Source organism: Manis javanica, chromosome 2, assembly GCF_040802235.1.
Source record: "Manis javanica isolate MJ-LG chromosome 2, MJ_LKY, whole genome shotgun sequence".
NCBI lineage: Eukaryota > Metazoa > Chordata > Mammalia > Pholidota > Manidae > Manis > Manis javanica.
The window spans coordinates 26,460,758-26,532,093 of NC_133157.1; the positions used below are offsets into that span (position 1 = coordinate 26,460,758).

Sequence of the window (71,336 nt, forward strand, 5' to 3'; positions counted from 1 at the left end):
TGACTTACATTCAGGTCTTTGATCCATTTTGAATTTACTTTTGTGTATGGGGTTAGACAGTGATTCAGTTTCATTCTCCTATATGTAGCTGTCCAGTTTTGCCCACACCATCTGTTGAAGAGACTGTCATTTCTCCATTGTATGTCCATGTCCATGGCTCCTTTATCAAATATTAATTGACCATATATGTTTGGGTTAATGTCTGGAGTCTCTAATCTGTTCCACTGGTCTGTGACTCTGTTCTTGAGCCAGTACCAAATTGTCTTGATTACTATGGCTTTGTAGTAGAGCTTGAAGTTGGGGAGTGAGAGCCCCCCTACTTTATTCTTCTTTTTCAGGATTGCTTTGGCTATTTGGGGTCTTTGGTGTTTCCATATGAATTTTTGAATTATTTGTTCCATTTCATTGAAGAATGTTGCTGGTAATTTGATAGGGATTGCATCAAATCTATATATTGCTTTGGGCAGAATGGCCATTTTGATGATATTAATTCTTCCTAGCCATGAGCATGGGATGGGTTTCCATTTGTTAGTGTCCCCTGTAATTTCTCTTAAGAGTGACTTGTAGTTTTCAGGGTATAGGTCTTTCACTTCTTTGGTTAGGTTTATTCCTAGGTATTTTATTCTTTTTGATGCAATTGTGAATGAAATTGTTTTCCTGATTTCTCTTTCTATTGGTTCATTGTTAGTGTATAGGGAAGCCACAGATTTCTGTGTGTTAATTTTGTATCCTGCAACTTTCCTGTATTCCGATATTAGTTCTAGTAGTTTTGGAGTGGAGTCTTCAGGGTTTTTTATGTACAATATCATATCATCTGCAAATAGTGACAGTTTCACTTCTTCTTTACCAATCTCGATTCCTTGTATTTCTTTGTTTTGTCTCATTGCCATGGCTAGGACCTCCAGTACTATGTTAAATAACTGGGGAGAGTGGGCATCCCTGTCTAGTTCCTGATCTCAGAGGAATGGCTTTCAGCTTCTCGCTGTTCAGTTTAATGTTGGCTGTGTATTTATCATATATGGCCTTTATTATGTTGAGGTACTTGCCCTCTATTCCCATTTTGTTGAGAGTTTTTATCATGAATGTATGTTGAATTTTGTCAAATGCTTTTTCAGCATCTATGGAGACGATCATGTGATTTCTGTCCTTGTTTTTGTTTATGTGGTGGATGATGTTGATGGATTTTCGAATGTTGTACCATCCTTGCATCCCTGGGATGAATCCCACTTGGTCATGGTGTATGATCCTTTTGATGTACTGTTGAATTCTGTTTGCTAATATTTTATTGAGTATTTTTGCATCTACATTCATCAGGGATATTGGTCTGTAATTTTCTTTTTTGGTGGGGTCTTTGCCTGGTTTTGGTATTAGGGTGATGTTGGCTTCATAGAATGAGTTTGGGAGTATTCCCTCCTCTTCTATTTTTTGAAAAACTTTGAGGAGAATGGCTATTATGTCTTCTGTGTGTGTCTGATAAAATTCCGAGGTAAATCTGTCCGGCCTGGGGGTTTTGTTCTTGGGTAGTTTTTTGATTACCGTTTCAATTTCTTTGCTCATAATTGGTTTGTTTAACTTTTGTGTTTCTTCCTTGGTCAGTCTTGGGAGGTTGTATTTTTCTAGGAAGTTGTCCATTTCTTCTAGGTTTTCCAGCTTGTTGCCATATAGGTTTTCATAGTAGTCTGTAATAATTCTTTGTATTTCTGTGGAGTCTGTCGTGATTTTTCCATTCTCAGTTCTGATTCTGTTGATTTGTGTTAATTCTCTTTTTCTCTTAATAAGTTTGGCGAGAGGCTTATCTATTTTGTTTATTTTCTCAAAGAACCAGCTCTTGGTTTCGTTGATTTTTGGTATTGTTTTATTTTTCTCAATTTTGTTTATTTCTTCTCTGATCTTTATTATGTCCCTCGTTCTGATGACTTTAAGCTTCATTTGTTCTTCTTTTTCCAGTTTTGATAATTATGATGTTAGACTATTCATTTGGGATTGTTCTTCCTTCTTCAAGTGTGCCTGGATTGCTATATACTTTCCTCTTAAGACAGCTTTCACTGCATCCCACAGAAGTTGAGGCTTTGTGTTGTTGTTGTCATTTGTTTCTATATATTCCTTGATCTCTATTTTGATTTGTTCATTGATCCATTGGTTATTTAGAAGCATGTTGTTAAGCCTCCATGTGTCTGTGAGCCTTTTTGTTTTCTTTGTAGAATTTATTTCTACTTTTATACCTTTGTGGTCTGAAAAATTGGTTGGTAGAATTTCAATATTTTGGAATTTACTGAGGCTCTTTTTGTGGCCTAGTATGTGTTCTATTCTGGAGAATGTTCCATGTGCACTTGAGAAGAATGTATATCCTGTTGCTTTTGGATGTAGAGTTCTATAAATGTCTGTTAGGTTCATCTGTTCTAGTGTGTTGTTCAGTGCCTCTGTGTCTTTACTTATTTTCTGCCCAGTGGATCTGTCCTTTGGAGTGAGTGGTGTGTTGACATCTCCTAAAATGAATGCATTGCAGTCTATTTCCCCCTTTAGTTCTGTTAGTATTTGTTTCACATATGCTGGTGCTCCTGTGTTGGGTGCATATATATTTAGAATGGTTATATCCTCTTGTTGGACTGAGCCCTTTATCATTATGTAGGGTCCTTCTTTATCTCTTGTTACTTTCTTTGTTTTGAAATCTATTTTGTCTGATATTAGTACTGCAACCCCTGCTTTCTTCTCACTGTTGTTTGCCTGAAATATGTTTTTCCATCCCTTGACTTTTAGTCTGTGCATGTTTTCGGGTTTGAGGTGAGTTTCTTGTAAGCAGCATATAGATGGGTCTTGCTTTTTTATCCATTCTATTACTCTGTGTCTTTTGATTGGTGCATTAAGTCCATTTACATTTAGGGTGACTATTGAGAGATATGTACTTATTGCCATTTCAGGCTTTAAATTCTTGGTTACCAAAGGTTCAAGTTTAGCCTCTTTAAGGTCTTACTGCCTAACTTAGCTCACTTATCGAGCTGTTATATACACTGTCTGGAGATTCTTTTCTTCTTTCCCTTATTATTCCTCCTCCTCCTTTCTTCATATGTTGGGTGTTTTTCTGTGTTCTTTTTAGGAGTGCTCCCATCTAGAGCAGTCATTGTAAGATGCCCTGTAGAGGTGGTTTGTGGGAAGCAAATTCCCTCAGCTTTTGCTTGTCTGGGAATTGTTTAATCCCTCCTTCATATTTAAATGATAGTCGTGCTGGATACAGTATCCTTGGTTCAAGGCCCTTCTGTTTCATTGCATTAAGTATATCATGCCATTGTCTTCTGGCCTGTAGGGTTTCTGTCGAGAAGTCTGATGATAGCCTGATGGGTTTTCCTTTATAGGTGACCTTTTTCTCTCTAGCTTCCTTTAAAACTCTTTCCTTGTCCTTGATCTTTTTCTCTCTAGCTTTATAGGTGACCTTTTTCTCTCTAGCTTCCTTTAAAACTCTTTCCTTGTCCTTGATCCTTGCCATTTTAATTATTATGTGTCTTGATGTTGTCCTCCTTGGATCCTTTTAATTGGGGTTTCTGTGTATTTCCGTGGTCTGTTCGATTATTTTCTCCCCCAGTTTGGGGACGTTTTCAGCAATTAGTTCTTCAAAGATACTTTCTATCCCTTTTCCTCTCTCTCCTTCTTCTGGTACCCGTATAATACAGATATTGTTCCTTTTGGATTGGTCACACAGTTCTCTTACTATTGTTTCATTCCTGGAGATCCTTTTATCTCTCTATATATCAGCTTCTATACGTTCCTGTTCTCTGGTTTCTATTCCTTCAATCGCCTCTTGCATCTTATCCATCTGCTTATAAATCCTTCTAGGGTTTGTTTCACTTTTGTAATCTCCTTCCTGGCATCTGTGATCTCCCTCCGGAATTCATCCCATTGCTCTTGTATTTTTCTCTGCATCTCCGTCAGCATTGTCATGATTTTTATTTCGAATTCTTTTTCAGGAATACTGGTTAGGTCTGTCATCTTCTCAGGTGTTGACTCTGTGATCTTTGTCTGCCTGTAGTTTTGCCTTTTCATGGTGATAGAGATAGTTTGCAGAGCTGGTATGAGTGACAGCTGGAAGAGCTTTCCTTCTTGTTGGTTAGTGGCTTTCCTCTCGTGGGAGAACAGTGACCTCTAGTGGCTTGTGCTGGGTAGCTGTGCACAGACAGAGGCGCACAGAAAGGGCTTCTGCTTCCTGCCCGGCTGCTATGGAGTTTTATCTCCATTGTTGCTGTGGGCGTGGCCTGGCTTGGCCTGCTGCTCCAAAATGGTGGAGCCCCGTTGGAGGAGGAGTGGCCAGGAGGCTATTTATCTCCATAAGGGGCCTCCGTGCTCCCTGCTGCCCAGGAGGTTAGAGTGAGCAGAGATCTCCAGATTCCCTGCCTCTGGACTAAGTGTCCAGCCCTGCCCCTTTAAGACTTCCAAAAAGCACTCGCCAAACCAAAAGAACAACAACAAAACAAAACAAAACAAAATTAAATAAATAATTAAAAAAAGAAAAACGCACAATTTTTTTTGTCCTCAGACACTAGCCTCAGGCACCTGCTCACCAGTCTTGCAGCCCTGTTTCCCTAGTATTGTGGTCCCTGTCCCTTTAAGACTTCCAAAAATCACTCGCCAAAAAAAAAAGGAAAAAAAAAGTCTGCTCCCGTTTCTTTGTTCTCCAGGTTGGCCTCAGGCACCCGCTCACCGGTCTTGCTGCCCTGTTTCCCGAGTATCCAGGACCCCATGCATACACTGTGCCTGCGTTCTGGTGTGGATGCCTGGGTGTTCCATAGTCCTGGGCTCCTTCTCCCTCCTGCTCCAACTCCTCTCCTCCCGCCGGGAGCTGGGGGAAGGGGCGCTCGGGTCCTGCTGGGCTGGGGCTTGTATCTTACCCCGTTCACGAGGCCCTGGGTTCTCGCAGGTGTCGGTGTGGTCTGGATGTTGTCCTGTGTCCTCTGGTCTCTATTTTAGGAAGAGTTGTCTTTGTTATATTTTCATAGATATATGTGGTCTTGGGAGGAGATTTACGCTGCTCTACTCATGCCACCATCTTCTCAACTTGTTTCGGGTTTTTTATGTACAATATAATGTCGTCTGCAACTAGTGACAGTTTGACTTCTTCTTTACCAATCTGGATGAATCATATTTCTTTGTTTTGTCTGATTGCCATGGCCAGGACCTCCAGTTCTATTTTTAATAACAGTGAGGAGAGTGGGCATCCCTGTCTTGTTCCTGATCTTAGAGGAAATGCTCTCAACTTCTCGCTTTTCCAATATGATGTTGGCTGTGGGTTTGTCATATATAGCCTTTATTATGTTGAGGTACTTGCCCTGTATAGCCATTTTGTTGAGAGTTTTTATCATGAATGGATGTTGAATATTGTCGAATGCTTTTTCAGCGTCTGTGGAAATGACCATATGGTTTTTGTCCTTGTTTTTGTTGATGTGGTGGATGATGTTGATGGATTTTCAAATGTTGTACCATCCTTGCATCCCTGAGATGAATCCCACTTGATCATGGTGTATGATCCTCTTGATATAGTTTTGAAATCAGTTTGCTAATATTTTTTTGATGTAACATGATTTTTAAAGTGCATTTTCTAACTCATAACTACTGCAAAAAATGTAATTGAATTTTGTGTATTGTCTACATATTTAGCAGCCTTACTAAAGCATGTTTATTTAAATTTTAAGATTTCTTTAGTACAATTTTTATAAGGTATTGTTGATATAACCTCTTATGTAGATTTCACATAAAAAAACAATGTGGTTACTACATTCACCCGTATTATCCAGTCCTCCCCTATACCCCATTGCAGTCATTGTTTGTCACTGTAGTAAGATGTCACAGAGTCTCTACTTGCCATCTCTGTTCTATACTGTCTTCCCCATGACCACCTACACCCCCAAACACACAACATGGGTACTAATCATAATGTCCCTCAATCCCCTTCTCCCTCCCTCCTCACTCGCCCTTCCCCATCCGTCCCCTTTGGTACCCATCAGTCCCTTCTTGGAGTCTGTGAGTCTGCTGCTGTTTCATTCCTTCAGTTTTGCGTCATTATTATACCCCTCAAATGAGGGAAATCATTTGGTACTTGTCTTTCTTTGCCTGGCTTATTTCACTGAGCACAATACCCTCCAGCTCCATCCATCCATGTTGGAGGAATAAATGAGGCCCAAAGTCAGTAGAAGGAGAGACATAATAAAGGTCTGAGCAGAAATAAATAAGATTGAGAAGAATAAAACAGTAGAATCAATGAAACCAGAAGCTGGTTCTTTGAGAAAATATACAAAATAGATAAACCCCTAGTGAGACTTATCAAGAGGAAAAGAGTTTACACACATAAACAGAATCAGAAATGAGAAAGGTGAAATCACTATGGACACCACAGAAATACAAAGATTATGAGAGAATACTATGAGAAATTATATGCCAACAAATTGGATAACCTATAAGAAATGGGCAACTTTCCAGACAAATATAACCTTCCAACACTGATCCAGGAAGAAACAGAAGAAATCTGAACAGATCAATTACCAGCAATGAAATTGAATTGATAATAAAAAAAACCACCTAAGAACTAAATGCCTGGCACAGAAATCTTCCCGGCTAAATTTTACCAAATATTTAAGGAAGAGGTAATACCCATCCTCCTTAAATTTTTCCAAAAAGTAGAAGAGAACGGAATACTTCCAAACTCATTCTTTGTGGCCAGTATCACTATAATACCAAAAGCAGACAAATATATCACAAAAAAAGAAAATTATAGAGCAATATCCCTGATAAACATACATGCAGAAATCCTCAACAAAATATTAGAAAACCAAATTCAAAAATACATCAAAAAGATCATCCACCATGACGAAGTGGGATTTATTCCAGGGATGCAAGGATGGTACAACATTCAAAAATCAATAAACATTATCCACCACATCAACAAAAAGAAGAACAAAAATCACTTGATTATCTTGACAGATGCTGAAAAAGCATCTGACAAAATTCAACATTCATTCAGTCACATTGGCACATGGATTTATTTCCACAAAGGAATCATTTAATTCAGAAGGTCTAAATTGTTTGAAGATATTTGTTGTGAAGGAAGAGAAAGAGAGAGAGGAAGAGAAGGAAGCAGAAGATGAGGGAGAAGGAGGCATTTTTTACTGTTAAAGAAAAAGCATAAAACTTAAACCTTGTATCTTGGAAGTAGGGTTGTTGAGGAGAAAGAAATGAAAGAGGAATGGCAGTCTTTCTTTGTGTTCAAAAATGGATATTTATCCAGAATCCAGGGTGAATAAGAGTAAAACAGGGATTTCACCAAAAACAGTTAATCCATCCACAAAGCCTGTCTTCATCTCCTCAGTTTCCTTTCTGCCATTTCTGCCATTTCTTCTCCCCTGATGGTGTCAAGGATGGAGTTATCTATTGGGTGGGTTTGCTCCCCTGTAATCTTTATCAGCCTCCCCGTGAACAGAGAAAAACTGTATAAGGAAAAACAATGAGCTTTCTATCAAGACAACTACATGACAAGTCCTCTAGCTATTCCTCCAAGCAGTGTCTCACTCCTAAGTAAGTCCCTGTAATGAGAAATTCTGAAGCTGCTCCTCACAGCCTCAATGCTCTGAAATGACCATGCTGAATTTCGTTTATTCTCTGTAAAAAACTGCAGTGGTTCTTTATTCATTTATTCATGCGGTTTTTTTTTTTACACTGGAAAGGCTTCCCCCAACTAAATATTCTCTTTTCTAGGTAAACTTCTCAAGTCCTGGTCTAAGTTGGGTGTCCCTGCTATGTCCCGTGTAGTCTCCCAACATCCTTCATTTATTCTTTTATTCAACACATACTATGCCACATATACTGTGATATGTAATAGGGATTTCATTGTGAGTACTACACTTTTAAAATGGACACTGGATATGAAATGCTTATGGTAGTTATTTCATGCATTTCAGAAGCAAATAATATATGTGGTATGTAGCATGTTCCAATGCAAAGTTATGGAACATTTTTCAGATTATTTTTTCAAACTAACTGCATTTTACCTAAAACTCAAATAGAGAATAAAACTGTGATCAATACCATTTATGATTGCATATGCAGAGAACACAAAGTACATTGAAACTACATATTCAAATGATGTCATTTATTTTTATTAATGGGTGGAATTCCAAATTCTTGGTTAGAAATCTATAATACATGATACAAATAGGTAACAAACATAAAATACATGTCTAAAAGCAGTGCCTGAACAGACTATTCATTCTATTTTTTTAATTTTTAAAATTTTGGTATCATTAATCTACAACTACATGAGGAACATTATGCTTACTCGACTCCCCCCTTCATCAAGTCCCCCATCAAACCCCATTACAGTCACTGTCTATCAGTGTAGTAAGATGCTGTAGAATCACTACTTGTCTTCTCTGTGTTGCACAGCCCTCCTGGTGCCCCCCACACACATTATACATGCTAATCGTAATGCCCTGTTTCTTCCCTCGCACCCCCTTCCCACCCATTCTCCCTGATCCCTTTCCCTTTGGTAACTGTTAGTCCATTCTTGGGTTCTGTGATTCTACTGCTGTTTCATTCCTTCAGTTTTTCTTTGTTGTTATACTCCACAGATGAGTGAAATCATTTGGTACTTGTCTTTCTCTGCCTGGCTTATTTCACTGAGCATAATACCCTCTAGCTCCATCCATGTTGTTGCAAGTGGTAGGATTTGTTTTCTTCCTATGGCTGAATAATATTCCATTGTGTATATGTACCACATCTTCTTTATCCATTAATCTACTGATGGACATTTAGATTGCTTCCATTTCTTGGCTATTGTAAATAGTGCTGCGATAAACATAGGGGTGCATCTGTCTTTTTCAAACTGTGCTGCTGCATTCTTAGGGTAAATTCCTGTAAGTGGAATTCCTGGGGAAAATGGTATTTCTATTTTGAGCTTTTTGAGGAACCTCTGTACTGCTTTCCACAATGGTTGGACTAATTTACATTCCCAGCAGCAGTGTAGGAGGGTTCCCCTTTCTACACAACTACGCCATCATGTGTTGTTGTTATTCTTTTGGATGGTGGCGATCCTTACTGGTGTGAGGTGATATCTCATTGTGGTTTTAATTTGCATTTCCTGATAACTAGCAATGTGGAGCATCTTTTCATGTCTCTATTGGCCATCTGGACTTCTTCTTTGGAGAACTGTGCAGTTCCTCTGCCCATTTTTTAATTGGATTTTTTGCTTTTTGTTTGTTGATGTGCATGAACTCTTTATATATTTTGGATGTCAACCCTTTATCAGATCTGTCATTTACGAATATATTCTCCCGTACTGTAGGGTACTTTTTTGTTCTATTGATGGTGTCCTTTGCTGTACATAAGCTTTTCAGCTAGATATAGTCCTACTTGTTCATTTTTGCTTTTGTTTCCATTGCATGGGGAGATATGTTCAAGAAGAAGTCACTCATATTGATGTCCAAGAGATTTTTGCCTATTTTTTTTTTCTAGGTATTTTATGGTTTCATGGCTTATATTCAGGTCTTTCATCCATTTTGAATTTAGTTTTGTATATAGGGTTAGACAGCGATCCAGTTTCATTCTCTTACATATAGCTGTCCAGTTTTGCCAGCACCAGCTGTTGAAGAGACTGTCATTTCCCCATTGTATGTCCATGGCTCCTTTATCGTATATTAATTGACCATGTATGTTTGGGTTAATGTCTGGAGTCTCTATTCTGTTCCACTGGTCTGTGGCTCTGTTCTTGTGCCAGTACCAAATTGTCTTGACTACTGTGGCTTTGTAGTAGAGCTACTAGTTAGGGAGCGAGATTCCCCCTCACTTTATTCTTCCTTCTCAGGATTGCTTTGGCAATTCGGGGTCTTTGGTGTTTCCATATGAATTTTTGAGCTATTTGTTCCAGCTCATTGAAGAATGTTGTTTGTAATTAGATAGGGATTGCATCAAATCTGTATATCTCTTCGGGGGAATTCTTCCTAGCCAAGAGCATGGGATGGGTTTCCATTTGCTAGTGTCCTCTTTAATTTCTCTTCAGAGTGTCTTATAGTTTTCAGGGTATAGGTCTTTCACTTCCTTGGTTGGGTTTATTCCTAGGTATTTTATTCTTTTTGATGCAATTGTGAATGGAATTTTTTTCCTGATTTCTCTTTCTATTGGTTCATTGTTAGTGATTAGGAAAGCCACAGATTTCTGTGTGTTAATTTTGTATCCTGCAACTTTGCTGTATTCCGATATCAGTTCTAGTAGTTTTGGAGTGGAGTCTTTAGGGTTTTTTATGTACAGTATCATGTCATCTGCAAATAATGACAGTTTATCTTCTTTACCAATTAGGATTGGTTGTATTTCTTTTTTTTGTCTGATTTCCGTGGCTAGGACCTCCAATACTATGGTGAATAACAGTGGGGAGAGTGGGCATCCCTGTCTTGTTCCTGATCTCAGAAGAAAAGCTTTCAGGTGCTTCCTGTTAAGTATGATATTCGCTGTGGGTTTTTCATATATGGCCTTTATTATGTTGAGGTACTTGCCCTCTATTCCCACTTTGCTGAGAGTTTTTATTATGAATTGATGTTGATTTTTGTCAACTGCTTTTTCAGCATCTATGGAGATGATCATGTGGTTTTTGTCCTTCTTTTTGTTCCTGTGGTGGATGATGTTGTTGGATTTTTGAATGTTGTACCATCCTTGCATCCCTGGGATGAATCCCACTTGGTCATGGTGTATGATCCTTTTGATGTACTGTTGAATTCGGTTTGCTAATATTTTGTTGAGTATTTTTGCATCTACATTCATCAGGGATATTGGTCTGTAATTTTCTTTTTTTGTGGAGTCTTTGCCTGGTTTTGGTATTAGGGTGATGTTAGCTTCACAGAATGAGTTTGGAAGTATTCCCTCCTCTTCTATGTTTTTGGAAAACTTTAGGGAGAATGGGTTTTATGTCTTCTCTGTATGTCTGATATAATTTTGAGGTATATCCATCTGGCCCGGGGGTTTTGTTCCTGCATAGTGTTTTGATACCGTGTCAATTTCTTTGCTGATAATTGGTTTGTTTAGATTTTGTGTTTCTTTCTTTGTCAGTGTTGGAAGGTTGTATTTTTCTAAAAATTTGTCCATTTCTTCTACGTTTTTCACCTTGCTAGCATATAGGTTTTCATAGTATTCTCTAATAATTATTTGTATTTCTATGGGGTCCGTCAGGGTTTTTCCTTTCTCATTTCTCATTCTGTTGATATGTGTTGACTCTCTTTTTCTCTTAATAAGTCAGGCTAGAGGCTTGTCTATTTTGTTTATTTTCTCAAGGAACCTTTCATTGATTTTTTCTATTTTTTTAATTCTTCTCAATTTTATTTATTTCTTCTCTGATCTTTATTATGTCCCTCCTTCTGCTGACTTTAGGCCTCATTTGTTCTTCTTTTTCCAATTTTGATAATTGTGATGTTAGATCATTTGGGATTGTTCTTCCTTCTTCAAATAGGCCTGGATTTCTATATACTTTCCTCTTAAGACTGCTTTCACTGCATCCACAGAAGTTGGGGCTTTGTTTTGTTGTCATTTGTTTCCATGTATTGCTGGATCTCCATTTTAATTTGGTCATTGATCCATTGATTATTTAGGAGCATGTTGTTAAGCCTCCATGTGTTTGTGAGCCTTTTTGCTTTCTTTGTACATTTATTTCTAGTTTTATACCTTTGTGTTCTGAAACATTGGTTGTTAGAATTTAAATCTTTTTGAATTTAGTGAGGCTCTTTTTGTGGCCTAGTATGTGGTCTATTCTGGAGAATGTTCCATGTGCACTTGAGAAGAATGTGTATCCTGTTGCTTTTGGATGTAGAGTTCTATAGATGTCTGTTAGGTCCATCTGTTCTAGTGTGTTGTTCAGTGACTCTGTGACCTTAGTTATTTTCTGTCTGGTGGATCTGTCCTTTGGAGTGAGTGTTGTGTTTAAGACTCCTAAAATGTATGCATTGCATTCTATTTCTTCCTTTATTTCTATTAGTATTTGTTTCATATATGCTTGTGCTCCCGTGTTGGGTTCATATATATATATATATATAAAGGTTATATACTCTTGTTGGACTGAGCCCTTTATCATCATGTAATGTCCTTCTTTATCTCTTGTTACTTTCTTTGTTTTGAAGTCTATTTTATCTGATACTAGTACTGCAACACCTGCTTTTTTCTCCCTGTTGTGTGCATGGAATATCTTTTTCCATCTCTTGACTTTTAGTCTGTGCATGTCTTTGGATTTGAGGTGGGTCTCTTATAAGCTGCATATAGATGGGTCTTGCTTTTTTATCCATTCTTTTACTCTGTGTCTTCTGATTGGTGCATTCTGTCCATAATCAGTGATTATTGAAAGATATGTACTTACTGCCATAGCAGGCTTTACAATTGTGGTTACCAAAGGTTCAAGGGTAGCTTCTTTAGTATCTTACTGCCTTACTTAACTTGCTTTTTGAGCTATTATAGACACTGTCTAGTGGTTCTTTATTTCTCTCCCTTCTTATTCCTCCTTCTCCATTCTTTATGTGTTGGGTGTTTTATTCTATGCTCTTTTGTGTTTCCTTTAACTGCTTTTGTGGGTAGTTGATTTTATTTTTTGCTTTAGTTAGTATTTGGTTGATTTGCTTTCTTTACTGTAATTTTATTTTCTCTGGTGACATCTGTTTAGCCTTAGAAGTGCTCCCATCTAGAGCAGTCCCTCTAAAATAGCCTGTAGGGTTGGTTTGTGGGAGGCAAATTCCCTCAACTTTTGCTTGTCTGGGAATTGTTTGATCCCTCCTTCATATTTAAATGATAATCATGCTGGATACAGTATTCTTGTTTCAAGGCCCTTCTGTGTCATTGCATTAAATATATCATTGCCGTTGTCTCTGGCCTCTAAGGTTTCTGTTGAGAAGTGTGATGATAACCGGATGGGTTTTCCTTTGTCAGTGACCTTTTTCCTCTCTCTAGATGCCTTTAAAACTCTGTCCTTGTCCTTGGTCTTTGCCATTTTAATTATTATGTGTCTTGGTGTTGTCCTGCTTGGGCCCCTTCTGTTGGAAGTTCTGTGTACTTCCATGAACAATTATTTCCTCCCCCAGTTTGGGGAAGTTTTCTGCAATTATTCAAATACACTTTCTATCCCTTTTTCTCTCTCTTCTTCTTCTGGTACCCCTATCATGCGAATATTGTTGTTTGAATTGGTCATACAGTTCTCTTAAATTTGGTTCATTCCTGGAGATCCTTTAATGTCTCTCTCCATCAGCTTCTATGCATTCCTGTTCTCTGGTTTCTGTTCCATCAATGGCTTCTTGTGTCTTATCCATTCTGCTTATAAATCCTTCCAGAGATTGTTTCATTTCTGTAATCTCCTTCCAGACATCATCCCTTAGCTCTTGCATATTTCTGTGCAGCTCCTTCAGCATGTTTGTGACTTTTATTTTGAATTCTTTTTCAGGGAGATTGGTTAGGTCTATCTTCCCAGGTTTTTTCTCAGGGGAGGATATCAGGGTTTGTCTGGTATGTATCAAATTCTTCTGCCTTTTCATGGCGATAGAGGTAGAGGTAGTTGTGGGAAGCTGCAGTGTGTGTTGGCCTGGAGAACATCCCTTCTTGCTAGTTGTGGCCTTGCTCTCCTGGGAGAACAGCAATACCTAGCGGCTTGTGCTGGACAGCTGTGTGCAGTGGGGTTTCTAATTCTTGCCTGGCCACTGTGAAAGAAGCTCTGCCCTGCTGCCTCGGTTGCTGCTCTACTATGGTGGAGCAGCATCAGAGGGGAAATGGGTGGGAGGCTGTTTATCTCCATGACGGGCCTCTGAGCTCTGCTGCCGCCCTAGGGGTTAGGGGCCCAGAGTTCCCCAGGATTCCCAGCTGCTGGGCTAAGTGCCCCGGATGTTTTCATCCAGCTGTGGTTTCCATGTCCCTCTAAGTCTTTCAAAAAGCAGTCGCTTTTCTTTGTCCCCAGGGCACTGGCTGCGGGGACCCACTCACAGGTTTTACTGTCCTGTTTCCCTAGTATCCAGCACCCCACGCACTGTGTGTCTGCACTCCTGTGCTGATGGCTAGGGCTTGGTGTTTAGCAGTACTGGGCTCCCTTTCCCTCCCTGCTCTGACTCCTCTCCTCCTGCCATGAGCTGGGGTGAGGGGTGCTTGGGTCCCACCGGGCTGATGCTTGTATCTTAACCCCTTCATGAGGCACTGGGTTCTCACAGGTGTAGTTGTATCCTGGCTGTTGTCCTGTATCTTCTGGTCTCTCTTTTAAGGATAGTTATATTTGGTGAATTTTCAAAAATATATATGGTTTTGGGGGGATATTTCTGCTGCTCTACTCATGCTGCCATCTTGGCTTCAGCCCCCCTTATATGTATTTTTGACTTCAAAAATAAGAGTGAGTGGAGGGGGATGTTAATCAAGGGGATGTATTAGTATTTATGTCCCTATAAGTGGTAAAAATCTAACAAAATTTTTTTCAAAAATAATAATTTAAATCATATATATAAAAGGTAGAACGGTCAGTGTGATCATTGTAAAATATGGTTTCAGGAGTTAAAATGACAATGTCATACACATTCTCTATCTCACCTCTACTTTCCTTCTCAGTTAGACTCTCCCACATATTGGCAGAGATGACCAGCAGGAGCTCGGCATTTCTATTCTACCAGTTGAGAGAAAACTGAGATCAAGAGAACCCTAGTGTCAGCACTGCTGGGGTTGACTCTAATTAGCCTGACTCAGGTCATTTGCTATGCTGTAACAATCACTATGAGTAGAAGAATATATAGCTTAAAATTATTTGGTAATTAATTTACTTACTAGGGTTATTTCCATGCTTACCCTATATCCAGAAGGTTAGGTCAGTTCCATGCTGTACAACATGGACTGAGGTGCAGGGGAACATTGCTTCCTCAAGAGAAAACTATGCATTCATTCTCTACATATTGGTCAGCTCTGCAAATTGTTTAGCAGTATTGTGCAGGGATGCTGCATAACAAAAACAATATATACAATTTCAATGCAACTGAGAAAGGAGACAAGGATGATAGAAGGAAGGAGGAGAAATGAAATATATAGAGAAGAGAGGAGAGGAGAGAACAGAAGAGAGAAGGAATTGAGAAAAGACAAGGGAAGACAGAGAAAGAGGGATTGATCTTTAACAACATCATGACCTTCATGGGAGCAATTAGGAAAGATGCTAGAAAAGAAAGCCCAGCAGATAAAGAACTATTTAGAAGATTTTCATAAGCATTTTATGCGGAAAGAATGGAATCTCATATTTGATTTTGTGAAAATAAAAGCTGTCCTAACACTAGTTTTGCAAAATTATCTTTGGATACAAAAGACAACATCTGTTATCCCATCTAAGATTATCATATGTCTCTCAGCCTTTCATGTTTTCAATAAATGTAGGTGTCTGCTCAGAACTTTCTTCACAGCTTCTTTCACCTCGTTATTCCACAGGCTGTAGATGATGGGGTTTAACATTGGGGTTACCACTCCATAAGACAGTGCAATGATCACATCAGAGGTGTTTGTGACCTTTGACTTAGGCTTCATGTACATAAAAAGGGCTGAACCATAGAATAAGATGACCACAGTCATGTGGGCCGAACAGGTAGAAAAGGCTTTTTTTCTTCCCTCAGCAGAACTAATTCTAAGGATGGAAGAGATTATGAAAATATAGGAGATGAAAATTAACAGCAGAGGAATCACTAGTAAAACAATACCACCCACTGTCATGATAAGCACATTAATGGTGATATCTGAGCAGATGAGTTTAAGAAGGGCCAAGATCTCACAGGTAATGTGATCAATGACATTATTACCACAGAAAGGTAGTATTATTATCATGATGCTTTGCAGTAGGGACACCATACAGCCTGTGGTCCAAGACCATGCAGCCATGTGCACATATAGCACCCTGTTCATGATGATGGGGTACCTCAGTGGGTTGCAGATGGCCACATACCGATCATAGGCCATCACAGCCAGGAGGACACACTCAGTGAGCCCTAATCCAAGAGAGATAACCATCTGCAGAGCACAGCCAATGAACGAGATGGATTTTCTGTCAGATACAAATATAACAAGCATTGGAGGAATGGATGATGATGTGTAACAGATGTCCAAGAATGAGAGGTTTCCGAGAAAGAAGTACATGGGGGTGTGGAGGCGAGAATCCAGTATGCTGATGATAATGAGGAGACCGTTTCCCAGGAGGATTATCAGGTACATGATGAGGCAGAGCACAAACAGAAAACGCTGGAGCTCTGGGTATTGGGAGAGTCCCACCAGAAAGAATTCAGTCACCACAGAGTAATTCCCCATCTCTGTGTTCATGTCACCTTCAGGGTTTAGAAAAGGACAAGAATCAGGAGAATTTGAATTTTTTATGTAAAGTTACCAAATCACTTTCACTTCCATAATTTCATTGTATTCTTAGAACAGCTCCTGAAATCAGCAAGGAGAGGGATATTATGTTAACTTTATTAATGGTGATACAGGCACTGAGAGATTACCACTGCTGAGGCTCACATAGCAGCAAGACTGAATTGTTCTGGAAGGTTCCAGGCTCCTAATGAAATAAGATCTAGGAGCAAACTCCCTTCAAAAGTAGATAGCTGGAGGAGCCAAGATGGCGCCATGAGTAGGGCAGCAGAAATCTCCCAAAACCATATATATTTTTGAAAATACAACAAATACAACCATTCCTAAAAGAGAGGCCAGAAGATACAGTACAATGGTCAGTCTAAACCTACATCTGTGAGAACTCAGCACCTCACGGAGTAAGATACAAGCCTTGGCGCGGGGGGACCCAAGCACTCTCTCCACCCCAGCCCACGGGCGGGAGGAGAAGAGTCAGAGCAGGGAGGGAGTGGGAGCCCAGGACTGCTAAATACCCAGCCCTAGTCATCTTCACTAGGAGCGCCGACACACAATGTGTGCTGTGCTGGATATTAGGGAAACAGAACAGTAAAACCTGTGAGCGGGTCCCCACAGCTGGTGCCCCTGGGACATAAGAAAAGCGAGTGCTTTTTGAGAGTCTTTAAGGTACAGGGGCTTCACAGCTGGATGAAACTCTCCCAGCACACTCAGGCCAGTAGCTTGGAATCCTGGGGAATTTTAGGTGCCCCAGCCCCCTGGGAGACAACACAGCTCTGAAGCCCCTCACAGCAATAAACAGCCTCCTGTCCATTCCACCTCCTGTGCAGCCCTGTCACAGCAGGGGAGCAGCCAGAGATTGGCCATGCCCACAGCAGCTGCCCAGAGCCTCCTCCACAGCCGAAGTCTCAAAGGCCCTGCTGGTGTGCAGCAGACCAGCACAGACAGAGGAAGCTGGGACAGGGCACCAAGGGTTGCTGTTCTCACAGGAGAGCACACCCATGCACCTGCCTCTCCCTACGGGGCACTGGGCTGCCCCGAAGGCTCCCCTGTCTGACACGGCTCAGGAAGTAAAACCGGAAGCTGCTCCCTGTGTGTGGGTAACTGGCACAGACTGTTGAGAAGGGCAAGGTGTAGGAAGGGACACTGTTCTCATAGCTGACACACATGCCAACTGCCTATGACTACCTCTGTCACCATGAAAAGGCAGAAGAATTTGATCTAGTCCAGAATTACCCAGACAAACCCCTTGAGGGAGCCTGAGGAGGTAGATTTAACCAATCGTCCTGAAAAAGAATTCAAAATAAAGGTCATAACCATGCTGATGGAGCTGCAGAGAAATATGCAAGAGCTAGAGGATCAAGTTAGGAGGGAGAATACGGAAATAAAACTATCTCTGGAAGGATTTACGAGCAGACTGAATGAGGTGCAAGAGGCCATTAATGGAATAGAGATCAGATAACAGGAACACAGAGAAGCTGAGCCAGGTAGAGATAAAAGGATGTCCAGGATTGAAAGAGTATTAAGAGAACTGTGTGACCAAGCCAAATGCAACAATATTTGCATTATAAGGGTACCAGAAGAAGAAGAGAGAGAAAAAGGGACAGAAAGTGTATTTGAAGAAATAATTGCTGAAAACTTCCCCAAACTGAGGGAGGAAATAGTCTCTCAGACCATGGAAGCCCACAGAACTCCCAACACAAGGGACCCAAGGAGGATAACATCAAGATTATCCTTGATAATCTTAATAATTAATTAAGCATAATAATTAAATGGCATAATAATTAAAATGGCAAAGATCAAGGACAAGGACAGAGTTTTAAAGGTAGCCAGAGAGAGAAAAAAGGTCACCTACAAAGGACAACCCATCAGGCTATCATCAGACTTCTCAGCAGAAACCTTACAGGCCAGAAGAGAATGGCATGATATATTTAATGCAATGAAACAGAAGGGCCTTGAACCAAGAATACTGTATCCAGCATGATTATCATTTAAATATAAAGGAGGGATTAAACAAATCCCAGATAAGCAAAAGTTGAGGGAATTTGCCTCCCACAAACCACTTCTACAGGATATTTTAAAGGGAGTGCTCTAAATGGAAGCACTCCTAGGGTTAAATAGATGTCACCAGAGAAAATAAAATCACAGCAAAGAAAGCAGACCAACCAAATACTAACTAAAGGTAAAAAATAAAATAAAATACTCACAAAAGCCGTCAAAGGAAACAAAAAAGAGTACAGAATAAAACACCTAACATATAAAGAAGGAGGAGGAAGAATAAGAAGGGAGAGAAAGAATCATCAGACTGTGTTTATAATAGCTTAATAAGCGAGATAAGTTCGACAGTTAGATACAAAAGAAGCTGCCCTTAAACCTTTGGTAACCATGAATCTAAAGCCTGTAATGGCAATAAGTACATATCTTTCAATAATCACCCTAAATGTAAATGCACCAATCAAAAGACACATAGTAACAGAATGGATAAAAAAGCAAGAACCATCTATATGCTGCTTACAAGAGACCCACCTCAAACTCAGATACATGCACAGACTAAAAGTCAAGGGATGGAAAAAGATATTTCATGCATACAATAGGGAGAAAAAAGCCAGGGTTGCCGTACTAGTATCAGACAAAATAGACTTCAAAACAAAGAAAGTAACAAGAGATAAAGAAGGACATTACATAATGATAAAGGGCTCAGTTCAACCCTTTATGTTATAACCCAGTATAACCCTAAATGGTTATAATGGATATAACCATTATAAATATGTATGAACCCAACACGGGAGCACCAGCATATGTGAAACAAATACTAATAGAAATAAAGGAAGAATTAGATTGCAATGCATTCATTTTAGGAGACTTCAACACACCACTCACTCCAAAGAACAGATTCACCAGACAAAAAATAAGTAAGGTCACAGAGGCACTGAACAGCACTTTAGAACAGATGGACCTAATAGACATTTACAGAATTTTACACCCAAAAGCAGCAGGCTACACATTTTTCTCAAGTGCACATGGAACATTTTCCAGAATAGAGCACATACTTGGCCACAAAAGAGCCTCAGTAAATTCAAAAATATTGAGATTTTGCAAAGCAAATTCTCATAACACAATGTTAAAAAACTAGAAATAAATTGTACAAAGAAAACAAAAAGGCTTACAAACACATGGAGGCTTAACAACATGCTCCTAAAAAAATCAATGGATCAATGACCAAATTAAAATAGAGATCAAGCAGTATATGAAGACAAATGAAAACAACATCAGGAAGCCCCAACTTCTGTGGGACACAGTGAAGGCAGTTCTAAGAGAAAAGAATACAGCAATCCAGGCCTATTTAAAGAAGGAAAAACAATCCCAAATGAATAGTCTAATGTCACAATAATTGAAATAGGAAAAAGTGGAACAAATGAGGCCTAAAGTCAGCAGAAGGATGGACATGATAATGATCAGAGAAGATATAAATAAAATTGAGAAGAATAAAAAAAAAAACAGAAAAATCAATGAAACCAAGAGCTGGTTCTTTGAGAAAATAAATAAAATAGATAAGCCCCTAGCCAGACTTATTACGAGGAAAAGAGAATCTACACACATCAACAGAATCAGAAACAAGAAAGGAAAAATCAGGACAGACCCCACAGAAATATAAAGAATCATTAGAGAATACTATGAAAACCTATATGCTAACAAGCTGGAAAACCTAGAAGAAATGCGCAACTTCCTAGAAAAATACAAGCTTCCAAGACTGACCAAGGAAGAAACAGAAAATCTAAACAGACGAATTACCAGCTACAAAATTGGACTGGTAACTACCTAAGAGCAAAACCCCTGGGCCAAATAGATTTACCATGGAATTTTATCATACATACAGAGAAGACATAGTACCCATTCTCCTTAAAGTTTTCCAAAAAATAGTAGAGGAGGAAATACTCCCAAACTCATTCTATGACCAGCATCACTTCAATATGAAAACCAGGTAAAGACTCCAGAAAAAAAGAAAATTACAGACCAATATCCCTGATGAACATAGATGCGAAAATACTCCAAAAAATGTTAGCAAACCGAATCCAAAAATACATCAAGAGGATCATACATCAGATCACGTGGGATTCGTCTCAGAGATGCAAGAATGGTACAACATTCAAAAATCCATCAACATCATCCTCTACATCAACAAAAAGAAGGACAAAAACCACATGATCATCTCCATAGATGCTGAAAAAGCATTTTACAAAATTCAATATCCATTTATGATAAAAACTCTCAACAAAATGGGTATAGAGGGCAAGTATCTCAACATAATAAAGGCCATATATGACAAACCCACAACCAACATCATACTGAACAGTGAGAAGCTGTAAGCTTTTCCTCTAAGATCAGGAACAAGACAGGGATGCCCACTCTCCCCACTGTTATTAAACATAGTACTGAAGGTTCTGGCCATGGCAATCAGACAAAACAAAGAAATACAATTCATTCCTATTGGTAAAGAGGAAGTCAAACTGTCACTATTAGCAGATGACATGATATTGTACATAAAAAACCCTAAAGACTCCATTCCAAACCTACTAGAACTAATATCTGAATTCAGCAAAGTTCCAGGATGCAAAATTAATACACAGAAATCTGTTGCTTTCCTATACACTAACAATGAACTAGTAGAGAGAGAATTCAGGAAAACAATTCCATTCATAATTGCCTCAAAAAGACAAATGAAATGAAGACAAATGAAAACAACATCAGAAAGCCCCAACTTCTGTGGGACACAGTGAAGGCAGTTCTAAGAGAAAAGAATACAGCAATCCAGGCCTATTTAAAGAAGGAAAAACAATCCCAAATGAATAGTCTAATGTCACAATAATTGAAATTGGAAAAAGTGGAACAAATGAGGCCTAAAGTCAGCAGAAGGATGGACATGATAATGATCAGAGAAGATATAAATAAAATTGAGAAGAATAAAAAAAAAACAGAAAAATCAATGAAACCAAGAGCTAGGAATAAACCTAACCAAGGAAGTGAAAGACCTATACCCTGAAAACTATAAGGCACTCTTAAGAGAAATTAAAGAGGACACTAACAAATGGAAACTCATCCCATGCTCTTGGCTAGGAAGAATTAATATTGTCAAATGGCCATCCTGCCTAAAGCAATCTACAGATTCAATTCAGTGCCTATCAAAATATCAACAGCATTCTTCACCGAACTGGAACAAATAGTTTTAAAATTCATATGGAACCAGCAAAGACTCTGAATAGCCAAAGTCATCCTGAGAAGGAAGAAGAAAGCAGGGGGTATCTCGCTTGCCAACTTCAAGCTCTACTAAAAAGCCACAGTAATCAAGACAATTTGGTACTGGCACAAGAACAGACCCACAGACCAGTGGAATAGAATAGAGAGACGAGATATAAGCCCAAGCATGTATGATGAATTAATATATGATAAAGGGGCCATGTACATAAAAATGGGGAAATGACAGCCTCTTCAACAGCTTGTGTTGGCAAAACTGGACAGCTACATGTAAGAGAATGAAACTGGATTATTGTCTAACCCCATACACAAAAGTAAATGCAAAATGGATCAAAGAACTGAATGTAAGTCATGAAACCATAAATCTCTTAGGAAAAACATAGGCAAAAATTTCTTGGACATAAGCATGAGCGACTTCTTCTTAAACATATCTCCCTGGGCAAGGGAAACAAATCCAAAAATGAACAAGTGGGACTATATCAAGCTGAAAAGCTTCTGTACAGCAAAGAACACCACCAATAGAACAAAAAGGCATCCTACAGTATGGGAGAATATATTCATAATGACAGATCCAATAAAGGGTTGACATCCAAAATATATAAAGAGCTCACACACCTCAACAAACAATAAGCAAATAATCCAATTAAAAAATGGGCAGAGGAGCTGAACAGACAGTTCTCCAAGGAAGAAATTGAGATGGCCAACAGACACATGAAAAGATGCTCCACATCGCTAGTCATCAGAGAAATGCAAATTAACACCACAATGATATATCACCTTACAACAGTAAGGATCTCCACCATCCAAAAGACAAACAACAACAAATGATGGCAAGGTTGTGGAGAAAGGAGTACCCTCCTACACTGCTGGTGGGAATGTAAACTAGTTCATGCATTGTGGAAAGCAGTACGGAGGTTCCTCAAAAAGCTCAAAATAGAAATACCATTTTCCCCAGGAATTCCACTTATAGGAATTTACCTTAAGAATGCAGCAGCCCCATTTGAAAAAGACAGATGCAACCCTATGTTTATCGCAGCACTATTTAGAATAGCCAAGAGATGGAAGCAACCTAAGTGTCCATCAGTAGATGAATGGATAAAGAAGATGTGGTACATATACCCAATGGAATATTATTCAGCCATAAGAAGAAAACAAATCCTACCATTTGTAACGACATGGATGGAGCTAGAGGATATTATGCTCAGTGAAATAAGCCAGGCAGAGAAAGACAAGTACCAAATGATTTCACTCATATGTGGAGTATAAGAACAAAGAAAAACTGAAGGAATGAAACAGCAACAGAGTCACAGAACCCAAAAATGGCCTAACAGTTTCCAAAGGGAGAGGGACTGGGAATAATGGGTGAGAAGGAAGGGATAAGGGGTGTAAAAAAGAAAGGGTATATTATTATTATCATGTATCATGTGGGGGAGGGGGCAGGGGGAGGGTTGTGCAACACAGAGAAGACAAGTAGTGATTCTACAGCATCTTATTACACTGATGGACAGTGACTGTAATGGGGTTTGTGGGGGGACTTGGTGATGGGGGGAGTCTAGTAAACATAATGTTCCTCATGTAATTGTAGATTAATAATACCAAGAAAGTGGATAACTAAGAATCTCTATTAATGACTATTTTAAAATATTACTTCATTTCAATAAAGCTGTCTAGTTTAATATATATATATATATATATATATATATATATATATATATATATATAATCACAACTACATCACTTATCGCCCATATGACTCTTTTAAGTTACTTTTCTTAAGTCTCAGGTATGTAAGCTGGTTGTCTCAGGTAGCAGTGTGGGGCAGAAGGAAAATCCATAACTCTTTGGCACTTTGTTGTGAGAACTAAATTAGATAACACATATCAAATGACTGGCATAGTACGTAGTTCCAACATGTCATCTAAAATTATGCATAATGTAATGGAATACAATATAATAAAATATATAATGTAATATAAAGATAGTATTTATATATTCATAAATATAATAAAATATAACTTCTAGGTCTATTAGACTGATCCAAATGGAAAAAAATGCTTTAGTTTTTTTTTTTTTAGACCAAGGGGGTTAAAGTTTGGGACAATAATTGAAGGACTGCGATTAGTTTCTGATACAGGTAATAACCTGATACAGTCTATAAACTGGATAGATATCTCTCAGATGGGAGGTAGGACATGGAATTTCCTCTCACTTATTATGTTACTTAGTAATGTCTTTCTCCCTTACTTTTGTAATTTTCTATATTCTCTTTTCTTTCTTTGCCACTTATCTCTGACATGCATATTTTGCATTTTTCCAGGCCAAGTCATATCAGTTTATAAGTACTTATTCATACATATTTTCTCTCAATTTTTATATTTGCTAGCTTAGAATGAATAGCCGTATCTTCCATATTATTTTAGTTTTTGGCCGTGAGAATTCAATATCTGACTGGACTAATAATGGCTAATTTTTACTGAGTTCTTTGTCGTAGGCACATTACATAGTTGTAAGTTCATTAACTCATTCAGTCTTCAGTGCAACTCTTGATAACATTTTTTTGCTCACACTTTTCAGGGAAGAAAAGTAGAGATAGAAGTTTAAGTAACCTGTCCAAGGTCACAGAGATACCATGCTAAAGGCAGAATCCAATCTAAAGTTTTCTAGTTCTGAAGTTAGCTCTCTTAACCACTTGAGTAGACAATCTCTCACAGATTCCTACACCAATTCTAAGAAAGAAACGATTTAAAATTGTTCTCTGCTGTGTTAAACTGAAATAGCAAGCATCACTTGCTTGTGTTATTTCTGGTGTTAAGTGATATGATAGAGAACTCTGAAGGCTAGATCAGAGTTTCTTTTCTCTAATGTCTTTTGAGTGTGATGCTCATAGTTTTTTATATGTAGGATGCAATTTGCAAGTATGAGAATCAGATAATGAAGAATATGATACTAGAATCCTTACCATCACATTGTCTATACCAATCACACACTTGAAGTCTTCTAGCTTTCATCTTTATTCTGCAAATCTGTATATACTTTAGGATGTTTAAATGCCCTAAATCTTGCTTTGCCTGCCTTTTCCAGTGTAACTCATTTTTTGCTAAGATCTGTTTACTTACATCATTGAACACTCAACTGTGCTTCGATTGTTTCATGTTTATTTTGTGAAGATGCCCAAACATATTTATAGACTTATTATATAAAGGACTATATGTTATATTTTATTATACTACCACTGTCCTAGCTGTGTTCACTGGGTTGTGTAGGTAGAATGAAAATATTTCATGCTGAACATATATGTTCTCTCAAAGAGCACACATTTTCTTTGACTTTTGTGTATCTAGAGAGTTTGAAGACATGGATGAGAGGCTTACTCCTTGGCGTGTCATACAGGGCAGCACTTTATGACTGACTCAGATGGAAAATAATGCTTTAGATTTTTTCTCTTGTCCCCTCCCTTCATTATCATTTTTCTTCCTGTTAGAGAGTGTCTCCAGGCAGTGATTCTGGTAAAAGCCTTAACAGAAGAGATATTTCCAATTATCTTACTTCATTGGAAAAAATTCCCTTCTTCCTGCTCCTTCTTTCCCTGTCTTCAGTCACATTGGCACATGGACTTATTTCCACAAAGGAATAAGTTAATTCAGAAGGTCTAAATTGTTTGAAGGTATTTGTTGTGACGGAAGAGAAAGAGAAAGAGAAGGAAGCAGAAGAGGAGGAGAAGGAGCCATTTTTTACTCTTAAAGAAAATGCAGCAAACTTAAAACTTGTATCCTGAGAGTAGGACTGTTGAGGAGAAAGGAATGAAAGAGGAATGACTGTCTTTCTCTGTGTTCAAAAATGGATATTTATCCAGAATCCAGGGTGAATAAGAGCAAAACAGGAACTTCACTAAAAGCAACTAATCCTTGACAATTTGCTTTCTACATGATAACTTCATGACAGGTCCTCTAGCTACTCCTCCAAGCACGATGTCACTCCTAAGTCTCTCTAATGAGAAATTGTGAACCTCCTACTGACAGCCTCAATGCTCTGAAATGACCCTGCTGAATTTTCTTTAGTCTCCGTAATATACTGCAGTGTTTCTTTATTCATTCGTTCATAATGTTTTGGTACATGTAAAGGCTTCTACCAACTAGATACTATCTTTTCTAGGAAAACTTCTTAACTAATTGACTAGGTTGGATGTCCCTGCTATGTGCTGTGTACTGTCTTAACATCCTTCATTTATTCTTTTATTCAACACATACTATATCACATATACTGTGATATGTAATAGGGGTCTCATTGTGAGTACCAGACTTTTAAAATGGACTCTTGATATGAAATGCTTATAGTATTTATTTCATACATTTCAGAAACAAATTATTTATGTGCTATGTAGCATGTTCCAATGCAAAAAAGTTATGGAACATTTTTCAAATAATTTTTCAAACTAAAATTGCTCTTTACCAAAACTGTCAAATAGAGAATAAAACTATGATCTATCCTATTTGTGAATGCATAATCAGAAAATACAAAGTACATCTGAACTAAATACTCAAAGGATGTCATCTATTTATTAATGGGTGGAATTCCAAATTCTTGCTTAGAAATCTATAATACATGACACAAATAGGTAAACAAACATAAAATACATGCTTAAAAGGAGTGCCAAAATGTACTATTCATTCTTGATGAAAAGTCTTAGTCATCTAGACTTAGGAAGAGAAATCATTAAGAGAAAGATTATCTGTCTTAAACTGTTGGTCAACATAATTCCCAGTGGTGAGATTCTGGAGAGATTTCCCTAAAAGCCATTCAAAATGGATTACTATTACTATTTGATGTTTTTCCCCTAAAGGATCCAACAATAGTATAGAAAAACAAAAGTAAATGATGTTGTATGTAATATATTTCAATTTAAAGCATGCTTTAACCTTGTATTTTCTCTAGAATGCTGAAATTCTGCCATGTAATGGTTGCAGTTACATGCAAAGACATACCATCACATGTGTATCACCAATGCAGATAATAGCCCTGGAGAAGAGTTAAGGACAAGGGACAGTGGTCATGATATAATATTATATGAAAAAACGGAAGTTTCCCAATAATATAAATGGTCACAAAGATATACATATAGTGCCTGAAGGGTATAGTCCCAAATGATAAGTGTAGTTTTCTCTGGAATGTGGGATTTTGGGCATTAAAATATTTCCCTAATTTCTTTATGTTTTCAAATTAATTTTTCCTTAACTCTGTTTTATGATTATTAATATCAGAAATAGTATTTTCAAAATTTCCTGTGAATGGAACAGTTGCCAAGATGTCCAGGACTTTGGCCCCTGTTTTCTCTAAAACTCCAAGTAGGAAATAAAAGAATCAATGGAGAGGAATTTGGAGAGGAGATTTTTACATGGACTAATTTGACGCAATCTAGTAAGCTGAGTTCAGCCAGTCACTCTCACACATACATCCACCATCAGCAAACATACTGACAGCAGCCTCAATTTTTGCAAAAGGATTCTAGAACCCACTATCTCCTGTGGCCGAGCTCAGTAGTGCAGATTGGATGCTGAATAAAGCGTCCAACAGTATCACACACACAAAACGTGCAAGAGAGGCGCTACCTGGTGGGTAGGAGGGATCCTGGGCAAACAGCAGGAGCTCCTGTTACCTTTTCTCTTTCTTCCATTAAAAGGTAAAATTATTTTTCCTTCTTTAGGTTAGTTGATCTCTCTCCAAAGGCTCAGTCCTTACATTGTTCCTCACCATTGGGCATCACCTGTGGGAAGAAAGCAACCTCTGCTTGGGAGTGTGATCACGAAGCAGTCCCCCTTCTCCCCATGTTTACCAACAGGACAGAGCAGTAGTTTCTTGGAAAGCGCAGGTACTCACGCAGACTCCCTGATTTAACCCAGGGCACGTTCTGAGACAGAGCATGGCACTCACCATGGCGGATTTCCTTAAGAGGAAATATTCGACACTGAATATTGCACCCCATGTCCTTCTTCCTCCGGCTTTTCTTACTGTTTATAAAGCACTTTTGTTCTTCACAATATGACATCTCTGGCCGACCATCCCGAATGCTTGTTCACGTAAGTGACTTTCTAGGAGCTCTAAAAGGACGTGATGATGAGCACTACGGGGGAATTTAGAATAGGTCGTTGTCTCCCTTTTCTAAGTGGTGTTGAGAACCATTCTGAATTTTTTTTCACCATCTTGTCGGAGCCTCTGTATGAACAGGAGCCTCACTTCTGAGATTGATTAGATCATGCTACCCTGCATATTGTAAATTATTTCTTGGGCTGTAGCATGGAAGCCTACTGTTTGTGCTTCAGCGTTTGTTCTTATTGCTAGTAAGGTATCTTCATGGACAGGTACTATATTACAGTTGAAAGAGCAGTTGTGCTGGAGTCGTGGCACCTGTAGCTCAGTGTGGGCCCTGTGGCCTCATTCTGTACAAACCTTGAGCAGGACGCTTATGCTGGACATGGCGTACAATCTGGTAACAGTAGTTATTTTGTAGGGTTGATGTGAGGATTAATATAACTCACCTGAAAGATCTTGGTCCTGAGGGAGTGCACAGTACATGTTAGTTTAGTCTGCACTCCTAGGCTGGCATTTGATTTTTCTAAGGAAAAGAGAAACAGATAATGCCAAAATGTAAATCGTCCTTTCCCATGATTTTTCAGTTTTATTTATATATTTTCACCTAGAATAAACCATTCAGAATTCCTAATTACCATATGTTTTCTCCTTTCTCAAAATAACTCTTCCCAACTGTGCTCATCTTCCTCATGTAAGCATCAGTGGGGAATCATCACATCTCCTCTTAACATAGATAACATGGTTTATTGAGACTACTGTCTGCAGAACAAGAAAGCTGTTTTAGATGCAAGCTTGGATATTTTTATTCAGCATTCCCTTTCACCAGTGTTTCACCAGCTTTTTCTGTCTACATCGACATTTCTGCAGCTATTCCTCCTTAGATGAGTTTGAATCTCAGGTCTCTTCTCCTTGAGCTACAGTCATGCTCTTAGAACCCACAGGCGTGTGTCCTATAATGTGAGATGACTGCTTGTGGTGTTGAGGGGGCAGACAAAAAAAATAAAAAAGCTTTCATCCCAGTAGAAAGTCATGTTATATAAATTTGTGTCAGTACTATGTCAATCTGCCGTATTAGTACTCTCACCTCTGGGCCCTAAACATTTCCAGAGGGCACCCCCGCAGCTCTGACACCAATTTAAATGCTCCTTTGTTTCCATCTGAGAGACTCTGAAATCCCAGAAGTGATTTAAAGTTGAACATTGAAATCTTGGTGTATTAGGAAGAACTTTTAAATAGATTAGAAATAATATCTGAAAGTTCTAAATTACACCTTTCTAAAAGCTATATTTCTTTTTATTTTTTTGTTTATTGAGGATGCATTGATATACAATCTTAGGAAGGCTTCACGTGAGCAACACTGTGGTTACTAAAATCCCCCTATTATCAAGTCCCCACCACATAACCCTTTATTGTCACTGTCCATCAGCATAGTAAGATGCTCTAGAGTCACTACTTGTTTTCTCTGTTCTATAATTCCTTCCCCGTGCCCCTCTATATTATGTGTGCCACTCATAATACTCCTTAATCCCCTTCTCCCTCCCTTCCCAACCATTCTTTCCAACCCCTTTTCCTTTGGCAACCGCTAGTCCATTCTTGGATTCTGTGAGTCTACTGAAAAGCTGTGTTTCTTATTTGAAATAATGTTTTCCCTGATTACAGAAATGATTTATTTTCATTGCAGAATATTTGTGAATTTATGTAAAATAATTCTTTCCCTAATTAAAGAAATGGTATATTTTCATTGTAGAAAATTTGGTAATTTCTTATTTGAAATAATTCTTTCTCTTATTACAGAAATGATATATTTTCATTGTAGAAAATTGGGAATTTCTTATTTGAAATAATTCTTTCCCTAATTATAGAAACGATATATTTTCATTGTAGAAAATTTGGGAGAACCAGAAAAGCCTAATGGAGCACAATTTCTGAGATAACTGTTGATATTTTGATTATTTTTATTCATATACTAAATGTAGTGGAAACTTGAGAGCACACTGCACTTGCTGTTTTATAACTTGCTGTTTAAAATTAATAATACATTGTATGTATTTTCTCATGTTATTTTATTAGACAATTAAGATGAATGTCACATTTTTAATGTGGTAAACAGGGATGCTGGAGAAACACATGTAACAAGTGGATACAGAAGAGTTTCTTGTTGAATACTTGCAAGTTTCTACTTTTTTTTGTTTTTGGTGTTTTGAAAATGATGATAATATTAGAGAACTGGAACAGAGCTTCCCTTCACTATCTAGTGCTTATTAGTAAATGTTAGATTTTAGTATTTTAACTTCCTCCACATTTATGTTTGTTCAGTACCCCCACAAATGTATGGGCTGGAGTTAAAAAAGCATTAATTTTAACAAGGAGACTTTAGGCTCTATAAATATTATTTATCTATAATAATTATCGCATGAAATAAGGAGATGGAACACATAATTCTATCTATCTATCTATTTATTTATATTAAGGCATCATTGATAGACAATCTTATGAAGGTTTCACATAGCAACATTGTGGTTATAGCATTCACCCATATTATCAAGTCCCCTCCAAACTCCATTGCAGTCACTGTTCATCAGTGTAATATAATGCTATAGTGTCACTACTTGTCTTCTCCGTGCTATATTGCCTTCCCCGTGAGCCACCTACATTATGTGTGCTAGTCATAATGCCTCTTAATGCCCTTCTCCCCTCCAGTCTCCACAACCTCTTTCCTTTGGTAGTTGCTAGTCCCTTTGTTAATCTGTGAGTCTGTTGTTGTTTTTGCTGTTATACTACACAAATGAATGAAATCATTTGTCTTTCTCCACCTGGCTTATTCACTGAGCATAATACCCTCTAGCTCTATCCATGTTGTTGCAAATGGTAGATTTTGTTTTCTTCTTATGGCTGAATAATATTCCATTGTGTATATGTACCACGTCTCCTTTACTCATTCATCTATTGATGGACACTTAGGTTGCTTCCATATCTTGACTATTGTAAATAGTGCTGCGATAAACATAGGGGTGCATATGTCTTTTTGATACAGGTATCATGTTTACTTCGGGTAAATTCCCAGAAGTGGAATTCCTGGGTGAAATAGTATTTCTCTTTTTCATTTTTGGAGGAACCTCCATATTGCTTTCCACAATGGTTGAACTAATTTACATTCCCACGAACAGTGTAAGACCGTTCCCCTTCTCTGCATCCTCCCCAGCATTTGTTGTTCCCTGTCTTTTGGATGTTGGTCATCCTAACTGGTATGACATGATATCTCATTGTGGTTTTAATTTGCATTTCACTGATAATTAGCGATGTGGAGGATCTTTTCATGTGCCTGTTGGCCATCTGAATTTCTTCTTTGGAAAAGTGTCTGTTCAGATTCTCCACCCATTTTTTAATCAGGTTGTTTTCCTTTTGGGTGGTGAGGCAACTGATGTCTTCATATATTTTGGATGTTTACCCCTTGTCAGATATGTCATTTATGAATATATTCTCCCATACCATCAAATGCCTTCTTCTACTGACAGTGTCCTTTGCTGTGCAGAAGGTTTTTAATTTGATGTTGTCCCACTTGTTCATTTTTGCTTTTATTTCACTTGTCTGTGGAGATGTGTTCAGGAAAATGTTGCTCATGTTTATATTCAATAGATTTTTGTCCATGTTTTCCTCAAAGACTTTTATGGTTTCATGACTTACATTCAGTTCTTTGATCCATTTTGAGTTCACTTTTATGTATGGAGTTAGATAATAATCCAGTTTCATTCTCTTATACTTAGCTTTACAGTTTTGCCAAGGCCATTTGTTGAAGAGGTGTCATTTCCCTATTGTATATCTGTGTCTCCTTTATTGTATATTAATTGACCATATATGTGTGGGTTTATATCTGGACTCTCTATTCTTTTCCATTAATCTATGGATCTGTTCTTGTGCTAGTAGCAAATTGTCCTCATTGCTTTGCCTATGTAGTAGATCTTGAAGTTGGGCAGCTTAATTCCCTCAGCTTTATTCTTCCTTCTCAGGTGCTTTGGCTATTTGGAGTTTTTTGCGGTTCTATTTGAATTTTAGAACTATTTGTTCTAGTTTGTTGATGAATACTGTGGGTATTTTGATAGGAATTGCATTGAATCTATAGATTGCTTTAGGCAGGATGGCCATTTTGACAATATTATTTCTTTCTATCCATGAGCATGGGATGTATTTCCATTTATTGGTGTCTTCTTTAATATCTTTCTGTTGTATCTTGTAGTTTTCAAGGTATAGATCTTTCATGTCCTTGGTTAGGTTTTTTCCTAGGTATTTTATTCTTTTTGATACAATTGTGAAAGGAATTGTTTTCCTGATTTCTCCTTCTGCCAGTTCATTGTTAGTATATAGTAATGCAACAGATTTCTGTGTATTAATTTGTATCCTGCACCCTTGCTGAATTCAGTTATTGGTTCTTGTAGTTTTTTTTTTTTGAGAGGGCATCTCTCATATTTATTGATCAAATGGTTGTTAACAACAATAAATTTCTGTACAGGGGACTCAGTGCACAATCATTAATCATCCCCAAGCCCAACTCTCAACAGTCTCCAATCTTCTGAAGCATAACCAACAAATTCTTACATGATGAACAAATTCTCACATAGGGAATAAGTTCTTACATGGTGAACAGTGCAAGGGCATTCATCACAGAAAGTTTCAGTTTTGATTACGCATCATGAACTATAAAGAATCAGGTCAAATATGGATATTCATTTGATTTTTATACTTGATTTATATGTGAATCCCACATTTCTCCCTTATTATTATTATTATTATTATTATTTTTTTTTTTAATAAAATGCTGAAGTGGTAGGTAGATGCAAGATAAAGGTAGAAAACATAGTTTAGTTCTGTAAGAGGGCAAATGTAGATGATCAGGTGTGTGCCTGTAGACTAAGTATTAATCCAAGCTAGACAAGGGCAACAGAACATCCACAGATGCAGAAGATTTCTCTCAAAACAGGGGGAGGTGAGGTTCTGAGCCTCACCTCTGTTGATCCCCAATTTCTCACCTGATGGCCCCCCTGAGACTGTGCCTGTCTTAGGTTGTTCCTCCCTTGAGGAATCTTACCCGTCTCTGGCTAACCAGTCATCTTCTGGGGCCATACAGGGAAATGTAAAGTTGGTAAGTGAGAGAGAAGCAATATTGTTTGAAAAGGTTAGCTTTTTACTTCTTTGCAGATTTATTCTCTGTGGCTTCTATGCCCAGCATTTGTCTTGATGTATCTTTACCACTTGGAAGAACTATGATACTCAGTAATTTCGATATGAGGCACGAATTCTACTTAAGGGTTGTAATTAGGAAGGAAGAAGAAAAGGTATAGAAGTAGCAGATGGAAGAAAACATGGGAAGATTGATTATTTCTTTGACATATCTTCTTGTAGAGTAACATAAGTATGTATAGGTTTTAAACTACTAATTAAATTGTGTACACACATTAACATAATAGGAATACAGCTACATAACCAAAGCAGACCTACAATTACCAGCCATCTCCCGTGAAACCAAAAAAACCAGTTAGCCACCCTAGGCATTTGTGAAAACTTATTAATGATATGATGGATATTGTCTAACTGAATTTGAATAGTTTGAGAAAAATCAGACAAATTAAAACAACACATTCCTGGGAACTGTTCACATCCCATATGTTCTTTTAACAGTAGATAGTCTATAGTTGCAAGATTTTGGTTCTTATAATTTTGATGTGGATTCTTCAGTGTTTTTATATACAATATCATGTCATCTGCAAACAGTGACAGTTTCACTTTTCCTTACTAATCTGATGCCTTTTACTCCTTTGTGTTGTCTGATTGCTGTGGCTTAGACTCCAGTACTATGTTGATTAAAGTTTTGAGAGTAGGCATCCTTGTCTTGTTCCTTATTTTAGAGGAAAAGCTTTCAGCTTTTCACTGTTAAGTATGAGGTTGACTGTGGCTTTGTTGTATATGGCCTTTATTGTGTTAGGCACTAACCCTGTGTACCCATTTTGTTGAGAGTTTTTATCACGAGTGGGTATTGAATTTTGTCAAATGGATTTTCAGCAACCATTGAGGTGATCATGTGATTTTTGTCCTTTTTGTTGATGTGGTGTATGATATTGATGGATTTTTGAATATTGTGTCATCCTTGCATTTCTGGAATAAATCCAACTTGATCATTTTGGGTGATATTTTTGATGTATTTTTGAATTTGGTTTGGTAATATTTTGCTGAGTATTGTTGCATATGTTCACCAGGGATATTGGTCTGTAATTTTCTTTTTTTGTGGTGTTTTTGCCTGGTTTTGGTATTAGAATGATGCTGGCTTATAGAATGAGTCTGGAACTCTTCTCTACTCTTCTTCTCTTTTGAAAACTTTAAGAAGAATTGGTATTAGCTCTTCTGTACATGTTCGTTAAAATTCAGTGGTAAAACCATCTGGTCCATGGGTTTTGTTATTAGATATTTTTTTGATTACCAATTCAATTTCATTGCTGGTAATTAGCCTGTTCAGATTTTCTGTTCCTTCCTGGGTCAGCCTTGGAAGGTTGTATTTTTCTAGAAAGTTGTCCATTTCTCCTAGATTATCCAATTTGTTAGCATATAATTTTTCATAGTATTCTCTCATAATTCTTTGTATTTCTGTGGTGTCCATAGTTATTTTCCCTTTTTCATTTATGATTTTGTTTATTTGTCTACACTCTCTTTTTTCCTTGGTAAGTCTGAATAGGGGTTAACCTGTTTTATTTCCTCAAAGAACCTGTTTCTGGTTTCATTGATTCTTCCTATTGTTTTATTGTTCTCAATTTTATTTATGTCTGCTCTAATCTTTATTATGTTCCTCCTTCTACTGATTTTCGGCCTCATTTGTTCTTGTTTTCCTAGTTTCATTAATTGTGAGTTGTGACTTTATTTGGGATTGTTCTTCTTTGTGAGGTAAGCCAGTATTGCAATATACTTTCCTCTTAGAACTGCCTTCCCTGCATCTCACAGGTTTTGGGGTGTTGAGCTGTTTTTTCATTTGTCTCCATATAAATATTCTGATACATTTCTCTTCTTGTTGTCCTCTCCTGTTTTTCATCCATCCATATACATTACAAGTCTCAGTATTCATCAGTACAGAAAATTGAGTTTTACAGGGACCATTAAAATTTTTAAAAAATTTCTCTCTTGTAGTAGTTGTAAATAACCTATTAACAAGTTTTTTTCTTTTTAAATAGTCTTACTTTTTCCTAGGGATGTTTAAAGGAATATGTAAGGTCATTTTTTATTTCTTTTTGACCCTTAAGTAGGGTCAACCTTGTGTCATTCATTCAAGAGGTATGTCCCTGATAAATTTTATATGAAAATTTGTTCAACATTTTATTATGAAAATTTTCATACATAAAGCAAGGTGGAGGAGATTTTAGCATGAATACTGATATTTCCACTGAGTATACTCTAACATTATGATTTTACTATATTTGATTTTCACATATCTATGACCTCTTCTCCTCTCCATTGCTTAATTCATTCTGCTTGCATTTCAAAGTACCTTACCAATTTAAATGCACATATCCCTCAGTATGAATATCATTAATAAAGATTTAATATTAACTAGAATTAAGTATTTAGTTGCAGTTTTTTTATTTAAAATTTATATAAATGTAGAAGTAAAACCTACTCAGTTTTGACAAATGCATGCAGCTATGTAATCCAAACTCCTGTCAAGATATAGAACATTAGCATAATCTTAGAAGAGTTCTCTTATGCCTTTGGCTGATCTTTCCCTTCCCTGACTCTCCCAAAGCAACCACCTTTCTGATACTTTAACACTATTGAACAGTTTTATCTGTATTAGAACTTTAACAACAGTCTTTATTTTTTGAAATATAACCCATTTCCCCCCAGTTTTTCCATCTTTTTTGATATACAGACAGCTGTGCATAATATATACAACTTAATTATTTGGGAGATAAGTGTACACTCTTAAAGCTATCCCCAGTCTGTGCCACAAACCTATCCCATCACCTTCAAGTTTCCTCCCACCCTCCTCTTAGAAAATTGTAAGACATTTATTACGGCATTGTTAACTACTGGCACCATGCTGTGCAGTAGATCTCTAGGACTTATTCATCTTTTATAAATTTATGTTAATGTTTTAAAATATCTTGAGAGCTTAAAAATACAACCTTTAAAATTTTTAAGAAGTTGCTACATTAATAACATTAATAATTGTTTATGGAACTGAATTACTTCTTTCTGAGGGTATACCAAATGGAGTTACTCAGAAAGAAGTATGGCAGTGTAAAATTAGAAACTTATTGCTTGGACTTTAATAAGTGATGCTTTCCAGTAGTAGAATTTTATTACTGCCTCTCTACAACCAACAGCATATTGGAAGTCATTGATTATGGTGAAGTACACAGGAAATGCACTAAGCACTTAGATCTGTTTGGAGACAGAAATTCATCATAATATAAAAAAAGAGAGAAAAACAAAAACCATATACTTACATAGCAATTGGCAATATGTAACTAGCAATTTGTAGTACATTCTGGAGAAGAAAAACTTCACAGAAATCATTTGTGAAGGACTATGTATTAAAATGACCTTTGTATTTTTTATTGTTTTTATATATTTTTAATTTTTAAAATTTTGATATCATTAATGCACAATTACTTGAACAACATTATGGTTACTAGACTCCCCTATTATCAAGTCCCCCCCACATACCCCATTACACTCACTGTCCTTCAGTGTAGTAAGGTGCTATAGAGTCATTATTTGTCTTCTCTGTATATACTGCCTTCCCCATGTCCCCACCCCCCTACATTATGTGTGCTAATCGTAATGTCCATTTTCCCCCTTATCTCTCCCTTTCCACCCATCCTCCCCATTCCCTTTCCCTTTGGTAACTGTTAGTCCATTCTTGGGTTCTGTGAGTCTGCTGCTGTTTTGTTCCTTCAGTTTTTTCTTTGTTCTTATACTCCACACATGAGTTTTATGGTTTCATGACTTACATTCAGGTTTTTGATCCATTTTGAATTTACTTTTGTGTATGGGGTTAGACAATAATCCAGTTTCATTCTCTTACATGTAGCTGTCCAATTTTGCCAACACCAGCTGTTGAAGAGGCTGTCATTTCCCCATTTTTATGTGCATGGCTCCTTTATCATATATTAATTGACCATATATGCTTGGGCTTATATCTGGACTTTCTAGTCTGTTCCACTGGTCTATGGGTCTGTTCTTGTGCCAGTACAAATTATCTTGAGTATGGTGCCTTTGTAGTAGAGCTTGTAGTCAGGGAGAGTAATTCCCTCTGCTTTATTCTTTCTTCTCAGGATTGCCTTGGCTATTTGGGGTCTTTTGTGGTTCCATATGAGTTCTAGAACTATTTGTTCTAGTTCATTGAAGCATGCTGTGGGTATTTTGATAGGGATTGCATTGAATCTGTAGATTTCTTTAGGCAGGATGGCCATTTTGACAATATTAATTCTTCCTAGCCAAGAGCATGGATGAATTTCCATTTATTAGTGTCCTCTTTAATTTCTTTTAAGAGTGTCACATAGTTTTCAGGGTATAGGTCTTTCACTTCCTTGGTTAGGTTTATACCTAGGTATTTTATTCTTTTTGAGGCAATTGTGAATGGAATTGTTCTCCTGATTTCTCTTTCTGCCAGTTCATCATTAATGTATAGGAATGCAACAGATTTATGTGTCCTAATTTTGTATCCCACAGCTTTGCTGAATTCAGATATTAGATCTAGTAGTTTTGGAGTGGATTCTTTAGGGTTTTTTTTATGTACAATGTGATGTCATCTGCAAACAGTGGCAGTTTGACTTCTTCCTTGCCAATCTGGATGCCTTTTATTTCTTTGTGTTGTCTGATTGCCATGGCTAGGACCTCCAGACTATGTTGAATAAAAGTGGGGAGAGTGAGCATCCCTGTCTTATTCCCGATCTTAAAGGAAAAGCTTTCAGCTTCTTGCTGTTAAGTATAATGTTGACTGTGTGTTTGGTCATATATGGCCTTTATTATGTTGAGGTACTTGCCCTGTATACACATTCTGTTTAGAGTTTTTATCATGAATGGTTGTTCAATTTTGTTGAATGCTTTTTCAGCATCTATGGAGATGATCATGTGGTTTTTGTCCTTCTCTTTGTTGATGTAGTGGATGATATTGATGGATTTTCGAATGTTGTACAATCCTTGCATCCCTGGGATGAATCCCACTTGATCATTATGGATGATCTTTTTGATGTATTTTTGATTCAGTTTGCTAGTATTTTGTTGAGTATTTTTGCATCTATGTTCATCAGGGATATTGTTCTGTAATTTTCTTTTTTTGTGGTGTTTTTTCCTGGTTTTGGAATTAGAGTTATGTTGGTCTCATAGAATGAGTTTGGGAGTATTCCCTCCTCTTCTACTTTTTGGAAAACTTTAAGGATGGGTATTAGGTCTTCACTAAATGTTTGATAAAATTCAGCAGTGAAACCTTCTGGTGCAAGCGTTTTGTTCTTAGGTAGTTTTTGATTACCAATTCAATTTCTTTGCTGACAATTGGTCTATACAGATTTTCTGTTTCTTCCTGGGTCAGCTTTGCAAGGTTGTGTTTTTCTAGAAAGTTGTCCATTTCTTCTAGGTTATCCAGTTTGTTAGCATATAATTTTTCATAGTATTCTCTCATAATTCTTTGTATTTCTGTGGTGTCCATGGTGATTTTTCCTTTCTCATTTCTGATTCTATTTATGTGTGTAGAGTCTTTTTTTCTTGATTAGTATGGCTAGGGATTTATGTATTTTCTTTCTTTTCTCAAAGAACCAGCTCCTGCTTTCATTGGTTCTTTCTATTGTTGTATTCTTCTCAATTTTATTTATTTCTGCTCTAATCTTTATTATGTCCCTCCTTCTACTTACTTTGGGTCTCATTTGTTCTTCCTTTCTAGTTTCATTAATTGTGAGTTTAGACTGTTCATTTGGGATTGGTCTTCTTTCTTGAAGTATGCCTATATTGCAATATACTTCCCTCAGCATGGCGTTTGCTGCGTCCCACAGATTTTGTGTTGTTGTATTATTGTTGTCATTTGTCTCCATATATTGCTTGATAGAGATTTTTATTTGGTCATTGATCCATTGATTATTTAGGAGCATGTTATTAAGCCTCCATGTTTTTGTGGGCTTTTTCATTTTCTTCATGTAATTTATTTTTATTTTCATTCCTTTGTGTTCTGAGAAGCTGGTTGGTACAATTTCAATCTTTTTGAATCTACTGAGACTCTTTTTGTGGCCTAGTATCTGATCTACTCTTGAAAATGTTCCGTATGCACTTAAGGAAAAATGTGTATCCTGTTGCTTTTGAATGGAGTGTTCTGTACATGTCCATTAGGTCCATCTGTTCTAATACGTTGTTCAGTGCCTCTGTCCCTTTACTTATTTTCTGTCTGGTTGATCTGTCCTTTGAAGTGATTGGTGTTTTGAAGTCTTCTAAAATGAATGCATTGCATTCTATTTCCCCCTTTAATTCTGTTAGTATTTGTTTCACATATGTAGGTGATCATGTGCTGGGTCCATAGATATTTATAATAGTTATATCCTCTTCTTGGACTGACCCCTTTATCATTATGTAATGTCCTTCTTTGTCTCTTCTTACTTTCTTTGTTTTGAAGTCCGTTTTCTCTGATACAAGTACTGCAACTTCTGCTTTTTTCTCCCTGTTAGTTGCATGAAATATCTTTTTCATCCCTTTACTTTCAGTCTATGTATGTCTTTGGGTTTGAAGTGAGTCTCTTGTAGGCAGTATATAGATGTTTCTTGTTTTTTAATCCATTCAGCGACTCTATATCTTTTGATTGGTACATTCAGACCATTTACATTTAGGATGGTTATTGACAGGGATGTACTTTTTGCCATTGCAGGCTTTAGCTTTGTGATTACCAAAGGTTCAAGGATAATTCCCTTACTATCTGACAGTCTAATTTAAGTCACTTCATGTGCTATTGCAAACACAACCTATAGGTTCTTCTTTTTTTTTCTTTTTCCTCCTTTTTCTTCCTCCTCCATTCTTTGTATGTTATGAATCATATTCTGTGCTCTTTGTCTATCCTTTGGGTGACATCTATTTAGCCTTAGGAATACTTTGATTTGTGGGAGTCCATCCAGAATGCATTGTAGAGGAGGTTTGTGGGAGGTAAATTCTCTCAACTTTTTCTTATCTTAAAATTGTTTAATCCCTCCTTCAAATTTAAATGATAACCTTGCCGGGTATAGTATTCTTGGTTCAAGGCCCTTCTGCTTCATTGCGTTAAATATATCATGCCACTCCCTTCTGGAGTGTAAGGTTTCTGTTGAGAAGTCTGATGATAGCGTGATGGGTTTTTCTTTGTATGTGATCTTTTTTCTCTCTCTTGCTGCTTTTAAAAGTCTGCCTTTATCCTTTTTCTTTGCCATTTTACTTATTATATGTCTTGATGTTGTCTTCCTTGGGCCCCTTGTGTTGGGAGATCTGTGGACTTCCATGGCCTGAGCGACTATCTCCTTCCCCAGATTGGGGAAGTTTTCAGTAATTACTTTCTCAAAGACACTTTCTATTCCTCTTTCTCTCTCTTCTTCTTTTGGTACCCCTATAATATGAATTGGTCACACAGTTCTCTCAATATTCTTTCATTCTTAGAGATTCTTTTTTCTCTTTGTGCCTCAGCTTCTTTGTATTAATCTTCTCTAATTTCTATTCCATTTACCGTCTCTTCTACTACATCTAATCTGCTTGTAAATCCCTCCATTGTATGTTTCATTTCAGATATGGAATTTCGTAATGATTGAATCTCTGACTTAAATTCATTCCTGAGTTCTTGAATATTTTTCTGTACCTCCATAAGCATGTTTATGATTTTTATTTTGAATTCTCTTTCAGGCAGATTGGTGAGTTCAGTTTCATTAGGCCCTTTATTTGGGATCTGTGAAATTTTGGTCTGAACCATGTTCTTTTGATGTTTCATATTTCTATGTGGTGCCCACTAGTGCCCAGAAGCTCCAGTCTCTGGAGCTGTTCATCCCCTAGAGTGAGGCTGGGGGTTGTAGGGGAATGGAGCTGTTGCCCTGTGTTTATGACGTCTGATTTGTTTATGAGGTCTGCATGCAGTCTGGTTCAGCCTTCTTTCTTGTTGCTGTTTTAGGGTCAGTTGTAGCAATTTACTGTATTTTCATACTGTTTGTGGTTTTGGGAGGAATTCTCCATCTCACCTCTCATGCTGTCATCTTGAATCTCGACCTTTGTATATTTTCAAATTTAAACACAAAGAACTTTCTCAATATAAATCAGATCCCTGTTAGAAGTAGTAATCAATTTCAGCACCCTGTGGAACAACAATAAAAAGAAAGAATAGCATGAAGGAAGTGTGAGGGAACCAAGTGTTACATTGGAGCCAAGGTTTTGAATAATATTGCAATTTAAAAAAAACACAAAATAATCAACTGAATCTGGAAACAAAAGGGTACACCGAGACTATATAGGTTTTAGCCCTTAACTGCACATTTAGTTCTCCTACTAGTTGTTTAGTCTGGAAGAGGCATAAATTTATATATGGATATATTCCAGAATAAAATGGATAATGCTAGCCTACAGAAAATTTATTTTACATCCAAATCTTATTTATAAACTACTGTTTGCATATCACTGATCTAAGCACTGGGGTTCTACAGCAATGAATAAGAAGAAGTCTTTGCCTAATAGTAGGGAAAATAGAAAAATAGACCATCAAGCCATAAGATGATCAAGGTATAATGCATTTTAAGGGATTGATAAGTGCCAAGGGCAGGGTGGGCAATATGTTGAGGCTTTTCTAAGGAGAAGACATTAAGTATTTGAGGAAAGAGCTGTTTGAAATGACAAGGGGGAGCCTTGGAAATTCTGGACTGTATTCCAGGTACAAGGTACAGAAAACATAAATTTGGCATATTTCGGAAACAGCAAGATAACAGTGAAATTAGAGTCTAGCAAGCCTGGTAGAAGGTAGGAGATGAGGTTATAGAAATAGGTGGTAGCCAGATAATGTGGACCATCTGGACCATGTTAAGGAGTCTTAATTTTATTCTAAATATGAAGGTAAACATTAGTAGCACTTTAGGGAAAGTATGACATGATATGGTTAATTTTTAAAAACAACGCTAGAGCTTCTGTGCCAGGAATGGAGTGCGGGACAAGAAGAGTGAAAACAAGTATGTAATTAATTGGAAAGCCATCACAGTAGTATAGCTGAGATGAATGTGCCTTGTACTTGGGTGGTAGCAATGGAAGTAGTCAGAATCAGGTAAATTTGAAGATAGACTTGACAAAATTTACTACTGGATTGGATATGAGTGTATAATGCTGGTGCCTTCTGAGATAGGAAAGAACTGGGGATAAGTAGTTTGGGGATAGAAGGAATCAGTATTCTATTCCTAAACTACTTATCCACTACATCAGGGTGGATAAACACATGAGTTGCTGCCCTGTAGATAAATATATAATTTATTTTTCATTTTTTGTCAATCTCTGAGTTGAATGTAGTCCATGGAGTATAGCTCATAGCTCTGTTTAGCTTGATTAGGTGGCCCATGACTGATATACTGCAGTCATGTTTCAGGTGCACAGAGTGGACAAAATCAGATATGTAACATCTTTTAAGGGAATTCTGTCTTAACCAGGCTTATTGCTAGTGGTGTGTATTAATATGTAAAGGAGTCACATGGCTAAATGCTACCAAATAAAATATCTATTAAAAAATTAAAAATATTTTATAAAAAGCAAACTGTAGTGATGCAAAGTGTCAATATATTGATTAAAGTATAGAGAAGAATGATGAATTATCCCAGAATATCAATTTGGATCAAATTATGAGAACAAAAATTTGGGAACAAGTAAATGTTCTTCAGAAATAGCTGGAGAGATCACTGGAATGTTTGAAGCTATGTAGAATAGAGTTTATGTTATTGAAATTTAGTTATTAAAGGGAAAAACAACTAAAGACTAGAGAAACTAGCATCACTTCAATAAAATACCTTATATATATTTTTTACTTCAAATATATGAGTAGGTGGAGGGGGATGTTAAACAAGGAGATGAATTAAGATTTATATGGTTGTAAGTGGTAAAATCTAATTAAAATTTGTTTTGTAAAAAATGCTAGTTTAAGTCATGTAGATAAAATGTAGAAAGATGAGTCTGAGCTCAGTCAAATCTGGGTTGAGGAGTTAAAATTACATCATCATGTGCCTTATCTGTCTCAGCTCATTTTCCTTCTCAGTTAGTCTCTCGCATGTATTGGCAGAGACAACCAGCAGGAGCTCAGAGTTTCTCTTCTACCAGCTGAGAGATCACTGAGGTCAAGAGGAGCCCAGTGTCAGCACTGCTGGAGTTGAGTCTAATTAGCCTTACTCAGGTCATTTGCTGCACTATACCAATCATTATGACTAGAGGAATAAACAGCTTAAAATTATTTATTTCTTTATTTACGTATTGACAAAGCTTATTTCCATGCTTACCCCTATATCCAGATCTACAAATTGTTTAGCAATATTGTGCATGGATGCTGCATGACAAAAGCAAGAGATACTACCTCAAAGAGACTGAGAAATGAGACAAGGAAGATAGAAGTAAGCAGGAAAAGGAAATAAACAGAGGAGAGAGGAGAGGGTATAACAGGAGAAAGGAGAGGGGAAGTAAGAAAAGAGAAAGGAAAAGAGATTGATTAATCTTGATAAACAGCATCATGACCTTCATGGGAGCAATCAGCAGAGTTCCTTAAAGCTGGAAACCCAGCAGATAAGGCACTATTAAGAAAATTTACATAAGCTTTCTACGCTGAAAAAATGGGAGTCCCGTATTTGGCTTTGTGAACATAAAAGCTGTCCTAACACTAGTTTTGCAATATTTTCTTTGAACAAAAACACAACATCTGTTCCCTCATGTGCTTTAGGGTCTTTCATGTTTTCAGAAATTCAGGTGTCTGCTCAGGACTTTCTTCACAGCTTCTTTCACCTCCTTATTCCTCAGGCTGTAGATAATGGGGTTCAACATTGGGGTTACCACTCCATAAGACAGTGCAATGATCTCATCAGAGGTGTTTGTGTCCTTTGACTTGGGCTTCATGTACATAAAAACGGCTGAGCCGTAGAATAAGATGACCACAGTCATGTGGGCCGAACAGGTAGAAAAGGCTTTTTTTCTTCCCTCAGCAGAACTAATTCTAAGGATGGAAGAGATTATGAAAATATAGGAGATGAAAATTAACAGCAGAGGAATCACCAGTAAAACAATACCTGCAAGTGTCATGATAAACACATTCATGGTGATATCTGAGCAGATGAGTTTAAGAAGGGCCAAGATCTCACACGTAATATGATCAATGACATTATTACCACAGAAAGGCAGTATCATTGTCAGGACTGTTTGCACTAAGGAGTTCAGACAGCCTATGGTCCAAGACCATGCAGCCATGTGCACATACAGCACTCTGTTCATGATGATGGGGTACCTCAGTGGGTTGCAGATGGCCACATACCGGTCATAGGCCATCACAGCCAGGAGGATGCACTCAGTGGAGCCCAAACCAAGAGAGGCAACCATCTGCAGAGCACAGCCAGTGAAGGAGATGGATTTTCTGTCAGATACAAATATAACAAGCATTGGAGGAATGGATGACGATGTGTAACAGATGTCCAAGAATGAGAGGTTTCCGAGAAAGAAGTACATGGGGGTGTGGAGGCGAGAATCCAGTATGCTGATGATAATGAGGAGACCGTTTCCCAGGAGGATTATCAGGTACATGATGAGGCAGAGCACAAACAGAAAACGCTGGAGCTCTGGGTATTGGGAGAGCCCCACCAGAAAGAATTCAGTCACCACAGAGGAATTCTCCATCTCTGTGTTCATGTCACCTTCAGGGTTTAGGAAAGGACAAGAATCAGGAGAATTTAATTTTTTGATGTAGAGTTGCCAAATCACTTTCACTTCTATAATTTCATTGTATTCTTAGAACAGCTCCTGAAATCAGCAAGGAGAGGGATATTATGTTAATTTTATTAATAGTGTGACAGGCACTGAGAGATCACCAATACTGAGGCTCACATAGCAGCAAGCCTGTGAATTGTTCTGGAAGGTTCCAGCTCCTAATGAAATAAAATCTAGAAACAAACTCCCTTCAAAAGTGGATAACTAAGAATCTCCTTATTAATGATTATTTTAAAATACTGCTGCATTTTAATAAAGTTGTGTCTAATTTAAAATATATTCAGAACAATGTCACTTAACCTCAGTATGACTTTTTAAAGTTACTTAACTTTCTTGAATCTCAGCTAACTCATCTACTTATCTCAGATAGTAGAGTGGGGGAGAGGAAGAAACTATAACTTTTTGGCACTTTGTTGTGAGAATTAAGTTAGATAATACCTATTAAGTGACAGGCAATTAGGTAGTTCCAACATGTCATCTAAAATTATACATAATATAATGGATTCAGTATATTAAAATATATAATGTAATCTAAAGATAGTAAATATATATTCATAAAAATTGGATGGCCACCATCCAAAAGACAGGCAACAACAAATGATGGTGAGGATGTGTAGAAAGGGGAACCCTCCTACACTGCTGGTAGGAATGTAAATTATTTCAACCATTGTGGTAAGCAGTATGGAGGTTCCTCAAAACACTCAAAATGGAAATACCATTTGAACCAGGAATTCCACTCCTAGGAATATACCCTAAGAATGCAGGAGCCCACTTTGTAAAAGACATATGCTCCCCTATGTTTCTCACAGCACTATTTACAATAGCCAAGAAATGGAAGCAACCTAAGTGTCCATCAGTAGATGAATGGATAAAGAAGAGGTGGTATATATAAACAATGGGGTATTATTCAGCCATAAGAAGAAAACAAATCCTACCATTTGCAATAACATGGATGGAGCTAGAGGGTATTATGCTCAGTGAAATAAGCCAGGCGGAAAAAGACAAGTATCAAATGATTTCACTCATCTGTGGAGCATAAGAACAAAGAAAACAGTGAAGGAACAAAACAGCAGCAGCAGAGTCACAGAACCCAAGAATGGACTAACAGTTACCAAAGGGAAAGGGACTGTGGAGGGTGGGTGGGAAGGGAGGAATAAGGGGAATAAGGGGCACTACAATTAGCACACATAATGTAGGGTGGCACACGGGGAAGGCAGTATAGCACAGAGAACACAAGTAGTGACTCTCTAGCATCTTACTATGCTGACGGGCAGTGACTGTAATGGAGTATGTGGTGGGAACTTGATAATGGGGGAGTCGAGTAACCACAGTTTTGCTCATGTAATTGTATATTAATGACACCAAAAAAAATTTTAAGTAAAAAGAATATGTATTCATAAAGTTAATAAATTGTAACTTCTAAGTCTACCACACTGATTCAGAAGGAAAAAATTGCTTTTGTGCTTTTTTTAAATTTTTTTTATTTTTAGGGCAAAGGGATTAAAGTTTAGGACAATTATTGATGGGCTGTGAACATTTTCTGAAACAAGAAATACCCTCTTCCAGACTATAAACTGGATAGATAACCCCTGGATGGGAGTGAGGACCTGGAATCTGCCCTTGTTTAGTGTAAGTCACAGTCGTGTCTTTCTCCCTAACTTTTGTAATCTTCCAGTCCTCTATTTTCTCTATTCTTTCTTTGCTACTTTTCTCTGATACACATATTTTGCATTTTTCCTGGCCAGGTCTTAGTACTTTATAAGTACTTATTCATACTCTCTCTCAATTTTTTAATAACTATGTTTTTATAAATATCCAGATCTTCCATATTATTTTAGTTTTTGTTCATGAGACTTTGATATATGACTGGACTGATAATGGCTAATTGTTACTGAGCCTTTGTTGTAAGCACATTACATTGTTGTAAGTTCATTGAATATTAAATCATTTAGTATCTTCAGTGCAACTCTTGATAGCATTTCTTGCTCACACTTTTCAGGGAAGGAAACAAGAGACAAAAGTTTAACATTTCCAAGGTCACAGATAATATGCTAAAGGCAGAATCCAATATCCAGTTGTCTAGTTCTGAAGTTAGCTCTCTTAACTACTTGACTAGACAATCTCTCACAGATTCCTACACCAATTCTGAGAAAGAGAAGACTGTTTTAAAAAATGTTCTCTGCTGTGTTAAACTGAAATGGCAAGCATCACTTGCTTGTGTTATTTCTGGTGTTAAGTGATATGATAGAGAACTCTGAAGGCTAGATCAGAGTTTCTTTTCTCTAATGTCTTTTGAGTGTGATGCTCATAGTTTTTTATATGTAGGATGCAATTTTGCAAGTATGAGAATCAGATAATGAAGAATATGATACTAGAATCCTTACCATCACATTGTCTATACCAATCACACGCGTGAAGTCTTCTAGCTTTCATCTTTATTCTGCAAATCTGTATATACTTTAGGATGTTTAAATGCCCTAAATCTTGCTTTGCCTGCCTTTTCCAGTGTAACTCATTTTTTGCTAAGATCTGTTTACTTATAACTTTATTCTACATCATTGAACTCTCAACTATGCTTCGATTGTTTCATGTTTATTTTGTGAAGATGCCCAAACATATTTATAGACTTATTATATAAAGGACTATATGTTATATTTTATTATACTACCACTGTCCTAGCTGTGTTCACTGGGTTGTGTAGGTAGAATGAAAATATTTCATGCTGAACATATATGTTCTCTCAAAGAGCACACATTTTCTTTGACTTTTGTGTATCTAGAGAGTTTGAAGACATGGATGAGAGGCTTACTCCTTGGCGTGTCATAGAGGGCAGTACTTTAAATGTATCTCCTGTCCCTTCCCTTCATTATCATTTTTCTTCCTGTTAGAGAGTGTACCCCAGGCAGTTAATTCAGAAGGTCTAAATTGTTTGAAGATATTTGTTGTGAAGGAAGAGAAAGAGAGAGTGAGGGAAGGTAGCGTAAGAGGAGTAGAAGGAGCCATTTTTTACTGTTTAAAGAAAAAGCATAAAACTTAAAATTTGTATCCTGGGAGTAGGGTTGTTGAGGAAAAAGGAATGAAAGAGGAATGGCTGTCTTTCTCTGTGTTCAAAAATGGATATTATCCAGAATCCAGGGTGAATAAGAGCAAAACAGGAACTTCACTAAAAACAATTAATCCATGACAATTTGCTTTCTACATGATAACCTCATGACAGGTCCTTTAGCTACTCCTCCAAGCACAAGGTCACTCCTAAGTCCCTCTAATGAGAAATTCTGAAGCTGTTGCTGATAGCCTTAATGCTCTGAAATGACCGTGCTGAATTTTGTTTACTATTCATAAAATACTGCAGTGTTTCTTTATTCATTTGTTCATGCTGTTTTCTTATACTGGAAAAGCTTCTCCCAACTAGATATTGTCTTTTCTAGGTTAACTTCTTAACTCCTGGTCTAAGTTGGGTGTCCCTGCTATGTGTTGTATACTCTCTTAACATTCTTCACTTATTCTTTTATGCAACACATACTATGCCATATATACTGTGACATGTAACAGGGGTCTCATTGTGAGTACTAGATTTTTAAAATGGACACTGGATATGAAATTCTTATGGTAGTTATTTCATACATTTCAGAAACAAATCATTGATGTGCTGTGTAGCATGTTCCAATGCAAAAAAGATATGGAAAATTTTTCAAATTATTTTTTCAAACTAAAATTGCCTTTTACCCAAGACTGTCAAATAGAGAATAAAACTATGATCAATTCTATTTATGAATGCATATTCAGAGAATACAGAGTACATTCAAACTGCATACTCAAATGATATCATTCATTTTTTTAGGTGCATGGAATTTCAAATTCTTGCTTAGAAATCTATAGTATATGACACAAGTAGGTAGCAAACATAAAATACATGCCTAAAAGCAGTGCCAGAACGTACTGTTCATTCTTGATGAAAAGTTGTAGTAATCTAGATTTGGGAAGATAAATCAGTAAGAGAAAGATTATCTGTCTTAAACTGTTGGTCAACATAATTCCCAGTCGTGAGATGCTGGAGAGATTTACCTAAAGGCCATTCAAAGATGCATTACTATTACTATTTAATATTTTTCACCTAAAATATATAACAATAGAATAGAAACACACACAAAAATTACATTGTATGTAATATATTACATTTTAAATCATGCTTTAACCTTGTATAATTTTTTTCTCTAGAATGCTGAAATTCTGTCATATAATGGTTACTGTTACAGATGAGAAGACATACCATCACATGTATATCGCCAGTGCAAATGGTAGTCCTGGTGAAGAGTTAAGAACAAGGGACAGTGTTTATGATATAATATGAAATGAAAAAGTGGAAATTTCCTAATAATATTAATGGTCACAATGTTATATATATATGTAGGTGTATATATATATATATATATATATATATATGTATATATTGCCTGAAGAATCTAGTCCAAAATGTTAACTGTAGTTTTCTCTGGAATGTGGGATTTTTGAGCATTAAAATTTTTGTAATTTCTTACACTTTCAAAATAATTTTTCCTTAATTTGTATATTATGATTACTTAAATTAGAAATAGTGCTTTCAAAATTTCCTGCAAATGGAACAGTAGCTAAGATGTACAGGACTTTGACCTCTGTTTTCTCTAAAACTCCAAGTAGTAAATAAAAGAATCAATGGAGAGGAATTGGAGAGGGGATTTTTACATGGACCAATTTGATGCAATCTAGTAAACTAAGTTCAGCCAGTCACTCTCACACATACATCCACCATCAGCAGACATACTGACACAGCCTCCATTTTTGCAGAAGGATTCTAGAACCCACTACTTGCATGTGGCCGAGCTCAGTAGTGCAGATAGGATGCTGGATAAAGCGTCCAACAGTATCACACACACAAAACGTGCAAGAGAGGCGCTACCTGGTGGGTAGGAGGGATCCTGGGCAAACAGCAGGAGCTCCTGTTACCTTTTCTCTTTCTTCCATTAAAAGGTAAAATTATTTTTCCTTCTTTAGGTTAGTTGATCTCTCTCCAAAGGCTCAGTCCTTACATTGTTCCTCACCATTGGGCATCACCTGTGGGAAGAAAGCAACCTCTGCTTGGGAGTGTGATCACGAAGCAGTCCCCCTTCTCCCCATGTTTACCAACAGGACAGAGCAGTAGTTTCTTGGAAAGCGCAGGTACTCACGCAGACTCCCTGATTTAACCCAGGGCACGTTCTGAGACAGAGCATGGCACTCACCATGGCAGATTTCCTCAAGAGGAAATATTCGACACTGAATATTGCACCCCATGTCCTTCTTCCTCCGGCTTTTCTTACTGTTTATAAAGCACTTTTGTTCTTCACAATATGACATCTCTGGCCGACCATCCCGAATGCTTGTTCACGTAAGTGACTTTCTAGGAGCTCTAAAAGGACGTGATGATGAGCACTACGGGGGAATTTAGAATAGGTCGTTGTCTCCCTTTTCTAAGTGGTGTTGAGAACCATTCTGAATTTTTTTTCACCATCTTGTCGGAGCCTCTGTATGAACAGGAGCCTCACTTCTGAGATTGATTAGATCATGCTACCCTGCATATTGTAAATTATTTCTTGGGCTGTAGCATGGAAGCCTACTGTTTGTGCTTCAGCGTTTGTTCTTATTGCTAGTAAGGTATCTTCATGGACAGGTACTATATTACAGTTGAAAGAGCAGTTGTGCTGGAGTCGTGGCACCTGTAGCTCAGTGTGGGCCCTGTGGCCTCATTCTGTACAAACCTTGAGCAGGACGCTTATGATGGACATGGCGTACAATGTGGTAACAGTAGTTATTTTGTAGGGTTGATGTGAGGATTAATATAACTCACCTGAAAGATCTTGGTCCTGAGGGAGTGCACAGTACATGTTAGTTTAGTCTGCACTCCTAGGCTGGCATTTGATTTTTCTAAGGAAAAGAGAAACAGATAATGCCAAAATGTAAATCGTCCTTTCCCATGATTTTTCAGTTTTATTTATATATTTTCACCTAGAATAAACCATTCAGAATTCCTAATTGCCATATCTTTTCTCCTTTCTCAAAATAACTCTTCCCAACTGTGCTCATCTTTCTCATGTAAGCATCAGTGGGGAATCATCACATCTCCTCTTAACATAGATAACATGGTTTATTGAGACTACTGTCTGCAGAACAAGAAAGCTATTTGAGATGCAAGCTTGGATATTTTTATTCAGCATTCCCTTTCACCAGTGTTTCACCAGCTTTTTCTGTCTACATCGACATTTCTGCAGCTATTCCTCTTTAGATGAGTTCGAATCTCAGGTCTCTTCTTGAGCTACAGTCATGCTCTTAGAACCCACAGGCGGGTGTCCTATAATGTGAGATGACTGCTTGTGGTGTTGAGGGGGCAGACAAAAAAAATAAAAAAGCTTTCATCCCAGTAGAAAGTCATGTTATATAAATTTGTGTCAGTACTAAGTCAATCTGCCCTATGAGTACTCTCACCTGGGCCCTAAACATTTCCAGAGGGCACCCCCGCAGCTCTGACAGCAATTTAAATGCTCCTTTGTTTTCATCTGAGAGACTCTGAAATCCCAGAAGTGATTTAAAGTTGAACATTTAAATCTTGCTGTATTAGGAAGAACTTTTAAATAGATTAGAATGATGTGCGGAAGTTCTAAATTACACCTTCTGAAAAAGCTGCTTCTTATTTGAATTAATTTTTTCCTGATTATAGAAATTATATATTTTCATTGAGAAAATTTGGGAAAATCAGAGAAGCCTATTTGATAAAGTGAATGTTAGCCTCAATTTCAGAGGTATCCATTGATATTTTTATTATATTAATGCATATATTAAATAGAGTGAAAACTTGACAGCATATCGCATTTCCTGTTTTATAATTTGTTTTTTAAAATTAAGAATTTATTGTATTTCTCATGTTGTTTATTTAGGCAATTATAATACATGTCTTTTTTTATGTAGTAAATAGGCATGGTGGAGTAACTCATAACAAGTGGAAACAAAAGAGTTTCTCGTTGAATTCTTGGCAAGTTTCTACTTTTTTTTTTGGTGTTTTGAAAGTGATGACAATATTGGAAAACAGAGTTTCCCTTCACTGTCTAGTTCTTATTAGTAAATTTAGGTTTTAGTATTTTAATTCCCTCCACATGTATGTTCTTTTAGCATGTTCACAATTATATAGGCTGGAATTAGGGAATCATTCATTTTGACAAGCTTTATAAATACCATTTATAAATAGATTTTATATCTATATAGATATAAAATAAAGACAAAAGACTTAAGCTTTATAAATACTATTATTTAACTATAATTATTAACCCATGAAATGAGGAGATTGAACAAATAATTTTAAAACAGGAACAGCCAATTGCCCTTCAGTTATTTAATAGGTCATCCATTTTCTCCCGATTAGTAATTCCACTTTATATCAAATACCAGTTAATTCAGGACATATGTATACTTTCAATGCTCATTTTATTTCTAGATTCTCTACTCAGTTCCTTTAACATATTTGTCTTTCTCTGTTCCAAAGTGTTCTATCTGATGCCCTGTAGCTTTAGGATTGGCCTTGATATCTGCTATAGTGAATAAGAAATTCTTATTCTACAGCATTGTCTTGACTCCTTCTTGGCTTTTTACTCTTCCATGAGTTTCAAGATCAAATTAAAAAACATAAAAAAAATCTCATTTCATTGTTTGGAATTACATTGAATTTTTAAAATTTGGTAAAGTAATATATTTATTTAAAATTTCATAGTTTGAAGAAAACAGAGTTTCATTTTACTGAGGTTTTCTTTTATGTCATTTAATACTTTGATTTTGGTAACCATTTTATTGTCATTCAGTTTTAAATATCTTGGAATTTTTCTCATAATCTGTTCTAACCTATAATTATTGAATGAATTCTGTTTCAAATGTGGTATATTTGAAATATCTGTTAGAACAGCACATAAGGGTGGATAAACACATATGACTCATTAGCCTATAGATAAATGTATTCTTTATTTTTCAATTTTTGTCAAAGTTTGAGTTGTGTATAGTCCAGGGTTTATAGCTTTGTTTAGCTGGATTAGGTAGACAATGCCTGACTTATTGTAGTCATGGTTCTGGTGCGCAGAGTGAACAAGATCAGATATGCAACAGATTTCAAGGGAATTCTGCTTAACCAGGCAGATTGCTGGTGGTGTGTATTAATATGTAAAAGAGTCATATGGCTGAATGCTGCCAAATGACAGTATCTATTAAAAAATTAAAAATATTTTATAAAAAAGCAAACTGCAGTGAATCAAAGTATCAATATATTGATTGAAATACAGATAAGGATAAAGAAACCCATAATATCAGATTGTAGCAGATTATGAGAACAAAATGTTGGGAACATATAAATGCTTCTCAGAAATAACTGAAGAGATCACTGGAATGTTTGATGTTACGTAGAATAGAGGATATATTAATTAAATTTAGTTATTAAGGGGAAAAACTGTAATTAAAGTTATTAATCTAGTTATTAAAGACTAGAGAAATTGGAAACACTTTAATAAAATACCTTATATATATTTTTGACTTCAAAAATATGAGTAGGTGGAGGGGATGTAAAGCAAGGGGATGTATTAATTAGGATTTGTGTGGCTGTTAAGTGGTAAAATCTAACTAAAATTTGCAAAAAATGCTAGTTTAAATCATGTAGACAAAATGTAGAAAGATGAGTCTGAGCTTAGTCAAATCCAGTTTCTGGAGTTAAAATGACATCATCAAGCACCTCCTGTGTCTCAGCTCTATTTTCCTTCTCTGTTAGTGTAAGTTTGGAGAGAAGAAATCCCGGGACAAAACACCTCTAAAATTGAAGTCAGTCAAAGGAGAAAAAAGTTTAAAATCCATTTACTGCTTACAAACTGCAGGGGCCATCTCTCTATCCTGCTTCAGGATATGGAGATTAACTTCTCTTCACCCCTGAGGATATGCAAATGCACTAAAGCCAGGCGAGATATTCTGGAAATATTACAGTTTTACCCACAGGCCACCCCTCCAGAAATCTCACCTTACAATCTACTCATTCCCCCTCTTCCACAATGATCCTTGGGTAAGAAAACTGGAGCATTGTGACCAGACTAATGACATAACAATAGCAACACAATAAAATCATGATAGTCCTCCAGCAGGAGGATTCAGCTAGGTTCAAAGTCTTATGTAAAATAAGTCCATAGCTTGTCCATTCCATAGGCAGGCAGTAGCTGAGGTTTCAGAGCAATTATCATGTGGCAGCTGCAGCCAGAGGGTACATTCAGGCCACAAGGACTGTAGGAGAAAATAACCTTAAGGGCGATAAAATACATGTTTTAATGACACCAGCATAGGCAAATCTTGTCCATCAGGTGGGATACATGCAAGAGAGTGGTCCTATGATAAAACAGTGGCAGGAATGGGATCTCATCCTGGTCTAGTATACCAGACTTTTACCCTCCTGCCTGTGGGAGTTACAGATGGATGAATAGATAGGGCTACGGGAGGTACATGCACTGGCCATAAAGATAAAACAAAACTTCCCTGCGAGATGCTCTTACCTCCTGGACGTTTTGGGTATGCTACCATGATCTTTGGGGGCCACTCAGCTGTTACTCCAGGAATACACATGAGGCCAGCTTCCACACCTTTCCCCCAAGGTACCAGAAGGGCCAGCCATCATTGGTCCATGTGTCAAAATGTCCAGGGGCACGTCCATTCAGTGGTGTCTCTAGGGTTTAATGCAGTAGGGGCTGGCAGGAGGATGTTTCTGTGCTGGCCATATCCTGACTTCAATAACTCTTCTTTGGTTTGGACCTACAATTGTATAGGAGACGCAGCAAGGTGTGTGAGCATATCCACAGGGCTCAGAGCTCCTTTACGTGGCTTCTCATTCAAACGCTGCAACACTGTCCGTAGGTTAAACTGACCAGCCCCATATACTTGGTGTCTGACTTCAGGCCAGATTGACAACAAACCTTTGTACCACTCTTATCAGGCTTGCCCTGGTAGGATTATATGGTACATGAAATTTCCACTTTATTCCTAATTGCTGCATCCATCCTTGTAACACATGTCCAGTAAAGGGGGTGCCTTGATCACTCTCAGTCACCTGCGGCTGGCCATAGGCTGCAAAGAGACACTCCAGGCCCCTCTTGGTGGTTTTCTGATCTGCACAACATGCAGGAAAAGCAACCAATAGTCCCATAGCCGTGTCCACACAAGTCATGGCATACCTCTTCTCCCTCTGGCTCCTCTACCAATGGCTCCTCCACCATCTCCAGGGCTGAAGGCACCAGTCTTTCCTCCCCCTGCCCCACAGCCTCCTGCAATGCAGCTTTTCCTGCCGCTTCCCCCTCCTGGCTAATAAGAAATCTTCTAGGAGCGTGACCTGCCTTTTCAGTAACTGTCTCTCTTCTTTAACAGCATCCTATAGGTTATTGCCCACCTCCTACAAGTGATGCTAAAGTGTGTCTCTCTCCCTCCTAAGTCCCTCTCTCTCCTCGCTTACTCTCTTGATAATCCTCTTTTACTCCTGTATAACATTTTCCACTATCTTGATGAAAAGGGACTGTACAGTACCAGCCGCTACTTGGCCCCGTAAGGTCTCCAAGCAGTCTTCCAACTCACAGAGGGCTAACTCTACAGCTTCTGGTGTTTCCACCCTTCTCCAGTTCTGGGGAAGGCCCTACTCCTCTAAGAGGTACTTTACCTTAGACCAATTCCCCACAAGAGTTCCAAAATTTGAAGCCCCACAGCTGGGGAGATAATAATACATGAAGTTGTTACCTCTGCTGCTGCATCCACTGGGGCCTACCCACCATCCACAGGGGGACTTCTGGGCATTTCCCCACCATTTGTAGGGGCAACCCTCCCAAAGGTCGCACCCATTATGACAGATTTCAGGTTCAAAGGGATCCTGCCGAGTAATGCCAGATGTAAGTCTGGGGAGAAGAAATCCCAGACAAAATACCTCTAAAACTGAAATCAATCAAAAGGAGAAATAAGGTTTAACATCCGTTTATTGCTTAAATACTGCAGTCCTAGGCCATCTCTCTCTCCTGCTCTGGCAGAAGCAAGCAAGTAAGCACCTCCCCTTAACCTCTCAGGTTCAGATAAGCCCTTGGTTGCCTAGGTAATTACCCATTTATATGGAGATGAACTTCTCTGAGGATATGCAAATGCACTAAGGTCAGGTGAGATATTCTGGAAATGCTACAATTTTACCCACAGTTAGACTCTCCTGTTTATTGGCAAAGATGACTGGTAGGAGCTCAGGGTTTCCATTCTACCAGTTGAGAGATCATTGCAGAAAGAGTGCCCCAGTGTCAGCACTGCTGGGGTTGAGTCTAATTAGCCGGACTTATGTTATTATTTGCTGCACTATACCAATCAGTAGAGGAATATACAGCTTAAAAAGTATTTGTTTATTTATTTATTTATTTACTTACTTTCTTACCTACTAGGCTTATTTCAGTGCTTACCCCTATATCCAGAAGGGTGGGTCAGTCCCATGCTGTACAACATGGACTGATGGGGATAATGTTGGTTCCTCAAAAGAAAAATATGCATTCATTTTCTACATATTCTGCAGCTCTGCAAATTGTTTAGCAGTATTGTACAGGGATGCTGCATAACAAAAACAATAGATAAAATTCAAGGACACTGAAAGGAGACAAGGAAGAGAGAAGGAAGGAGGAGAAAGGAAATATATAGAGGAGAGAGGAGAGAGGTGAGAGGAGAGGGGAGGACAGAGGGAAAAGAGGGGAAGTAGGAAAAGAGAAAGGATACAGAAAGAGGAAGAGAGAGGAATCTTGAACAGCATCATAACCTTGATGGGAGCAATTGACAAAGCTGCATAGAGCAGGAAGCCTAGCAGATAAGGCACTATTTAGAACATTTACATAAGCATACTATACTGAAAGAATAGGAATCTCATATTTGGTTTCGTGAACATAAAAGCTGTCCTAACAGTAGTTTTGCAATATTATCTTTGAACACAAAAAACATCTGTTCTCCTGTTGAAGATGCCTCAGGGTCTTTCATGTTTTCAGTAAAGTAAGGTGTCTGCTCAGAACTTTCTTCACAGCTTCTTTCACCTCCTTGTTTCTCAGGCTGTAGATGATGGGGTTTAACATTGGGGTTACCACTCCATAAGACAGTGCAATAATCTCATCAGAGGTGTTTGTGTCCTTTGACTTGGGCTTCATGTACATGAAAAGGGCTGAACCGTAGAATAAGATGACCACAGTCATGTGGGCCGAACAGGTAGAAAAGGCTTTTTTTCTTCCCTCAGCAGAGCTAATTCTAAGGATGGAAGAGATTATGAAAATATAGGAGATGAAAATTAACAGCAGAGGAATCACCAGTAAAACAATATTTGCCAGTGTCATGATAAGCACATTCATAGTGATATCTGAGCAGATGAGTTTAAGAAGGGCCAAGATCTCACATGTAATATGATCAATGACATTATTACCACAGAAAGGCAGTATCATTGTCAGGACTGTTTGCACTAAGGAGTTCAGACAGCCTATGGTCCAAGACCATGCAGCCATGTGCACATACAGCACCCTGTTCATGATGATGGGGTACCTCAGTGGGTTGCAGATGGCCACATACCGATCATAGGCCATCACAGCCAGGAGGACGCACTCAGTGGAGCCCAAACCAAGAGAGGCAACCATCTGCAGAGCACAGCCAGTGAAGGAGATGGATTTTCTGTCAGATACAAATATAACAAGCATTGGAGGAATGGATGACGATGTGTAACAGATGTCCAAGAATGAGAGGTTTCCGAGAAAGAAGTACATGGGGGTGTGGAGGCGAGAATCCAGTATGCTGATGATAATGAGGAGACCGTTTCCCAGGAGGATTATCAGGTACATGATGAGGCAGAGCACAAACAGAAAACGCTGGAGCTCTGGGTATTGGGAGAGTCCCACCAGAAAGAATTCAGTCACCACAGAGGAATTCTCCATCTCTGTGTTCATGTCACCTTCAGGGTTTAGGAAAGGACAAGAGTCAGCAGAATGCATTTATAATGTAGATTTTCAACACAACTTCACTTCCAATTCTTGGAGCATCCCTAAGGATCAGAAAGGTTAGGGATATTATACTAATTTCATTGATGATGGAAGAAAGGCTTTGAGAAATTCAAGGACTACACAGCAGCCTAGTCAAGACTACTAATGCTCCAAGATTTCTGGGAAGGGTTAATTTAGTTTTAGGAGAAATTACTTTCAAATGTGGATATATAAGGATGTCATTATTAAAGGAAATATTTAAATTAAGGCTGTTTTCTTATGAATCTGGTCTCTATTGAAAGATGACAGAAACCTAGTACCATCTAATACCAAAGTTGTGAGTAAGTTTGGTAAGTTGCTCTGTTTTTCGGAGTCTTAAATAGCTCATAGCATATTGGGAAAAAGCAATATTTATTTGTCAAGTTGTCATTAGAATTAAACGAGGCAAATTCTGTTAGGTACCTAGAACAGTACATGGCTCCAACATGGCATATATATGATATATAATTAATTTACTTTCTGTAATATAGTAATAGTAAATGTATACTTACATATTCATACAAAGATGAAGGAAGAATGGCTCTCTTTCTCTTCAAAAAGATTCCAGGTGACCGAGGAATCTTGGTCACAAGAAGAGAAAATGGAAAAAAATAACTTCACAAAAACACTGAATCAACCCATCATGTAGGCCTATTTGATCCTCTTCAGTTACATTTTTCCCATTTTATGCCATTTCTTCTCCAATGATAGTGTCGAGGGAGGTTTTGTTTCCCTGAGCTCCTCATCAGCAACTCCACAAAAAATTCTAATAGAGAAATATCGTCAGTGTAAAGCAACATACTTGCTATACAGCACACCTTCAGGAAGTCTGCTAGTTCCTCCTCCAAGCACATTAGTACCCCTACGTCCCTCTAATGTAGAAATTCTGGCGCCAGTACTGATGCCCCAAATGCTCTGCAGCGATCATGTTGTTCTTTCTCCCCTTAGTACTAAATTCTTTCTTGTGCATTTGTAAATGCTCTTTTCTTAAGCAGAGTATTACCATTTTGGGAAAACTTTCTCATGTCTTGTTATGAGGAGACTTCTATGCACTGGCACAACACTCTGTAGTTACATTTCTCATGGAATCCTTCCTTCATTTAATTCAAACTATGCCATATATGTTGTGACAGGTAGTAGGGATCCCATTGTGAAAACTGGTTTTTCAGAATGGATGCTGGATGCAGAATGCTTGGTGGGTATTTTATACTTCCAAGAAACAATTTCTGTGCTGTATAACATGTTTCAATATGAAAAAACTATGGAATATTTTACAAAAACATTTTATCAAACTAAAGTTGCCTGTTATCCCAAATTATCAAGGATAGAATACTATGAGTCAATATTAGTAATGCATATATATGCAAGAATCATAAATATCATGTGTCCACACTGTATACCAAAGTAATATAATTTATTTCAAGATTTCATGAAATTCCAAATTAATATTTGAAAAACTGTCAATATAATATACTAAACAAATAAGCAATGAAATAAAACAAACACATGAAACATCCATCAAGATGCCAAAAAGAATTTGAAAAACACAATACTCATTCTTGGTAAAAACATAGAGGAGGATACATAATTAATAAGGTTCATCTCCCATGTCATTGGGTCACATGATTCAAAATGGTGAAGTTCTGGGGTGTATCCTAAAAGTACTCAAAGGTTGGTATTAGCACTATTATTACTATTTAATATTTTTCTCCTGAGTGATCCATCCAATAGAATAGAATAAGAGAAATAAATAAAATTGCATGTCCTTTCATGTTTCAAGATCAGTAATGATTTTATTAAAGAGTTGCATAAGTTTTTTCCTCTGTGTTACTGGAATTCTGTTTGTGTTGGTTGTGGGTCATGCTACACATATGAGAAGATATACCCTCATGTGTTACACAACTGATGAAAATTGTAATCGCGAAGAAGAGTAAAGGGAAAGGAAAATGCCTTTTCTATACTATTACATTAAAGTAGGAAGTTTCATAACACTATTAATGATCACAGTTTGTATTTTTGTGGCTAAAAATGCCACAGAAAATGTTAACTAGTTTTCTCTGAAATGTGGGATTTGGGGTCTTATCAATAAATATTCTTAATTTTTCCTCATTCTCTAAATTTTCTTTAAAGAATGTATATTTTATGACTAAATAGAGAATATTAAACATGTTTATTTTCAATGAAACTTGCAGGATTTCTGGAATTTTGTCCCTGTTTTTCATTAAAATTCAAGAAAAGGGTAAGAATAGTTAATGGAAAGGAAATTAGATGTTTGTGTTGATTTATTACATTGACTGACTTCATGTCATTTAATGTTTCAATGTCAAGCAATCACTTCCTTAATATATCCATCCTGAGTGGATACACTGACACAGTCCCAATTTTTGGAAAAGGATTCAAGAGTCCATCATTTCAAATGTCCCAGGTGGGCCGGGTAGACAGGACACCATAAGGCACCCATCTGTATCACAGTAAAGAGATAAGTCAGAGAAGCTACCCATTGTGAGTTGTGTGGGAGACTATCAGTGACTACTGTTACCTTCTCTATTTCTGCCAAAAAGAGGTAAAGGTGCAGTTTCTTGGCTTTCTCTTTTGTTTGTGTTTTTTTCCACCTCTTTCCAAAAGATCAGTCATTAGACTGATGCTGGTCTTTGGACACCACCTACAGAAGGGAAGAAAACTCTGCTGGAGGACTTGGATCGTGAAGTATTCACTCTTCTCCCCTTGTTTAGCAATAGAAGAGAGTAGTGGTTTCTTTGTAAAGCTCATGTACTCACCAGGCTCCCTGATTTTTCACAAGGAACTGCTTGAAACAGGCTGTGCCTCACTCTCCCAGAAGGAAATCAAATGCACTTAGTACTGCATCCTTTCTCCTGCTTCAGTTAGTTTCCTTTCCTGTTTGTAAACATGCTCTTCATGGTATCAACATCCCTTGTTCTATATCTGCAGTGCTTGTCCAATTAAGTGAGCCTTCTGAACCCCAAATTTGCTAATGATGAACAATAGTGCTCTAGTGAGAGTAAGGTCTCTTTTTGTTCTCTTACGTGGTTTAGAGAATTATTCTGGATTTTCTCATTCACATTTCTGGGTGGAAACCAAGAACACTTCTTTGCTGCTGGGAACTTCAGTGAGCTAGGATCACTGCTGGGATTGATTCAGCCAGCTCATCTTCATGCTGTGACCATCTCAGCAGCTATGCTAAACCATAGCCCTGTGTCTCTGGAAGCCTGAAGTGACCCAGTCCTCACACTTCTTTCTTCTGTTAACTGCTGATAATAAGAAGCACTATGTCCTATTGGAAAGGTCATGGCTTGGAGGACCTAAGCTTCAATCTTGGCTCCTTGGTGTATTGGCTGTATGAACCTTGGGCAAAACACTTAATAGTTCCCATCATGATGTGTCATTTAACATAGGGTATCAGTACCTATTTCTGTGATTGTTTTGACGATTAATATAACATGTCAAAAAGTTTGGTATTGATTGAGCGCCTAGTGCACGTAGTTTAATCTGAACCCCTAGGCTAGTATTCTTTCATTTTCCATGATAAGGGAAAAGTGACTTATGATGTTCATATATATCTATGGTATATTCTTCACCCAATAATTCCTGAATTTTTTCAACATCTTATTCAGCATTTAAAAAATAAAATAAATTATTCATATTTACCAGTACCAATTCACCTTTTCCAATTTGGAAATACCTTTTCTCAAGTTTGTCCTAATGCTCCCATCAAATCTTCAGTTTGGGATCTTAATCTCCATTACAAAAGACAGCATGACCAATTGGGACCTCAGTTTTCAAAACAAAGAAAATACTCTTTCTTTTTCATTTTCTTTTTCATCAGTGTTTCACTAACTTCCTGTGACCGTTTGCTGCTCCTTAGTGATTTGAGTTCTCAGCTTTCTTTCCAGAGCTACAGCCATGCTGTAAAGCCCACAGTCAAGTGTCCCGCACTCACAGACACCTATTAATGTTGTGAGGGAGAGAAAAAATACAGCCTTCTGCCCAACGGAATGTTATAAATTTGCATACAACAGTACTTCAATGTATCACATAAGTACTTTCCTACCTCTGAGCCCTGGTGTTTTTTGGTAGCCAATTAAAATCCTCCTTTGTTTGCTTCCAAGAGACTCTGTAATCCCAGAAGTGATTTAAACTTGAATCTTCAAATAATATGGAAGGTAGTAACCTTTAGATACATTAGGATGGTGTCTCAGATACCTGATTGTACCTAACTTTTTGAACAGTAGTTTTTCTTCTCCTGTGAATTATTACTTCCTGGTTATACAGATAACATATATTCAGTATAGAACATTTAGAAAGCTCAGGAAAATTCTAAAGAAAGAATGAATGCCATTCATAATTATAGAATAAATATTAATATTTAGTCATATATGTATTCATAAAGTATATTTACTTACCTGAGAGCACACTGCATTTGTTATTACCTGCTTTTTATAATTAACAATATAGTGATGTGTTTTCCCATTTTTAAAGGCAATTTTAATGAATTTCATAATATCTTTAAATGGAAAATAGGTAAAAAGTATAAATGGAAATGAAACAGTTTGTGCTGGATTCTCAGCAAGGTATCACTTTTTGGGGTGTTTTTTGAAGGTAATGACAGGTTTGGAGGACTGGAATCAGAGATTCCTTTCATTTTTATTCCCTGTGAGTAAAAGCCAATTCCCATTGTCAGAAGGTATAGTGCCCATTTTAGATAATGGAAAATGAGTGTGATGTCCTATTTTCTTTTTGGAGTAAAGCAGATATAAAGGTATAATAACCAAAGCTGTAGATGCACAGCCTCAGGGAATGTCCACCGCCCTCCTGCCTTTGCTTCCCAGCTGTCCCCTCTATCTCCACTTACCCTCTATTGACTTTCTGGCCCCTGATTCGGCTGTGCACCTCCAGGTCTTAGTGTTTTAACTCCAGCCACACTTACATTCCTCCAGCACTCCAAAATTGTGTAGGCTGTAGTTAGAAGAACACAATTCTATTCACATTTTTAGATCCAAGTATGTTCTACATCCTTCACTGAATTTTGATGCCTAATATGTTCACTCAGTGTTGTAGGGATACACAAAGCTGAAAAAGACTACTTTTTGATGGGTAGACCAACAAGGTTCCAGGAGAGCCCTTTGGAGTACTATTGTTTCTGTGACTGTTTTTGGAAATGGAGTTTGCTACAGGTGTTGATGCTTTGTTTTAACAGGCAGTATTTTGACAGGACTCAAATTTCAAAACTTGTTTTCTCTAAGGAGAGCAGCAACTGAAATCTTTGTCCAGGTCATCTTAGTTTTAGCTCTGCTTATGTGTAGTTTTAGAGATCAGCCAGTATTTGGGCAGAATTTATACAGAAATTTGGGGCTCCCAAGCTGGCTGTCTCTTTTCTGTGGTTTTCTCTTCCAAAATTTCAGTTGCTCTGATTTTCCTGAACTCTGTTCTCTGTTTCTTCAAGTCAATAAGATCAAAGTTTCCCATATGAGTTTTAGTCACCCCATAACAGTGATTTTGTCCTTCCCTAATCTTAAAACCACTAAAAAGGAAACTCACCAAGTGCCATTCCTTGTTACAAATGTTGATTGACCCCATTTGTTTTCTGGATTCTTTTGGCCACTTCAGAAAGTTTTTTTCTTTTTTTTTTGTTTTATTGTGCTAAGAACATTTAACATGAGATTTAACCCCCCAACCTTTAAGTTCACAATACAGTACTGCCTAAATACTGGCTGATCTCTAAAACTACACGTAAGTAGAGCTAAAACTAAGATGACCCGGACAGAAATTTCACTTGCTTCTCTCCTCAGAGAAGATAAGTTTTGAAATTTGAGTCCTGTCAAAATACTGCCTGTTAAAACAAAGCATCAACACCTGTAGTTAACTACAGCACAATGTTGTGTGGCAGGTCTCTTGAACTTACTTAATTTAGATAAGTGAAACTATACCTGTTGAATAATCACTCCTCATTTTCTCCTTCCCCAGCCACTGGCAAGCATCGCCATTCTGCTCTCTGCTTCTATGAGTTGGATTATTTTAGGTTTATCATATAAGTGGAATCATGGAATATTTGTCCTTTTGTGACTGGCTTTTTTCACCTAGTATTAGGTCCTCAAGGTTTATCCATGTTGTTGCATGTAGCAATATTTCCTTTATTTTAGAGGCTAAATAATATTCCATAGTATCTATATACCATGGTTTCTTTAATCCTTCATTGGTGGACATATAGGTTGTTCCCTCACCTTAGCTATTGTGAATAATGCTGTGGGGAACAAAGGATTGCAAATATCTCTTTAAGATGTTGATTTCAGGAAGTTAAGAAAACTATTTTGCCTAGAGTTTATGATTGTTATCCATAGGAGAGTTCATCCAAATGTTGCCATTATTTGAACATTTTGTTTCATATTTTATTTGTTACTTCCATTTCTAAGTTGTAAGTGAAATAAACCAAAAAGCTATATTTTCTTGTACTCTTCTTACTAGGTTATGCAGTAAAAATAAAAGGATTTAGTTGATTTCACTATGGTTTTTGATAAATAACTTTTGATAGTTTTGATAAATAAACAGTAAGTTGGGGGCTATCTTTTCCTTGACAGTTTGGTAAACTCATGTAAAATTGTCTGATCCCAGGATCTACTAAATTTCAGTTAGAGGATAATAAAAATGAAAGCATTTTTTTCCAGTTTCCTTGAATTTTATTCATAGATGTCCTTGAGGTTAAGAATCGCTGCTAGAGAATAGATGCAGCAGAGGAATTTCTGGTTTATAATCTATATAGATATTCATTTTTTTTGTAATGTCTGTTTTTTGTTCAACAGTTTAAAAAATATATTGGTTTCTTTTATTTTGTTTGATTTTTGAGGTCTATCTTCATTTTTACTAAGTTTCCACATTTGTACCCTAAAAGATGTATGTGAGGGCCCCTTTTGCACTATATTCTTTTCAATATTTGATACTAAGCAATTTTTAAATTATTGCCAATCTTGTGTGGTTAGTTGGAGAAGCATTCTTTAAGCCTCACATAACACTAGATGTCATTTGAAGGGTGTTGGAAATTGTATGGGGTAGGGTAGGAAACACTCTGCCTGAAGATGGCTCTTCTTGGTTTTATCACAAGGTTAGGGATGTGTATATCTGTAGAAGGAAGCAAGACATGTAAGCCAAATGTTTATAAGTTGGTGCATCCCTCCTCAAGAGTCCTTTGTCGACTAAACAGTGCTGAAGGAAACATTTTCTGTTATATTCTGAGGCCACTAGATGGTGGCATAGACTAGCTTTTTCTATCCTTTTTTGAGTGCATACCTTAAGTGCAATTATGGGTTTAACCACTTTATTTGGTTTATTGTACAAAATGTTAATTCATACTCCCAGTGGCAATTAGTTAGATGTTGTGTTTCTTCATTTTATTGTCATAATTTAGCATTTGAGTATCTTTTGGGTATGAAATGTCTCATTTAAATATTTTTGTTTTTCTGATTACTTGAGACTCATCTTTTTATATTTTTATTGGTATTGGGTTTCTTTTACATTGTTAACTTGCCATCTTTTATTGGATTGTCTGTATTCTTTAAAAACATATCCTAGACTCTAATCCTTTTGTCATTCTTTTCTCTTCTTTTTTTTTTGGCTTAACAAGTACTTTTCCTGCCTGTGTGTTATAAAGAGACTCTTTCATTATTTTCCTTTTCAGAGTTTGGCTATTTAATTTTTCTCAAATTTATATGTAGCATAATAGGAAGTAGACATCTATTGTTATCGTTTCTGTCAATATGAATAATCAATAATCAAGCACAATTTATCAAATAGTCAATTTGTTATGTACTGACTTATAACACCTTATCAGTTTCAAACTCTTCGATAATACCTGTTATCAAACTCTTATAGATGCCTCAGATGTTTCTAGACGGTCTATTCTGTCCTATTGATTTGTTTATCTTTTTATCTTCACCAATACTACTTTATCTAAATATCTACAACTTTATAATCAGCGTTGTTATTATAGTGAGTACAATCTATTCTTATTCTGCAGCATTTTCTGAGCAACTCTTGATTTTTTATTCTTCTGTGTAAATTTTTTCTTTTTGTTTTATCAGTTACTGTTAGTTGTGATGTTAACTTTGATCATTTGATTAGGGTAATTTATTAGGGCTCTCCAGAGAAACAAAACCAATAGCAGATGTATCTATATTTATATCATCTGTATCTATCATCAGTGTGTACTTATGTATTTCTTTTTTCTTTTTTTTAATTGAAACATAGTTGATAGTTTCAAGTACACAACACAGAGGTTCAACAGTTACTCATATTATTAAATCCTCATATTATTAAATAGTACAATATTCTATGTAAATTTTAGAGTCAATTTAATAATATCCAAAGAGTGGAAAGAAAACCAAACTCTGTAGGATTTTGATAGAAATTGCATTAAGTTTAGAAAGTTTGGGGTAACCTTTTTTTAAAATTATTTTTATTTTGGTATCATTAATATACAATTACAAGAGCAACATTGTGGTTACTAGATTCCCCCCATTATCAAGTCCCCACCACATACCCCATTACACATGCCCATCAGTGTAGTAAGATGCTATAGACTCACTACTTGTCTTCTCTGTGCTTATACTGCCTTCCCCGTGCCCCCTCTACATTATGTGTGCTAATCGTAATGCCCCTTATTCCCCTTCTCCTTCCCTTTCCATCCATACACCCCAGTCCCTTTCCCTTTGGCAACTGTTAGTCCATTCTTTGGTTCTGTGACTCTGCTGCTGTTTTGTTCCTTCAGTATTTTCTTTGTTCTTATGCCCCACAGATGAGTGAAATCATTTGGTACTTGCCTTTCTCCACCTGGCTTATTTCACTGAGCATAATACCCTCTAGCTCCATCCATGTTGCAACTGGTAGGATTTGTTTTCTTTTCATGGCTGAATAATACTCCACTGTGTATATGTACCACTTCTTCTTTATCCATTCATCCTTTGATGGACACTTAGGTTTTGCTTCCATATCTTGGCTATTGTAAATAGTTTTATAATAAACAGAGGGGTACATATGTCTTTTTGAAACTGGGCTGCTGCTGCATTGTTAGGGTAAATTCCTAGGAGCGGAATTCCTGGGTCAAATAGTATTTATATTTTGAGTTTTTTGAGGAACCTCCATACTGCTTTTCACAATGGTTGAACTAGTTTACATTCCCACCAGCATTGTATCAGGGTTCCCCTTTCTCTGCATCTTTGTCAGCATTTGTTGTTCCTATTCTTTTCTATTATGGCCATCCTAACTGGTGTGAGGTGAGAATCTCATTGTGGTTTTAATTTGCATTTCCCTGATAATTAGCAATGTAGAGCATCTTTTCATGTGCCTGTTGGCCATCTGAATTTCTCCTTTGGAGAATTGTCTGTTCAGCTCCTCTGCCCATTTTTTAATAGGGTTGTTTGCTTTTTGGGTGCTGAGTCATGTGAGGGCTTTATGTATTTTGGATGTTAACCCCTTGTCAGATATGTCATTTACAAATATGTTCTCCCATACTGTAGGATGCCTTTTTGTTCTGCTGATGGGGTGCTTTGCTGTGCAGAAGCTTTTTAGCATGATGTATAGTCCCATTCGTTCATTTTTTATTTTGTTTCCCCTGCCCGCAGAGATGTGTTCAGGAAAAAGTTGCTCATGTTTATATTCCAGAGATTTTTGCCTATGTTGTCTTCTAAGAGTTTTATGGTTTCATGATTTACAGTCAGGACATTGATACATTTTGAGTTTACTTTTGTGTATGGGGTTAGACAGTAATCCAGTTTCATTCTCTTGCATGTAGCTGTCCAGTTTTGCCAACATCAGCAGTTGAAGAGGCAGTATTTTGCCATAGAAATTGCAGTAAGTTTAGAGAGAATGTTTGGGGTAACCTGTCCATAGCTCCTTTATCGTATGTTAATTGACCATATATGGTTGGGTTTATATCTGAGCTCTCTAGTCTGTTCCATTGATCTATTCTGTTCTTGAGCCAGTTCTAAATTGTCTTGATTACTGTGTGGCTTTGTAGTAGAGCTTGAAGTTGTGGAGCTTAATCCCTCCAGCTTTAATCTTCCATCTCAGAATTGCTTTGGTTATTCGGGGTCTTTTGGGAACTATTTGTTCCAGTTCGTTGAAGAATGCTGTCAGTATTTTGATAGGGATTGCATTGAATCTGTAGGTTGTTTTAGGCAGGATGGCCATTTTGACGATATGAATTCTTCCTATCCATGAGCACGGGATGTGTTTCCATTTCATTGGTACCTTCTTTATTTCTCTCATGAGTGTCTTGTAGTTTGCAGGGTAGAGGTATTTCACTTCCTTGGTTAGGCTTATTCTAGGTATTTCATTCTTTTTTATGGAATTGTTTTCCTGATCTCTCTTTCTGCTAGTTCATCGTTAGTGTATAGGAATTCAACAGATTTCTGTGTATTAATTTTGTGTCCTGCAACTTTGCTGAATTCACATATTAGATCTAGTAGTCTTAGAGTAGATTCTTTATGGTTTTTAATGTACAATATCATGTCATCTGCAAACAGTGACAGTTTAACTTCTTCTTTATCAACCTGGATGCCTTTTAATCTTTGTGTGGTCTGATTGCCATTGCTAGGTACTCCAGAACTATGTTGAATAAAAGTGGGGAGAGTGGGCATCCTTGACTTGTTCCCTACCTGAAAGGAAAAGCTTTTAACTTCCCGCTGTTAAGTATGATGTTGGCTGTGAGTTTGTCATATATGGCCTTTATTATGTTGAGGTGCTTGCCCTCTATACCCACTTTGTTGAGAGTGTTTATCATGAATGGATGTTGAATTTTGTCGAATGCTTTTTCGGCATCTATGGAAATGATCACGTGTTTTTTTTCCTTTTTGATTATGTGGTTGATGATATCAATGCATTTTCAAATGTTGTACCATTCTTGCATCCCTGGAATAAATCCTACTTTATAATGATGGATGATCTTTTTGATGTATTTTTGAATTCAGTTTGCTAATATTTTGTTGAGTATTTTTGCATCTTTGTTCATCAGGGATATTGGTCTGTAATTTTCTTTTTTTGTGGAGTGTTTGCCTGGTTTTAGTATTAGAGTGATGCTTGCCTTGTAGAATGAATTTGGGAGTATTCCCTCTTCTAGTTTTTGGAAAACTTTAAGGAGGATGTGTATTAGGTCTTCACTAAATGTTTGATAAAATTCAGCAGTGAAATCATCTGGGACAGGAGTTTAGTTCTTAGGTAGTTTTTGATTACCAGTTCAATTTCCTTGCTGGTAATTGGTCTATTCAGATTTTCTGTTTCTTCCTGGGTCAGCCTTGGAAGGTTGTATTTTTCTAGAAAGTTGTCCAGTTCTTCTAGGTTATCCAGTTTGTTAGCATATAATTTTTCATAGTATTCTCTCATAATTCTTTGTATTTCTGTGGTGTCCATAGTGATTTTTCCTTTCTCATTTCTGATTCTGTTTATGTGTGTAGACTCTTTTTTTCTTGATAAGTCTGGCTAGGGTTTTATCTATTTTCTCAGAGAAGCAGCTCCTGCTTTCAGTGATTCTATTGTTTTATTCTTCTCAATTTCATTTATTTGTGCTGTAATCTTTATTATGTCCCTCCTTCTACTGAATTTGGGCTTCATTTGTTCTTCTTTTTCTAGTTTTGTTCATTGCGAGTTTAGACTGTTTATATGGGATCGTTCTTTCCTGAGGTAGGACTGTATTGCAATATACTTCCCTCTTAGCATGACCTTCTCTGTGTCCCACACATTTTGTGGTGTTGAATTATTGTTGTCATTTTTCTCCATATATTGCTTGATATCTGTTTTTATTTGGTCATTGATCCATTGATTATTAAAGGACATGTTGTTAGTCCTCCATGTGTTTGTGGCCTTTTTCATTTTCTTTGTGTAATTTATATTTAGTTTCATTCTTTGTGGTCTGAGAAGCTGGTTGGTACTATTTCAATCTTTTTCAATTTCCTGAGGCTCTTTTTGTGGCCAGTATATGATCTATTCTTGAGAATGTTCCAAGTGCACTTGAAAAGAATGTGTATTCTGTGTTGCTCTTGGATGGAGTGTTCTGTGGATGTCTGTTAGGTCCATCTGTTCTAATAGGTTGTTCAGTCCCTCTGTCTCTTTACTTATTTTCTCTCTGGTTGGTCTGTCCTTTGGAGTGAGTGTGTGTTGAAGTCTCCTAAAATGAATGCATTGCATTCTATTTCCCCCTTTAATTCTGTTAGTATTTTTTTCATATATGAGGTGTTCCTGTGTTGAGTGCACAGATATTTATAATGGTTATATCCTCTTGTTGGACTGACCCCTTTATCATTATGTAATGTCCTTTGTATCTTGTTACTTTCTTTGTTTTGAAGTTTATTTTGTCTGATACAAGTACTGCAACTCCTGCTTTTTTCTCCTTATTAGTTGCATGAAATATCTTTTTCCATCCCTTTACTTTCAGTCTGTGTATATCTTTGAGTTTGAAATGAGTCTCTTGTAGGCAGCATATAGATGGGTCTTCTTTTTTTATCCATTCAGGACTCTATATCTTTTGATTGGTGGATTCAGACCATTTACATTTATGGTGATTATTGATAGGTATGTACTTATTGCCATTGCAGGCTTTAGCTTTGTGGTTAACAAAGGTTCAAGGGTAATTCCTTTCCTATCTAACAGTCCAAATTTACTCACAGAGTATGCTATTACAAACACAACCTAAATGTTCTTTTTTTTCTTCCTTTTTCTTCTTCCTCTATTCTTTATTTATTAGGTATTATATTCCATACTCTTTGTCTATCCTTTGATTGACTTTGGGGTAGTTGATTTGATTTTGTATCTGTTTAGTAATTAATTGTTCTACTTTGCTGTGGTTTTAATTCCCCTGATGACAGCTATTTAGCCTTAGGAATACTTCCATCTGTAGCATTCCTTCCAAAATGCCCTGTAGAGGTGGTTTGTGGGAGGTAAATTCTCTCAGGTTTTGCTTATCTGGAAATTGTTTAATCCCTCCTTCAAATTTAAATTATAACCTTTCCTGGTAAAGTAATCTTGGTTTGAGGCCCTTCTGTTTCATTGCATTAAGTATATAATGGCATTCCCTTCTGGCCTGTAAGGTTTCTGTTGAGAAGTCTGATGATGGCCTGATGGGTTTTCCTTTGTATGTGATCTTTTTCTCTCTCTAGCTGCTTTTAAAAGTCTGTCCTTTTCTTTGATCTTTGCCATTTTAATAATTATATGTGTTGGTTTTGTCTTCCTTGGGTCCCTTGTATTGGGAGATCTGTGCACTTCCATGGCCTGAGAGCCTATCTCCTTCCCCAGATTGGGGATGTTTTCAGCAATTACCTTCTCAGTGACACTTTCTCTCCCTTTTTCTGTCTCTTCTTCTTCTTGTACCCCTATAATGGGAATATTGTTCCATTTGGTTTGGTCACACATTTGTCTCAATATTCTATCATTCTTAGAGATCCTTTTTTCTCTCTGTGCCTCAGCTTCTTTGTATTCCTTTTCTCTAATTTGTGTTCTATTTACTGTCTCTTCTACTACATCTAATCTGATTTTAAATCCCTCCATTGTATATTGCATTTCAGATATGGAATTTCTTAATGATTCAGTCTCTAT

At 37.2% G+C, this 71,336-nt stretch overlaps 3 protein-coding genes across 4 annotated transcripts; all 3 read right to left on the reverse strand.

The window, feature by feature from the left end:
- Window positions 1-15,046: 15,046 nt before the first annotated feature.
- On the reverse strand, window positions 15,047-16,305 carry LOC108397335 (olfactory receptor 13D1-like). Its single transcript, XM_036990598.2, has one exon. The coding sequence runs from the start codon at window positions 16,303-16,305 to the stop codon at window positions 15,367-15,369; it is 939 nt and encodes a 312-aa protein (XP_036846493.2). The 3' UTR covers window positions 15,047-15,366.
- A 26,752-nt stretch (window positions 16,306-43,057) lies between these two features.
- Window positions 43,058-46,002, reverse strand: LOC118966937 (olfactory receptor 13D1-like). 2 transcript variants are annotated; one of them, XM_073218277.1, is made up of 2 exons: window positions 45,991-46,002; window positions 43,058-44,565 (listed from the first exon to the last, which is right to left on the reverse strand). In XM_073218277.1, the coding sequence occupies exons 1-2, from the start codon at window positions 46,000-46,002 to the stop codon at window positions 43,642-43,644; spliced, it is 936 nt and encodes a 311-aa protein (XP_073074378.1). In that variant the 3' UTR covers window positions 43,058-43,641. The 2 variants fall into 2 exon arrangements, with proteins under 2 accessions (XP_073074378.1, XP_036846464.2); XM_036990569.2 differs by lacking the exon at window positions 45,991-46,002 and having other exon boundaries at window positions 43,058-44,767.
- A 10,718-nt stretch (window positions 46,003-56,720) lies between these two features.
- On the reverse strand, window positions 56,721-58,174 carry LOC118966936 (olfactory receptor 13D1). Its single transcript, XM_036990568.2, has one exon. The coding sequence runs from the start codon at window positions 57,714-57,716 to the stop codon at window positions 56,721-56,723; it is 996 nt and encodes a 331-aa protein (XP_036846463.2). The 5' UTR covers window positions 57,717-58,174.
- Between the last annotated feature and the right edge of the window lie 13,162 nt (window positions 58,175-71,336).

Coding starts and splice junctions, on each gene's coding strand:
- LOC108397335 (XM_036990598.2), bottom strand. CDS start 16,305: ATGGGGAATTACTCTGTGGTGACTGAATTCTTTCTGGTGGGACTCTCC.
- LOC118966936 (XM_036990568.2), bottom strand. CDS start 57,716: ATGCATTCTGCTGACTCTTGTCCTTTCCTAAACCCTGAAGGTGACATG.
- LOC118966937 (XM_036990569.2), bottom strand. CDS start 44,583: ATGAACACAGAGATGGAGAATTCCTCTGTGGTGACTGAATTCTTTCTG.